Source organism: Triturus cristatus, chromosome 1_1 (genome assembly GCF_964204655.1).
Source record: "Triturus cristatus chromosome 1_1, aTriCri1.1, whole genome shotgun sequence".
Taxonomy (NCBI): domain Eukaryota; kingdom Metazoa; phylum Chordata; class Amphibia; order Caudata; family Salamandridae; genus Triturus; species Triturus cristatus.
In genome coordinates, this window is record NC_140579.1 from 831,305,456 (window position 1) to 831,377,544 (window position 72,089).

Below are 72,089 nucleotides of genomic sequence, written 5' to 3' on the forward strand. Positions count from 1 at the left end.
GAATCCCCTGCAAACCTCAATTTTAGCTGAAAAAATCACTTTTTCACACATTTTGGGGTGGGAAAGTTGTGGCATCACCGGGCTCACACAAATTTACCATCACCCAGCATTCCCCCAGGTCTCCCGGTAAAAATGGTGCCTCACTTGTGTGGGAGGCCCAAGTACCCGCGGCAGGCAAGGGCCCAAAACGTAGTGAGGTGACATCAAAATGGCTAACGCAAAACCACCTGGTTTTGCAAGGGGGGTCACTTTGGTTTTTGACCCGGTGCTCGGCGGCCATCTAGGAAAACCTACCAAACCCACGCATTTCTTAAACTAGACACCCGGCGGCTTCCAGGGAGGTATGGTTTGCGTGGATCCCCCAACGTTTCCTTACCCAGAATCCCCTGCAAACCTCAATTTTTGCTGAAAAAATCACTTTTTTCACACATTTTGGGGTGGTAAAGTTGTGGCATCACCGGGCTCACACAAATTTACCACCACCCAGCGTTCCCCCAGGTCTCCCGGTAAAAATGGTGCCTCACTTGCTGGGAGGCCCAAGTACCCGCGGCAGGCAAGGGCCCAAAACGTAGTGAGGCGACATCAAAATGGCTAACGCAAAACCACCTGGTTTTGCAAGGGGGGTCACTTTGGTTTTTGACCCGGTGCTCGGCGGCCATCTAGGGAAACCTACCAAACCCACGCATTTCTGAAAACTAGACACCCGGCGGCTTCCAGGGAGGTATGGCTTGCGTAGATCCCTCAACGTTTCCTTACCCAGAATCCCCTGCAAACCTCAATTGTTGCTGAAAAAATCACTTTTTTCACACATTTTGGGGTGGGGAAGTTGTGGCATCACCGGGCTCACACAAATTTACCACCACCCAGCGTTCCCCCAGGTCTCCCGGTAAAAATGGTGCCTCACTTGTGTGGGAGGCCCATGTACCCGCGGCAGGCAAGGGCCCAAAACGTAGTGAGATGACATCAAAATGGCCTATCGCAAAACCACCTGGTTTTGCAAGGGGGGTCACTTTGGTTTTTGACCCGGTGCTCGGCGGCCATCTAGGGAAACCTACCAAACCCACGCATTTCTGAAAACTAGACACCCGGCGGCTTCCAGGGAGGTATGGCTTGCGTGGATCCCCCAACGTTTCCTTACCCAGAATCCCCTGCAAACCTCAATTTTAGCTGAAAAAATCACTTTTTCACACATTTTGGGGTGGGAAAGTTGTGGCATCACCGGGCTCACACAAATTTACCACCACCCAGCGTTCCCCCAGGTCTCCCGGTAAAAATGGTGCCTCACTTGTGTGGGAGGCCCAAGTACCCGCGGCAGGCAAGGGCCCAAAACGTAGTGAGGCGACATCAAAATGGCCTATCGCAAAACCACCTAGTTTTGCAAGGGGGGTCACTTTGGTTTTTGACCCGGTGCTCGGCGGCCATCTAGGGAAACCTACCAAACCCATGTATTTCTGAAAACTAGACACCCGGCGGCTTCCAGGGAGGTGTGGCTTGCGTGGATCCCCCAACGTTTCCTTACCCAGAATCCCCTGCAAACCTCAATTTTAGCTGAAAAAATCACTTTTTTCACACATTTTGGGGTGGGAAAGTTGTGGCATCACCGGGCTCACACAAATTTACCACCACCCAGCGTTCTCCCAGGTCTCCCGGTAAAAATGGTGCCTCACTTGTGTGGGAGGCCCAAGTACCCGCGGCAGGCAAGGGCCCAAAACGTAGTGAGATGACATCAAAATGGCCTATCGCAAAACCCCCTGGTTTTGCAAGGGGGGTCACTTTGGTTTTTGACCCGGTGCTCGGCGGCCATCTAGGAAAACCTACCAAACCCACGCATTTCTTAAACTAGACACCCTGCGGCTTCCAGGGAGGTATGGCTTGCGTGCATCCCTCAACGTTTCCTTACCCAGAATCCCCTGCAAACCTCAATTTTAGCTGAAAAAATCACTTTTTCACACATTTTGGGGTGGGAAAGTTGTGGCATCACTGGACTCACACAAATTTACCACCACCCAGCGTTCCCCCAGGTCTCCCGGTAAAAATGGTGCCTCACTTGTGTGGGAGGCCCAAGTACCCGCGGCAGGCAAGGGCCCAAAACGTAGTGAGGCGACATCAAAATGGCCTATCGCAAAACCACCTAGTTTTGCAAGGGGGGTCACTTTGGTTTTTGACCCGGTGCTCGGCGGCCATCTAGGGAAACCTACCAAACCCACGCATTTCTGAAAACTAGACACGTGGCGGCTTCCAGGAAGGTATGGCTTGCGTGGATCCCCCAACGTTCCCTTACCCAGAATCCCCTGCAAACCTCAATTTTAGCTGAAAAAATCACTTTTTTCACACACTTTGGGGTGGGAAAGCTGTGGCATCACCGGGCTCACACAAATTTACCACCACCCAGCGTTCCCCCAGGTCTCCCGGTGAAAATGGTGCCTCACTTGTGTGGGAGGCCCAAGTACCCGCGGCAGGCAAGGGCCCAAAACGTAGTGAGGCGACATCAAAATGGCTAACGCAAAACCACCTGGTTTTGCAAGGGGGGTCACTTTGGTTTTTGACCCGGTGCTCGGCGGCCATCTAGGGAAACCTACCAAACCCACGCATTTCTGAAAACTAGACACCCGGCGGCTTCCAGGGAGGTATGGTTTGCGTGGATCCCCCAACGTTTCCTTACCCAGAATCCCCTGAAAACCTCAATTTTAGCTGAAAAAATCACTTTTTTCACACATTTTGGGGTGGGAAAGTTGTGGCATCACCGGGCTCACACAAATTTACCACCACCCAGCGTTCCCCCAGGTCTCCCGGTAAAAATGGTGATTCACTTGTTGGGAGGCCCAAGTACCTGCGGCAGGCAAGGGCCCAAAACGTAGTGAGGCGACATCAAAATGGCTAACGCAAAACCACCTGGTTTTGCAAGGGGGTTCACTTTGGTTTTTGACCCGGTGCTCGGCGGCCATCTAGGGAAACCTACCAAACCCACGCATTTCTGAAAACTAGACACCCGGCGGCTTCCAGGGAGGTATGGCTTGCGTGGATCCCCCAACGTTTCCTTACCCAGAATCCCCTGCAAACCTCAATTTTAGCAGAAAAAATCACTTTTTTCACACATTTTGGGGTGGGAAAGTTGTGGCATCACCGGGCTGACACAAATTTACCACCACCCAGCGTTCCCCCAGGTCTCCCTGTAAAAATGGTGCCTCACTTGTGTGGGAGGCCAAAGTACCCGCGGCAGGCAAGGGCCCAAAACGTAGTGAGATGACATCAAAATGGCCTATCGCAAAACCACCTGGTTTTGCAAGGGGGTTCACTTTGGTTTTTGACCCGGTGCTCGGCGGCCATCTAGGGAAACCTACCAAACCCACGCATTTCTGAAAACTAGACACCCGGCGGCTTCCAGGGAGGTATGGCTTGCGTGGATCCCCCAACGTTTTCTTACCCAGAATCCCCTGCAAACCTCAATTTTAGCTGAAAAAATCACTTTTTCACACATTTTGGGGTGGGAAAGTTGTGGCATCACCGGGCTCACACAAATTTACCATCACCCAGCATTCCCCCAGGTCTCCCGGTAAAAATGGTGCCTCACTTGTGTGGGAGGCCCAAGTACCCGCGGCAGGCAAGGGCCCAAAACGTAGTGAGGTGACATCAAAATGGCTAACGCAAAACCACCTGGTTTTGCAAGGGGGGTCACTTTGGTTTTTGACCCGGTGCTCGGCGGCCATCTAGGAAAACCTACCAAACCCACGCATTTCTTAAACTAGACACCCGGCGGCTTCCAGGGAGGTATGGTTTGCGTGGATCCCCCAACGTTTCCTTACCCAGAATCCCCTGCAAACCTCAATTTTTGCTGAAAAAATCACTTTTTTCACACATTTTGGGGTGGTAAAGTTGTGGCATCACCGGGCTCACACAAATTTACCACCACCCAGCGTTCCCCCAGGTCTCCCGGTAAAAATGGTGCCTCACTTGCTGGGAGGCCCAAGTACCCGCGGCAGGCAAGGGCCCAAAACGTAGTGAGGCGACATCAAAATGGCTAACGCAAAACCACCTGGTTTTGCAAGGGGGGTCACTTTGGTTTTTGACCCGGTGCTCGGCGGCCATCTAGGGAAACCTACCAAACCCACGCATTTCTGAAAACTAGACACCCGGCGGCTTCCAGGGAGGTATGGCTTGCGTAGATCCCTCAACGTTTCCTTACCCAGAATCCCCTGCAAACCTCAATTGTTGCTGAAAAAATCACTTTTTTCACACATTTTGGGGTGGGGAAGTTGTGGCATCACCGGGCTCACACAAATTTACCACCACCCAGCGTTCCCCCAGGTCTCCCGGTAAAAATGGTGCCTCACTTGTGTGGGAGGCCCATGTACCCGCGGCAGGCAAGGGCCCAAAACGTAGTGAGATGACATCAAAATGGCCTATCGCAAAACCACCTGGTTTTGCAAGGGGGGTCACTTTGGTTTTTGACCCGGTGCTCGGCGGCCATCTAGGGAAACCTACCAAACCCACGCATTTCTGAAAACTAGACACCCGGCGGCTTCCAGGGAGGTATGGCTTGCGTGGATCCCCCAACGTTTCCTTACCCAGAATCCCCTGCAAACCTCAATTTTAGCTGAAAAAATCACTTTTTCACACATTTTGGGGTGGGAAAGTTGTGGCATCACCGGGCTCACACAAATTTACCACCACCCAGCGTTCCCCCAGGTCTCCCGGTAAAAATGGTGCCTCACTTGTGTGGGAGGCCCAAGTACCCGCGGCAGGCAAGGGCCCAAAACGTAGTGAGGCGACATCAAAATGGCCTATCGCAAAACCACCTAGTTTTGCAAGGGGGGTCACTTTGGTTTTTGACCCGGTGCTCGGCGGCCATCTAGGGAAACCTACCAAACCCATGTATTTCTGAAAACTAGACACCCGGCGGCTTCCAGGGAGGTGTGGCTTGCGTGGATCCCCCAACGTTTCCTTACCCAGAATCCCCTGCAAACCTCAATTTTAGCTGAAAAAATCACTTTTTTCACACATTTTGGGGTGGGAAAGTTGTGGCATCACCGGGCTCACACAAATTTACCACCACCCAGCGTTCTCCCAGGTCTCCCGGTAAAAATGGTGCCTCACTTGTGTGGGAGGCCCAAGTACCCGCGGCAGGCAAGGGCCCAAAACGTAGTGAGATGACATCAAAATGGCCTATCGCAAAACCCCCTGGTTTTGCAAGGGGGGTCACTTTGGTTTTTGACCCGGTGCTCGGCGGCCATCTAGGAAAACCTACCAAACCCACGCATTTCTTAAACTAGACACCCTGCGGCTTCCAGGGAGGTATGGCTTGCGTGCATCCCTCAACGTTTCCTTACCCAGAATCCCCTGCAAACCTCAATTTTAGCTGAAAAAATCACTTTTTCACACATTTTGGGGTGGGAAAGTTGTGGCATCACTGGACTCACACAAATTTACCACCACCCAGCGTTCCCCCAGGTCTCCCGGTAAAAATGGTGCCTCACTTGTGTGGGAGGCCCAAGTACCCGCGGCAGGCAAGGGCCCAAAACGTAGTGAGGCGACATCAAAATGGCCTATCGCAAAACCACCTAGTTTTGCAAGGGGGGTCACTTTGGTTTTTGACCCGGTGCTCGGCGGCCATCTAGGGAAACCTACCAAACCCACGCATTTCTGAAAACTAGACACGTGGCGGCTTCCAGGAAGGTATGGCTTGCGTGGATCCCCCAACGTTCCCTTACCCAGAATCCCCTGCAAACCTCAATTTTAGCTGAAAAAATCACTTTTTTCACACACTTTGGGGTGGGAAAGCTGTGGCATCACCGGGCTCACACAAATTTACCACCACCCAGCGTTCCCCCAGGTCTCCCGGTGAAAATGGTGCCTCACTTGTGTGGGAGGCCCAAGTACCCGCGGCAGGCAAGGGCCCAAAACGTAGTGAGGCGACATCAAAATGGCTAACGCAAAACCACCTGGTTTTGCAAGGGGGGTCACTTTGGTTTTTGACCCGGTGCTCGGCGGCCATCTAGGGAAACCTACCAAACCCACGCATTTCTGAAAACTAGACACCCGGCGGCTTCCAGGGAGGTATGGTTTGCGTGGATCCCCCAACGTTTCCTTACCCAGAATCCCCTGAAAACCTCAATTTTAGCTGAAAAAATCACTTTTTTCACACATTTTGGGGTGGGAAAGTTGTGGCATCACCGGGCTCACACAAATTTACCACCACCCAGCGTTCCCCCAGGTCTCCCGGTAAAAATGGTGATTCACTTGTTGGGAGGCCCAAGTACCTGCGGCAGGCAAGGGCCCAAAACGTAGTGAGGCGACATCAAAATGGCTAACGCAAAACCACCTGGTTTTGCAAGGGGGTTCACTTTGGTTTTTGACCCGGTGCTCGGCGGCCATCTAGGGAAACCTACCAAACCCACGCATTTCTGAAAACTAGACACCCGGCGGCTTCCAGGGAGGTATGGCTTGCGTGGATCCCCCAACGTTTCCTTACCCAGAATCCCCTGCAAACCTCAATTTTAGCAGAAAAAATCACTTTTTTCACACATTTTGGGGTGGGAAAGTTGTGGCATCACCGGGCTGACACAAATTTACCACCACCCAGCGTTCCCCCAGGTCTCCCTGTAAAAATGGTGCCTCACTTGTGTGGGAGGCCCAAGTACCTGCGGCAGGCAAGGGCCCAAAACGTAGTGAGGCGACATCAAAATGGCCTATCGCAAAACCACCTAGATTTGCAAGGGGGGTCACTTTGGTTTTTGACCCGGTGCTCGGCGGCCATCTAGGGAAACCTACCAAACCCACGCATTTCTGAAAACTAGACACCCGGCGGCTTCCAGGGAGGTATGGCTTGCGTAGATCCCTCAACGTTTCCTTACCCAGAATCCCCTGCAAACCTCAATTGTTGCTGAAAAAATCACTTTTTTCACACATTTTGGGGTGGGGAAGTTGTGGCATCACCGGGCTCACACAAATTTACCACCACCCAGCGTTCCCCCAGGTCTCCCGGTAAAAATGGTGCCTCACTTGTGTGGGAGGCCCATGTACCCGCGGCAGGCAAGGGCCCAAAACGTAGTGAGATGACATCAAAATGGCCTATCGCAAAACCACCTGGTTTTGCAAGGGGGGTCACTTTGGTTTTTGACCCGGTGCTCGGCGGCCATCTAGGGAAACCTACCAAACCCACGCATTTCTGAAAACTAGACACCCGGCGGCTTCCAGGGAGGTATGGCTTGCGTGGATCCCCCAACGTTTCCTTACCCAGAATCCCCTGCAAACCTCAATTTTAGCTGAAAAAATCACTTTTTCACACATTTTGGGGTGGGAAAGTTGTGGCATCACCGGGCTCACACAAATTTACCACCACCCAGCGTTCCCCCAGGTCTCCCGGTAAAAATGGTGCCTCACTTGTGTGGGAGGCCCAAGTACCCGCGGCAGGCAAGGGCCCAAAACGTAGTGAGGCGACATCAAAATGGCCTATCGCAAAACCACCTAGTTTTGCAAGGGGGGTCACTTTGGTTTTTGACCCGGTGCTCGGCGGCCATCTAGGGAAACCTACCAAACCCATGTATTTCTGAAAACTAGACACCCGGCGGCTTCCAGGGAGGTGTGGCTTGCGTGGATCCCCCAACGTTTCCTTACCCAGAATCCCCTGCAAACCTCAATTTTAGCTGAAAAAATCACTTTTTTCACACATTTTGGGGTGGGAAAGTTGTGGCATCACCGGGCTCACACAAATTTACCACCACCCAGCGTTCTCCCAGGTCTCCCGGTAAAAATGGTGCCTCACTTGTGTGGGAGGCCCAAGTACCCGCGGCAGGCAAGGGCCCAAAACGTAGTGAGATGACATCAAAATGGCCTATCGCAAAACCCCCTGGTTTTGCAAGGGGGGTCACTTTGGTTTTTGACCCGGTGCTCGGCGGCCATCTAGGAAAACCTACCAAACCCACGCATTTCTTAAACTAGACACCCTGCGGCTTCCAGGGAGGTATGGCTTGCGTGCATCCCTCAACGTTTCCTTACCCAGAATCCCCTGCAAACCTCAATTTTAGCTGAAAAAATCACTTTTTCACACATTTTGGGGTGGGAAAGTTGTGGCATCACTGGGCTCACACAAATTTACCACCACCCAGCGTTCCCCCAGGTCTCCCGGTAAAAATGGTGCCTCACTTGTGTGGGAGGCCCAAGTACCCGCGGCAGGCAAGGGCCCAAAACGTAGTGAGGCGACATCAAAATGGCCTATCGCAAAACCACCTAGTTTTGCAAGGGGGGTCACTTTGGTTTTTGACCCGGTGCTCGGCGGCCATCTAGGGAAACCTACCAAACCCACGCATTTCTGAAAACTAGACACGTGGCGGCTTCCAGGAAGGTATGGCTTGCGTGGATCCCCCAACGTTCCCTTACCCAGAATCCCCTGCAAACCTCAATTTTAGCTGAAAAAATCACTTTTTTCACACACTTTGGGGTGGGAAAGCTGTGGCATCACCGGGCTCACACAAATTTACCACCACCCAGCGTTCCCCCAGGTCTCCCGGTGAAAATGGTGCCTCACTTGTGTGGGAGGCCCAAGTACCCGCGGCAGGCAAGGGCCCAAAACGTAGTGAGGCGACATCAAAATGGCTAACGCAAAACCACCTGGTTTTGCAAGGGGGGTCACTTTGGTTTTTGACCCGGTGCTCAGCGGCCATCTAGGGAAACCTACCAAACCCACGCATTTCTGAAAACTAGACACCCGGCGGCTTCCAGGGAGGTATGGTTTGCGTGGATCCCCCAACGTTTCCTTACCCAGAATCCCCTGAAAACCTCACTTTTTGCTGAAAAAATCACTTTTTTCACACATTTTGGGGTGGGAAAGTTGTGGCATCACCGGGCTCACACAAATTTACCACCACCCAGCGTTCCCCCAGGTCTCCCGGTAAAAATGGTGATTCACTTGTTGGGAGGCCCAAGTACCTGCGGCAGGCAAGGGCCCAAAACGTAGTGAGGCAACATCAAAATGGCTAACGCAAAACCACCTGGTTTTGCAAGGGGGTTCACTTTGGTTTTTGACCCGGTGCTCGGCGGCCATCTAGGGAAACCTACCAAACCCACGCATTTCTGAAAACTAGACACCCGGCGGCTTCCAGGGAGGTATGGCTTGCGTGGATCCCCCAACGTTTCCTTACCCAGAATCCCCTGCAAACCTCAATTTTAGCAGAAAAAATCACTTTTTTCACACATTTTGGGGTGGGAAAGTTGTGGCATCACCGGGCTGACACAAATTTACCACCACCCAGCGTTCCCCCAGGTCTCCCTGTAAAAATGGTGCCTCACTTGTGTGGGAGGCCCAAGTACCTGCGGCAGGCAAGGGCCCAAAACGTAGTGAGGCGACATCAAAATGGCCTATCGCAAAACCACCTAGTTTTGCAAGGGGGGTCACTTTGGTTTTTGACCCGGTGCTCGGCGGCCATCTAGGGAAACCTACCAAACCCACGCATTTCTGAAAACTAGACACCCGGCGGCTTCCAGGGAGGTATGGCTTGCGTGGATCCCCCAACGTTTCCTTACCCAGAATCCCCTGCAAACCTCAATTTTAGCTGAAAAAATCACTTTTTCACACATTTTGGGGTGGGAAAGTTGTGGCATCACCGGGCTTACACAAATTTACCACCACCCAGCGTTCCCCCAGGTCTCCCGGTAAAAATGGTGCCTCACTTGTGTGGGAGGCCCAAGTACCTGCGGCAGGCAAGGGCCCAAAACTTAGTGAGGTGACATCAAAATGGCCTATCTCAAAACCACCTGGTTTTGCAAGGGGGGTCACTTTGGTTTTTGACCCGGTGCTCGGCGGCCATCTAGGGAAACCTACCAAACCCACGCATTTCTGAAAACTAGACACCCGGCGGCTTCCAGGGAGGTATGGCTTGCGTGGATCCCCCAACGTTTCCAAACCCAGAATCCCCTGCAAACCTCAATTTTAGCAGAAAAAATCACTTTTTTCACACATTTTGGGGTGGGAAAGTTGTGGCATCACCGGGCTCACACAAATTTACCACCACCCAGCGTTCCCCCAGGTCTCCCGGTAAAAATGGTGCCTCACTTGTGTGGGAGGCCCAAGTACCCGCGGCAGGCAAGGGCCCAAAACGTAGTGAGGCGACATCAAAATGGCTAACGCAAAACCACCTGGTTTTGCAAGGGGGGTCACTTTGGTTTTTGACCCGCTGCTCGGCGGCCATCTAGGGAAACCTACCAAACCCACGCATTTCTGAAAACTAGACACCCGGCGGCTTCCAGGGAGGTATGGTTTGCGTGGATCCCCCAACGTTTCCTTACCCAGAATCCCCTGCAAACCTCAATTTTAGCTGAAAAAATCCCTTTTTTCACACATTTTGGGGTGGGAAAGTTGTGGCATCACCGGGCTCACACAAATTTACCACCACCCAGCGTTCCCCCAGGTCTCCCGGTAAAAATGGTGCCTCACTTGTTGGGAGGCCCAAGTACCCGCGGCAGGCAAGGGCCCAAAACGTAGTGAGATGACATCAAAATGGCCTATCGCAAAACCACCTGGTTTTGCAAGGGGGGTCACTTTGGTTTTTGACCCGGTGCTCGGCGGCCATCTAGGAAAACCTACCAAACCCACGCATTTCTGAAAACTAGACACCCGGCGGCTTCCAGGGAGGTATGGCTTGCGTGGATCCCTCAACGTTTCCTTACCCAGAATCCCCTGCAAACCTCAATTTTTGCTGAAAAAATCAGTTTTTTCACACATTTTGGGGTGGTAAAGTTGTGGCATCACCAGGCTCACACAAATTTACCACCACCCAGCGTTCCCCCAGGTCTCCCGGTAAAAATGGTGCCTCACTTGTGTGGGAGGCCCAAGTACCCGCGGCAGGCAAGGGCCCAAAACTTAGTGAGGCAACATCAAAATGGCCTATCGCAAAACCACCTAGTTTTGGAAGGGGGGTCACTTTGGTTTTTGACCCGGTGCTCGGCGACCATCTACGGAAACCTACCAAACCCACGCATTTCTGAAAACTAGACACCCGGCGGCTTCCAGGGAGGTATGGCTTGCGTGGATCCCCCAACGTTTCCTTACCCAGAATCCCCTGCAAACCTCAATTTTAGCTGAAAAAATCACTTTTTTCACACATTTTGGGGTGGGAAAGTTGTGGCATCACCGGGCTCACACAAATTTACCACCACCCAGCGTTCCCCCAGGTCTCCCGGTAAAAATGGTGCCTCATTTGTGTGGGAGGCCCAAGTACCCGCGGCAGGCAAGGACCAAAAACGTAGTGAGATGACATCAAAATGGCCTATCGCAAAACGACCTGGTTTTGCAAGGGGGGTCACTTTGGTTTTTGACCCGGTGCTCGGCGGCCATCTAGGGAAACCTACCAAACCCACGCATTTCTGAAAACTAGACACCCGGCGGCTTCTAGGGAGGAATGGCTTGCGTGGATCCCTCAACGTTTCCTTACCCAGAATCCCCTGCAAACCTCAATTTTTGCTGAAAAAATCACTTTTTTCACACATTTTGTGGTGGGAAATTTGTGGCATCACCGGGCTCACACAAATTTACCACCACCCAGCGTTCCCCCAGGTCTCCCGGTAAAAATGGTGCCTCACTTGTATGGGAGGCCCAAGTACCCGCGGCAGGCAAGGGCCCAAAACGTAGTGAGATGACATCAAAATGGCCTATCGCAAAACCACCTGGTTTTGCAAGGGGGGTCACTTTGGATTTTGACCCGGTGCTCGGCGGCCATCTAGGGAAACCTACCAAACCCACGCATTTCTGAAAACTAGACACCCGGTGGCTTCCAGGGAGGTATGGCTTGCATGGATCCCTCAACGTTTCCTTACCCAGAATCCCCTGCAAACCTCAATTTTTGCTGAAAAAATCACTTTTTTCACACATTTTGGGGTGGGAAAGTTGTGGCATCACCGGGCTCACACAAATTTACCACCACCCAGCGTTCCCCCAGGTCTCCCAGTAACAATGGTGCCTCACGTGTGTGGGAGGCTCAAGTACCCGCGGCAGGCAAGGGCCCAATACGTAGTGAGGCGACATCAAAATGGCCTATCGCAAAACCACCTGGTTTTGCAAGGGGGTTCACTTTGGTTGTTGACCCGGTGCTCGGCGGCCATCTAGGGAAACCTACCAAACACACGCATTTCTGAAAACTAGACACCCGGCGGCTTCTAGGGAGGTATGGCTTGCGTGGACCCCCCAACGTTTTCTTACCCAGAATCCCCTGCAAACCTCAATTTTAGCAGAAAAAATCACTTTTTTCACACATTTTGGGGTGGGAAAGTTGTGGCATCACCGGGCTCACACAAATTTACCACCACCCAGCGTTCCCCCAGGTCTCCCGGTAAAAATGGTGCCTCACTTGTGTGGGAGGCCCAAGTACCCGCGGCAGGCAAGGGCCCAAAACGTAGTGAGGCGACATCAAAATGGCCTATCGCAAAACCACCAAGTTTTGCAAGGGGGGTCACTTTGGTTTTTGACCCGGTGCTCGGCGGCCATCTAGGGAAACCTACCAAACCCACAAATTTCTGAAAACTAGACACCCGGCGGCTTCCAGGGAGGTATGGCTTGCGTGGATCCCCCAACGTTTCCTTACCCAGAATCCCCTTCAAACCTCAATTTTAGCTGAAAAAAATCACTTTTTTCACACATTTTGGGGTGGGAAAGTTGTGGCATCACCGGGCTTACACAAATTTACCACCACCCAGCGTTTCCCCAGGTCTCCCGGTAAAAATGGTGCCTCACTTGTGTGGGAGGCCCAAGTACCCGCGGCAGGCAAGGGCCCAAAACTTAGTGAGGTGACATCAAAATGGCCTATCGCAAAACCACCTGGTTTTGCAAGGGGGGTCACTTTGGTTTTTGACCCGGTGCTCGGCGGCCATCTAGGGAAACCTACCAAACCCACGCATTTCTGAAAACTAGACACCCGGTGGCTTCCAGGGAGGTAAGGCTTGCGTGGATCCCTCAACGTTTCCTTACCCAGAATCCCCTGCAAACCTCAATTTTTGCTGAAAAAATCACTTTTTTCACACATTTTGGGGTGGGAAAGTTGTGGCATCACCGGGCTCACACAAATTTACCACCACCCAGCGTTCCCCCAGGTCTCCCAGTAACAATGGTGCCTCACGTGTGTGGGAGGCTCAAGTACCCGCGGCAGGCAAGGGCCCAAAACGTAGTGAGGTGACATCAAAATGGCCTATCGCAAAACCACCTGGTTTTGCAAGGGGGTTCACTTTGGTTGTTGACCCGGTGCTCGGCGGCCATCTAGGGAAACCTACCAAACCCACGCATTTCTGAAAACTAGACACCCGACGGCTTCCAGGGAGGTATGGCTTGCGTGGATCCCCCAACGTTTTCTTACCCAGAATCCCCTGCAAACCTCAATTTTAGCAGAAAAAATCACTTTTTTCACACATTTTGGGGTGGGAAAGTTGTGGCATCACCGGGCTCACACAAATTTACCACCACCCAGCGTTCCCCCAGGTCTCCCGGTAAAAATGGTGCCTCACTTGTGTGGGAGGCCCAAGTACCCGCGGCAGGCAAGGGCCCAAAACGTAGTGAGATGACATCAAAATGGCCTATCGCAAAACCACCTGGTTTTGCAAGGGGGGTCACTTTGGTTTTTGACCCGGTGCTCGGCGGCCATCTAGGGAAATCTACCAAATCCACGCATTTCTGAAAACTAGACACCCGGCGGCTTCCAGGGAGGTATGGCTTGCGTGGATCCCCCAACGTTCCCTTACCCAGAATCCCCTGCAAACCTCAATTTTAGCTGAAAAAATCACTTTTTTCACACATTTTGGGGTGGGAAAGCTGTGGCATCACCGGGCTCACACAAATTTACCACCACCCAGCGTTCCCCCAGGTCTCCCGGTAAAAATGGTGCCTCACTTGTATGGGAGGCCCAAGTACCCGCGGCAGGCAAGGACCCAAAACGTAGTGAGGCGACATCAAAATGGCTAACGCAAAACCACCTGGTTTTGCAAGGGGGGTCACTTTGGTTTTTGACCCGGTGCTCGGCGGCCATCTAGGGAAACCTACCAAACCCACGCATTTCTGAAAACTAGACACCCGGCGGCTTCCAGGGAGGTATGGTTTGCGTGGATCCCCCAACGTTTCCTTACCCAGAATCCCCTGCAAACCTCAATTTTAGCTGAAAAAATCACTTTTTCATACATTTTGGGGTGGGAAAGTTGTGGCATCACCGGGCTTACACAAATTTACCACCACCCAGCGTTCCCCCAGGTCTCCCGGTAAAACTGGTGCCTCACTTGTGTGGGAGGCCCAAGTACCCGCGGCAGGCAAGGGCCCAAAACGTAGTGAGGTGACATCAAAATGGCCTATCTCAAAACCACCTGGTTTTGCAAGGGGGGTCACTTTGGTTTTTGACCCGGTGCTCGGCGGCCATCTAGGGAAACCTACCAAACCCACGCATTTCTGAAAACTAGACACCCGGCGGCTTCCAGGGAGGTATGGCTTGCATGGATCCCTCAACGTTTCCTTACCCAGAATCCCCTGCAAACCTCAATTTTAGCTGAAAAAAATCACTTTTTTCACACATTTTGGGGTGGGAAAGTTGTGGCATCACCGGGCTCACACAAATTTACCACCACCCAGCGTTCCCCCAGGTCTCCCGGTAAAAATGGTGCCTCACTTGTGTGGGAGGCCCAAGTACCCGCGGCAGGCAAGGGCCCAAAACGTAGTGAGGTGACATCAAAATGGCCTATCTCAAAACCACCTGGTTTTGCAAGGGGGGTCACTTTGGTTTTTGACCCGGTGCTCGGCGGCCATCTTGGGAAACCTACCAAACCCACGCATTTCTGAAAACTAGACACCCGGCGGCTTCCAGGGAGGTATGGCTTGCGTGTATCCCCCAACGTTTCCTTACCCAGAATCCCCTGCAAACCTCAATTTTAGCTGAAAAAATCACTTTTTTCACACATTTTGGGGTGGGAAAGTTGTGGCATCACCGGGCTCACACAAATTTACCACCACCCAGCGTTCCCCCAGGTCTCCCGGTAAAAATGGTGCCTCACTTGTTGGGAGGCCCAAGTACCCGCGGCAGGCATCGGCCCAAAACGTAGTGAGATGACATCAAAATGGCCTATCGCAAAACCACCTGGTTTTGCAAGGGGGGTCACTTTGGTTTTTGACCTGGTGCTCGGCGGCCATCTAGGGAAACCTACCAAACCCACGCATTTCTGAAAACTAGACACCCGGCGGCTTCCAGGGAGGTATGGCTTGCGTGGATCCCTCAACGTTTCCTTACCCAGAATCCCCTGCAAACCTCATTTTTTTCTGAAAAAAATCAGTTTTTTCACACATTTTGGGGTGGTAAAGTTGTGGCATCACCAGGCTCACACAAATTTACCACCACCCAGCGTTCCCCCAGGTCTCCCGGTAAAAATGGTGCCTCACTTGTGTGGGAGGCCCAAGTACTCGCGGCAGGCAAGGGCCCAAAACGTAGTGAGGCGACATCAAAATGGCCTATCGCAAAACCACCAAGTTTTGCAAGGGGGGTCACTTTGGTTTTTGACCCGGTGCTCGGCGGCCATCTAGGGAAACCTACCAAACCCACAAATTTCTGAAAACTAGACACCCGGCGGCTTCCAGGGAGGTATGGCTTGCGTGGATCCCCCAACGTTTCCTTACCCAGAATCCCCTTCAAACCTCAATTTTAGCTGAAAAAAATCACTTTTTTCACACATTTTGGGGTGGGAAAGTTGTGGCATCACCGGGCTTACACAAATTTACCACCACCCAGCGTTTCCCCAGGTCTCCCGGTAAAAATGGTGCCTCACTTGTGTGGGAGGCCCAAGTACCCGCGGCAGGCAAGGGCCCAAAACGTAGTGAGGTGACATCAAAATGGCCTATCGCAAAACCACCTGGTTTTGCAAGGGGGGTCACTTTGGTTTTTGACCCGGTGCTCGGCGGCCATCTAGGGAAACCTACCAAACCCACGCATTTCTGAAAACTAGACACCCGGTGGCTTCCAGGGAGGTAAGGCTTGCGTGGATCCCTCAACGTTTCCTTACCCAGAATCCCCTGCAAACCTCAATTTTTGCTGAAAAAATCACTTTTTTCACACATTTTGGGGTGGGAAAGTTGTGGCATCACCGGGCTCACACAAATTTACCACCACCCAGCGTTCCCCCAGGTCTCCCAGTAACAATGGTGCCTCACGTGTGTGGGAGGCTCAAGTACCCGCGGCAGGCAAGGGCCCAAAACGTAGTGAGGTGACATCAAAATGGCCTATCGCAAAACCACCTGGTTTTGCAAGGGGGTTCACTTTGGTTGTTGACCCGGTGCTCGGCGGCCATCTAGGGAAACCTACCAAACCCACGCATTTCTGAAAACTAGACACCCGACGGCTTCCAGGGAGGTATGGCTTGCGTGGATCCCCCAACGTTTTCTTACCCAGAATCCCCTGCAAACCTCAATTTTAGCAGAAAAAATCACTTTTTTCACACATTTTGGGGTGGGAAAGTTGTGGCATCACCAGGCTCACACAAATTTACCACCACCCAGCGTTCCCCCAGGTCTCCCGGTAAAAATGGTGCCTCACTTGTGTGGGAGGCCCAAGTACCCGCGGCAGGCAAGGGCCCAAAACGTAGTGAGGCGACATCAAAATGGCCTATCGCAAAACCACCAAGTTTTGCAAGGGGGGTCACTTTGGTTTTTGACCCGGTGCTCGGCGGCCATCTAGGGAAACCTACCAAACCCACACATTTCTGAAAACTAGACACCCGGCGGCTTCCAGGGAGGTATGGCTTGCGTGGATCCCCCAACGTTTCCTTACCCAGAATCCCCTTCAAACCTCAATTTTAGCTGAAAAAATCACTTTTTTCACACATTTTGGGGTGGGAAAGTTGTGGCATCACCGGGCTTACACAAATTTACCACCACCCAGCGTTCCCCCAGGTCTCCCGGTAAAAATGGTGCCTCACTTGTGTGGGAGGCCCAAGTACCCGCGGCAGGCAAGGGCCCAAAACGTAGTGAGGTGACATCAAAATGGCCTATCGCAAAACCACCTGGTTTTGCAAGGGGGGTCACTTTGGTTTTTGACCCGGTGCTCGGCGGCCATCTAGGGAAATCTACCAAATCCACGCATTTCTGAAAACTAGACACCCGGCGGCTTCCAGGGAGGTATGGCTTGCGTGGATCCCCCAACGTTCCCTTACCCAGAATCCCCTGCAAACCTCAATTTTAGCTGAAAAAATCACTTTTTTCACACATTTTGGGGTGGGAAAGCTGTGGCATCACCGGGCTCACACAAATTTACCACCACCCAGCGTTCCCCCAGGTCTCCCGGTAAAAATGGTGCCTCACTTGTATGGGAGGCCCAAGTACCCGCGGCAGGCAAGGACCCAAAACGTAGTGAGGCGACATCAAAATGGCTAACGCAAAACCACCTGGTTTTGCAAGGGGGGTCACTTTGGTTTTTGACCCGGTGCTCGGCGGCCATCTAGGGAAACCTACCAAACCCACGCATTTCTGAAAACTAGACACCCGGCGGCTTCCAGGGAGGTATGGTTTGCGTGGATCCCCCAACGTTTCCTTACCCAGAATCCCCTGCAAACCTCAATTTTAGCTGAAAAAATCACTTTTTCACACATTTTGGGGTGGGAAAGTTGTGGCATCACCGGGCTTACACAAATTTACCACCACCCAGCGTTCCCCCAGGTCTCCCGGTAAAAATGGTGCCTCACTTGTGTGGGAGGCCCAAGTACCCGCGGCAGGCAAGGGCCCAAAACGTAGTGAGGTGACATCAAAATGGCCTATCTCAAAACCACCTGGTTTTGCAAGGGGGGTCACTTTGGTTTTTGACCCGGTGCTCGGCGGCCATCTAGGGAAACCTACCAAACCCACGCATTTCTGAAAACTAGACACCCGGCGGCTTCCAGGGAGGTATGGCTTGCGTGTATCCCCCAACGTTTCCTTACCCAGAATCCCCTGCAAACCTCAATTTTAGCTGAAAAAATCACTTTTTTCACACATTTTGGGGTGGGAAAGTTGTGGCATCACCGGGCTCACACAAATTTACCACCACCCAGCGTTCCCCCAGGTCTCCCGGTAAAAATGGTGCCTCACTTGTGTGGGAGGCCCAAGTACCCGCGGCAGGCAAGGGCCCAAAACGTAGTGAGGTGACATCAAAATGGCCTATCTCAAAACCACCTGGTTTTGCAAGGGGGGTCACTTTGGTTTTTGACCCGGTGCTCGGCGGCCATCTAGGGAAACCTACCAAACCCATGCATTTCTGAAAACTAGACACCCGGCGGCTTCCAGGGAGGTATGGCTTGCGTGTATCCCCCAACGTTTCCTTACCCAGAATCCCCTGCAAACTTCAATTTTAGCTGAAAAAATCACTTTTTTCACACATTTTGGGGTGGGAAAGTTGTGGCATCACCGGGCTCACACAAATTTACCACCACCCAGCGTTCCCCCAGGTCTCCCGGTAAAAATGGTGCCTCACTTGTGTGGGAGGCCCAAGTACCCGCGGCAGGCAAGGGCCCAAAACGTAGTGAGGTGACATCAAAATGGCCTATCTCAAAACCACCTGGTTTTGCAAGGGGGGTCACTTTGGTTTTTGACCCGGTGCTCGGCGGCCATCTAGGGAAACCTACCAAACCCACGCATTTCTGAAAACTAGACACCCGGCGGCTTCCAGGGAGGTATGGCTTGCATGGATCCCTCAACGTTTCCTTACCCAGAATCCCCTGCAAACCTCAATTTTAGCTGAAAAAATCACTTTTTTCACACATTTTGGGGTGGGAAAGTTGTGGCATCACCGGGCTCACACAAATTTACCACCACCCAGCGTTCCCCCAGGTCTCCCGGTAAAAATGGTGCCTCACTTGTGTGGGAGGCCCAAGTACCCGCGGCAGGCAAGGGCCCAAAACGTAGTGAGGTGACATCAAAATGGCCTATCTCAAAACCACCTGGTTTTGCAAGGGGGGTCACTTTGGTTTTTGACCCGGTGCTCGGCGGCCATCTAGGGAAACCTACCAAACCCACGCATTTCTGAAAACTAGACACCCGGCGGCTTCCAGGGAGGTATGGCTTGCGTGTATCCCCCAACGTTTCCTTACCCAGAATCCCCTGCAAACCTCAATTTTAGCTGAAAAAATCACTTTTTTCACACATTTTGGGGTGGGAAAGTTGTGGCATCCCCGGGCTCACACAAATTTACCACCACCCAGCGTTCCCCCAGGTCTCCCGGTAAAAATGGTGCCTCACTTGTTGGGAGGCCCAAGTACCCGCGGCAGGCATCGGCCCAAAACGTAGTGAGATGACATCAAAATGGCCTATCGCAAAACCACCTGGTTTTGCAAGGGGGGTCACTTTGGTTTTTGACCTGGTGCTCGGCGGCCATCTAGGAAAACCTACCAAACCCACGCATTTCTGAAAACTAGACACCCGGCGGCTTCCAGGGAGGTATGGCTTGCGTGGATCCCTCAACGTTTCCTTACCCAGAATCCCCTGCAAACCTCAATTTTTTCTGAAAAAAATCAGTTTTTTCACACATTTTGGGGTGGTAAAGTTGTGGCATCACCAGGCTCACACAAATTTACCACCACCCAGCGTTCCCCCAGGTCTGCCGGTAAAAATGGTGCCTCACTTGTGTGGGAGGCCCAAGTACCCGCGGCAGGCAAGGGCCCAAAACTTAGTGAGGCAACATCAAAATGGCCTATCGCAAAACCACCTAGTTTTGCAAGGGGGGTCACTTTGGTTTTTGACCCGGTGCTCGGCGACCATCTAGGGAAACCTACCAAACCCACGCATTTCTGAAAACTAGACACCCGGCGTCTTCCAGGGAGGTATGGCTTGCGTGGATCCCCCAACGTTTTCTTACCCAGAATCCCCTGCAAACCTCAATTTTAGCAGAAAAAATCACTTTTTTCACACATTTTGGGGTGGGAAAGTTGTGGCATCACCGGGCTCACACAAATTTACCACCACCCAGCGTTCCCCCAGGTCTCCCGGTAAAAATGGTGCCTCACTTGTGTGGGAGGCCCAAGTACCCGCGGCAGGCAAGGGCCCAAAACGTAGTGAGGCGACATCAAAATGGCCTATCGCAAAACCACCTAGTTTTGCAAGGGGGGTCACTTTGGTTTTTGACCCGGTGCTCGGCGGCCATCTAGGGAAACCTACCAAACCCACGCATTTCTGAAAACTAGACACCCGGCGGCTTCCAGGGAGGTATGGCTTGCGTGGATCCCCCAACGTTTCCTTACCCAGAATCCCCTTCAAACCTCAATTTTAGCTGAAAAAATCACTTTTTTCACACATTTTGGGGTGGGAAAGTTGTGGCATCACCGGGCTCACACAAATTTACCACCACCCAGCGTTCCCCCAGGTCTCCCGGTAAAAATGGTGCCTCACTTGTGTGGGAGGCCCAAGTACCCGCGGCAGGCAAGGGCCCAAAACATAGTGAGATGACATCAAAATGGCCTATCGCAAAACCACCTGGTTTTGCAAGGGGGGTCACTTTGGTTTTTGACCCGGTGCTCGGCGGCCATCTAGGGAAACCTACCAAACCCACGCATTTCTGAAAACTAGACACCCGGCGGCTTCCAGGGAGGTATGGCTTGCGTGTATCCCCCAACGTTTCCTTACCCAGAATCCCCTGCAAACCTCAATTTTAGCTGAAAAAATCACTTTTTCACACATTTTGGGGTGGGAAAGTTGTGGCATCACCGGGCTCACACAAATTTACCACCACCCAGCGTTCCCCCAGGTCTCCCAGTAAAAATGGTGCCTCACTTGTGTGGGAGGCCCAAGTACCCGCGGCAGGCAAGGGCCCAAAACGTAGTGAGGCGACATCAAAATGGCTAACGCAAAACCACCTGGTTTTGCAAGGGGGGTCACTTTGGTTTTTGACCCGGTGCTCGGCGGCCATCTAGGGAAACCTACCAAACCCACGCATTTCTGAAAACTAGACACCCGGCGGCTTCCAGGGAGGTATGGTTTGCGTGGATCCCCCAATGTTTCCTTACCCAGAATCCCCTGCAAACCTCAATTTTAGCTGAAAAAATCCCTTTTTTCACACATTTTGGGGTGGGAAAGTTGTGGCATCACCGGGCTCACACAAATTTACCACCACCCAGCGTTCCCCCAGGTCTCCCGGTAAAAATGGTGCCTCACTTGTTGGGAGGCCCAAGTACCCGCGGCAGGCAAGGGCCCAAAACGTAGTGAGATGACATCAAAATGGCCTATCGCAAAACCACCTGGTTTTGCAAGGGGGGTCACTTTGGTTTTTGACCCGGTGCTCGGCGGCCATCTAGGAAAACCTACCAAACCCATGCATTTCTGAAAACTAGACACCCGGCGGCTTCCAGGGAGGTATGGCTTGCGTGGATCCCTCAACGTTTCCTTACCCAGAATCCCCTGCAAACCTCAATTTTTGCTGAAAAAATCAGTTTTTTCACACATTTTGGGGTGGTAAAGTTGTGGCATCACCAGGCTCACACAAATTTACCACCACCCAGCGTTCCCCCAGGTTTCCCGGTAAAAATGGTGCCTCACTTGTGTGGGAGGCCCAAGTACCCGCGGCAGGCAAGGGCCCAAAACTTAGTGAGGCAACATCAAAATGGCCTATCGCAAAACCACCTAGTTTTGCAAGGGGTGTCACTTTGGTTTTTGACCCGGTGCTCGGCGGCCATCTAGGGAAACGTACCAAACCCACGCATTTCTGAAAACTAGACACCCGGCAGCTTCTAAGGAGGAATGGCTTGCGTGGATCCCTCAACGTTTCCTTACCCAGAATCCCCTGCAAACCTCAATTTTTGCTGAAAAAATCACTTTTTTCACACATTTTGTGGTGGGAAAGTTGTGGCATCACCGGGCTCACACAAATTTACCACCACCCAGCGTTCCCCCAGGTCTCCCGGTAAAAATGGTGCCTCACTTGTGTGGGAGGCCCAAGTACCCGCGGCAGGCAAGGGCCCAAAACGTAGTGAGATGACATCAAAATGGCCTATCGCAAAACCACCTGGTTTTGCAAGGGGGGTCACTTTGGTTTTTGACCCGGTGCTCGGCGGCCATCTAGGGAAACCTACCAAACCCATGCATTTCTGAAAACTAGACACCCGGCGGCTTCCAGGGAGGTATGGCTTGCGTGGATCCCCCAACGTTTTCTTACCCAGAATCCCCTGCAAACCTCAATTTTAGCTGAAAAAATCACTTTTTCACACATTTTGGGGTGGGAAAGTTGTGGCATCACCGGGCTCACACAAATTTACCACCACCCAGCGTTCCCCCAGGTCTCCCGGTAAAAATGGTGCCTCACTTGTGTGGGAGGCCCAAGTACCCGCGGCAGGCAAGGGCCCAAAACGTAGTGAGATGACATCAAAATGGCCTATCGCAAAACCACCTGGTTTTGCAAGGGGGGTCACTTTGGTTTTTGACCCGGTGCTCGGCGGCCATCTAGGGAAACCTACCAAACCCACGCATTTCTGAAAACTAGACACCCGGCGGCTTCCAGGGAGGTATGGCTTGCGTGGATCCCCCAACGTTTTCTTACCCAGAATCCCCTGCAAACCTCAATTTTAGCTGAAAAAATCACTTTTTCACACATTTTGGGTTGGGAAAGTTGTGGCATCACCGGGCTCACACAAATTTACCACCACCCAGCGTTCCCCCAGGTCTACCGGTAAAAATGGTGCCTCACTTGTTGGGAGGCCCAAGTACCCGCGGCAGGCAAGGGCCCAAAACGTAGTGAGGCGACATCAAAATGGCTAACGCAAAACCACCTGGTTTTGCAAGGGGGGTCACTTTGGTTTTTGACCCGGTGCTCGGCGGCCATCTAGGGAAACCTACCAAACCCACACATTTCTGAAAACTAGACACCCGGCGGCTTCCAGGGAGGTATGGCTTGCGTAGATCCCTCAACGTTTCCTTACCCAGAATCCCCTGCAAACCTCAATTGTTGCTGAAAAAATCACTTTTTTCACACATTTTGGGGTGGGGAAGTTGTGGCATCACCGGGCTCACACAAATTTACCACCACCCAGCGTTCCCCCAGGTCTCCCGGTAAAAATGGTGCCTCACTTGTGTGGGAGGCCCATGTACCCGCGGCAGGCAAGGGCCCAAAACGTAGTGAGATGACATCAAAATGGCCTATCGCAAAACCACCTGGTTTTGCAAGGGGGGTCACTTTGGTTTTTGACCCGGTGCTCGGCGGCCATCTAGGGAAACCTACCAAACCCACACATTTCTGAAAACTAGACACCCGGCGGCTTCCAGGGAGGTATGGCTTGCGTGGATCCCCCAACGTTTCCTTACCCAGAATCCCCTGCAAACCTCAATTTTAGCTGAAAAAATCACTTTTTCACACATTTTGGGGTGGGAAAGTTGTGGCATCACCGGGCTCACACAAATTTACCACCACCCAGCGTTCCCCCAGGTCTCCCGGTAAAAATGGTGCCTCACTTGTGTGGGAGGCCCAAGTACCCGCGGCAGGCAAGGGCCCAAAACGTAGTGAGGCGACATCAAAATGGCCTATCGCAAAACCACCTAGTTTTGCAAGGGGGGTCACTTTGGTTTTTGACCCGGTGCTCGGCGGCCATCTAGGGAAACCTACCAAACCCATGTATTTCTGAAAACTATACACCCGGCGGCTTCCAGGGAGGTGTGGCTTGCGTGGATCCCCCAACGTTTCCTTACCCAGAATCCCCTGCAAACCTCAATTTTAGCTGAAAAAATCACTTTTTTCACACATTTTGGGGTGGGAAAGTTGTGGCATCACCGGGCTCACACAAATTTACCACCACCCAGCGTTCTCCCAGGTCTCCCGGTAAAAATGGTGCCTCACTTGTGTGGGAGGCCCAAGTACCCGCGGCAGGCAAGGGCCCAAAACGTAGTGAGATGACATCAAAATGGCCTATCGCAAAACCCCCTGGTTTTGCAAGGGGGGTCACTTTGGTTTTTGACCCGGTGCTCGGCGGCCATCTAGGAAAACCTACCAAACCCACGCATTTCTTAAACTAGACACCCTGCGGCTTCCAGGGAGGTATGGCTTGCGTGCATCCCTCAACGTTTCCTTACCCAGAATCCCCTGCAAACCTCAATTTTAGCTGAAAAAATCACTTTTTCACACATTTTGGGGTGGGAAAGTTGTGGCATCACCGGGCTCACACAAATTTACCACCACCCAGCGTTCCCCCAGGTCTCCCGGTAAAAATGGTGCCTCACTTGTGTGGGAGGCCCAAGTACCCGCGGCAGGCAAGGGCCCAAAACGTAGTGAGGCGACATCAAAATGGCCTATCGCAAAACCACCTAGTTTTGCAAGGGGGGTCACTTTGGTTTTTGACCCGGTGCTCGGCGGCCATCTAGGGAAACCTACCAAACCCACGCATTTCTGAAAACTAGACACGTGGCGGCTTCCAGGAAGGTATGGCTTGCGTGGATCCCCCAACGTTCCCTTACCCAGAATCCCCTGCAAACCTCAATTTTAGCTGAAAAAATCACTTTTTTCACACACTTTGGGGTGGGAAAGCTGTGGCATCACCGGGCTCACACAAATTTACCACCACCCAGCGTTCCCCCAGGTCTCCCGGTGAAAATGGTGCCTCACTTGTGTGGGAGGCCCAAGTACCCGCGGCAGGCAAGGGCCCAAAACGTAGTGAGGCGACATCAAAATGGCTAACGCAAACCACCTGGTTTTGCAAGGGGGGTCACTTTGGTTTTTGACCCGGTGCTCGGCGGCCATCTAGGGAAACCTACCAAACCCACGCATTTCTGAAAACTAGACACCCGGCGGCTTCCAGGGAGGTATGGTTTGCGTGGATCCCCCAACGTTTCCTTACCCAGAATCCCCTGAAAACCTCAATTTTAGCTGAAAAAATCACTTTTTTCACACATTTTGGGGTGGGAAAGTTGTGGCATCACCGGGCTCACACAAATTTACCACCACCCAGCGTTCCCCCAGGACTCCCGGTAAAAATGGTGCCTCACTTGTTGGGAGGCCCAAGTACCTGCGGCAGGCAAGGGCCCAAAACGTAGTGAGGCGACATCAAAATGGCTAACGCAAAACCACCTGGTTTTGCAAGGGGGGTCACTTTGGTTTTTGACCCGGTGCTCGGCGGCCATCTAGGGAAACCTACCAAACCCACGCATTTCTGAAAACTAGACACCCGGCGGCTTCCAGGGAGGTATGGCTTGCGTGGATCCCCCAACGTTTCCTTACCCAGAATCCCCTGCAAACCTCAATTTTAGCAGAAAAAATCACTTTTTTCACACATTTTGGGGTGGGAAAGTTGTGGCATCACCGGGCTCACACAAATTTACCACCACCCAGCGTTCCCCCAGGTCTCCCTGTAAAAATGGTGCCTCACTTGTGGGGGAGGCCCAAGTACCTGCGGCAGGCAAGGGCCCAAAACGTAGTGAGGCGACATCAAAATGGCCTATCGCAAAACCACCTAGTTTTGCAAGGGGGGTCACTTTGGTTTTTGACCCGGTGCTCGGCGGCCATCTAGGGAAACCTACCAAACCCACGCATTTCTGAAAACTAGACACCCGGCGGCTTCCAGGGAGGTATGGCTTGCGTGGATCCCCCAACGTTTCCTTACCCAGAATCCCCTGCAAACCTCAATTTTAGCTGAAAAAATCACTTTTTCACACATTTTGGGGTGGGAAAGTTGTGGCATCACCGGGCTTACACAAATTTACCACCACCCAGCGTTCCCCCAGGTCTCCCGGTAAAAATGGTGCCTCACTTGTGTGGGAGGCCCAAGTACCTGCGGCAGGCAAGGGCCCAAAACTTAGTGAGGTGACATCAAAATGGCCTATCTCAAAACCACCTGGTTTTGCAAGGGGGGTCACGTTGGTTTTTGACCCGGTGCTCGGCGGCCATCTAGGGAAACCTACCAAACCCACGCATTTCTGAAAACTAGACACCCGGCGGCTTCCAGGGAGGTATGGCTTGCGTGGATCCCCCAACGTTTCCAAACCCAGAATCCCCTGCAAACCTCAATTTTAGCAGAAAAAATCACTTTTTTCACACATTTTGGGGTGGGAAAGTTGTGGCATCACCGGGCTCACACAAATTTACCACCACCCAGCGTTCCCCCAGGTCTCCCGGTAAAAATGGTGCCTCACTTGTGTGGGAGGCCCAAGTACCCGCGGCAGGCAAGGGCCCAAAACGTAGTGAGGCGACATCAAAATGGCTAACGCAAAACCACCTGGTTTTGCAAGGGGGGTCACTTTGGTTTTTGACCCGCTGCTCGGCGGCCATCTAGGGAAACCTACCAAACCCACGCATTTCTGAAAACCTAGACACCCGGCGGCTTCCAGGGAGGTATGGTTTGCGTGGATCCCCCAACGTTTCCTTACCCAGAATCCCCTGCAAACCTCAATTTTAGCTGAAAAAATCCCTTTTTTCACACATTTTGGGGTGGGAAAGTTGTGGCATCACCGGGCTCACACAAATTTACCACCACCCAGCGTTCCCCCAGGTCTCCCGGTAAAAATGGTGCCTCACTTGTTGGGAGGCCCAAGTACCCGCGGCAGGCAAGGGCCCAAAACGTAGTGAGATGACATCAAAATGGCCTATCGCAAAACCACCTGGTTTTGCAAGGGGGGTCACTTTGGTTTTTGACCCGGTGCTCGGCGGCCATCTAGGAAAACCTACCAAACCCACGCATTTCTGAAAACTAGACACCCGGCGGGCTTCCAGGGAGGTATGGCTTGCGTGGATCCCTCAACGTTTCCTTACCCAGAATCCCCTGCAAACCTCAATTTTTGCTGAAAAAATCAGTTTTTTCACACATTTTGGGGTGGTAAAGTTGTGGCATCACCAGGCTCACACAAATTTACCACCACCCAGCGTTCCCCCAGGTCTCCCGGTAAAAATGGTGCCTCACTTGTGTGGGAGGCCCAAGTACCCGCGGCAGGCAAGGGCCCAAAACTTAGTGAGGCAACATCAAAATAGCCTATCGCAAAACCACCTAGTTTTGCAAGGGGGGTCACTTTGGTTTTTGACCCGGTGCTCGGCGACCATCTACGGAAACCTACCAAACCCACACATTTCTGAAAACTAGACACCCGGCGGCTTCCAGGGAGGTATGGCTTGCGTGGATCCCCCAACGTTTCCTTACCCAGAATCCCCTGCAAACCTCAATTTTAGCTGAAAAAATCACTTTTTTCACACATTTTGGGGTGGGAAAGTTGTGGCATCACCGGGCTCACACAAATTTACCACCACCCAGCGTTCCCCCAGGTCTCCCGGTAAAAATGGTGCCTCATTTGTGTGGGAGGCCCAAGTACCCGCGGCAGGCAAGGACCAAAAACGTAGTGAGATGACATCAAAATGGCCTATCGCAAAACCACCTGGTTTTGCAAGGGGGGTCACTTTGGTTTTTGACCCGGTGCTCGGCGGCCATCTAGGGAAACCTACCAAATCCATGCATTTCTGAAAACTAGACACCCGGCGGCTTCTAGGGAGGAATGGCTTGCGTGGATCCCTCAACGTTTCCTTACCCAGAATCCCCTGCAAACCTCAATTTTTGCTGAAAAAATCACTTTTTTCACACATTTTGTGGTGGGAAATTTGTGGCATCACCGGGCTCACACAAATTTACCACCACCCAGCGTTCCCCCAGGTCTCCCGGTAAAAATGGTGCCTCACTTGTGTGGGAGGCCCAAGTACCCGCGGCAGGCAAGGGCCCAAAACGTAGTGAGATGACATCAAAATGGCCTATCGCAAAACCACCTGGTTTTGCAAGGGGGGTCACTTTGGATTTTGACCCGGTGCTCGGCGGCCATCTAGGGAAACCTACCAAACCCACGCATTTCTGAAAACTAGACACCCGGTGGCTTCCAGGGAGGTATGGCTTGCGTGGATCCCTCAACGTTTCCTTACCCAGAATCCCCTGCAAACCTCAATTTTTGCTGAAAAAATCACTTTTTTCACACATTTTGGGGTGGGAAAGTTGTGGCATCACCGGGCTCACACAAATTTACCACCACCCAGCGTTCCCCCAGGTCTCCCAGTAACAATGGTGCCTCACGTGTGTGGGAGGCTCAAGTACCCGCGGCAGGCAAGGGCCCAATACGTAGTGAGGCGACATCAAAATGGCCTATCGCAAAACCACCTGGTTTAGCAAGGGGGTTCACTTTGGTTGTTGACCCGGTGCTCGGCGGCCATCTAGGGAAACCTACCAAACACACGCATTTCTGAAAACTAGACACCCGGCGGCTTCCAGGGAGGTATGGCTTGCGTGGACCCCCCAACGTTTTCTTACCCAGAATCCCCTGCAAACCTCAATTTTAGCAGAAAAAATCACTTTTTTCACACATTTTGGGGTGGGAAAGTTGTGGCATCACCGGGCTCACACAAATTTACCACCACCCAGCGTTCCCCCAGGTCTCCCGGTAAAAATGGTGCCTCACTTGTGTGGGAGGCCCAAGTACCCGCGGCAGGCAAGGGCCCAAAACGTAGTGAGGCGACATCAAAATGGCCTATCGCAAAACCACCAAGTTTTGCAAGGGGGGTCACTTTGGTTTTTGACCCGGTGCTCGGCGGCCATCTAGGGAAACCTACCAAACCCACAAATTTCTGAAAACTAGACACCCGGCGGCTTCCAGGGAGGTATGGCTTGCGTGGATCCCCCAACGTTTCCTTACCCAGAATCCCCTTCAAACCTCAATTTTAGCTGAAAAAAATCACTTTTTTCACACATTTTGGGGTGGGAAAGTTGTGGCATCACCGGGCTTACACAAATTTACCACCACCCAGCGTTTCCCCAGGTCTCCCGGTAAAAATGGTGCCTCACTTGTGTGGGAGGCCCAAGTACCCGCGGCAGGCAAGGGCCCAAAACGTAGTGAGGTGACATCAAAATGGCCTATCGCAAAACCACCTGGTTTTGCAAGGGGGGTCACTTTGGTTTTTGACCCGGTGCTCGGCGGCCATCTAGGGAAACCTACCAAACCCACGCATTTCTGAAAACTAGACACCCGGTGGCTTCCAGGGAGGTATGGCTTGCGTGGATCCCTCAACGTTTCCTTACCCAGAATCCCCTGCAAACCTCAATTTTTGCTGAAAAAATCACTTTTTTCACACATTTTGGGGTGGGAAAGTTGTGGCATCACCGGGCTCACACAAATTTACCACCACCCAGCGTTCCCCCAGGTCTCCCAGTAACAATGGTGCCTCACGTGTGTGGGAGGCTCAAGTACCCGCGGCAGGCAAGGGCCCAAAACGTAGTGAGGTGACATCAAAATGGCCTATCGCAAAACCACCTGGTTTTGCAAGGGGGTTCACTTTGGTTGTTGACCCGGTGCTCGGCGGCCATCTAGGGAAACCTACCAAACCCACGCATTTCTGAAAACTAGACACCCGACGGCTTCCAGGGAGGTATGGCTTGCGTGGATCCCCCAACGTTTTCTTACCCAGAATCCCCTGCAAACCTCAATTTTAGCAGAAAAAATCACTTTTTTCACACATTTTGGGGTGGGAAAGTTGTGGCATCACCGGGCTCACACAAATTTACCACCACCCAGCGTTCCCCCAGGTCTCCCGGTAAAAATGGTGCCTCACTTGTGTGGGAGGCCCAAGTACCCGCGGCAGGCAAGGGCCCAAAACGTAGTGAGGCGACATCAAAATGGCCTATCGCAAAACCACCAAGTTTTGCAAGGGGGGTCACTTTGGTTTTTGACCCGGTGCTCGGCGGCCATCTAGGGAAACCTACCAAACCCACACATTTCTGAAAACTAGACACCCGGCGGCTTCCAGGGAGGTATGGCTTGCGTGGATCCCCCAACGTTTCCTTACCCAGAATCCCCTTCAAACCTCAATTTTAGCTGAAAAAATCACTTTTTTCACACATTTTGGGGTGGGAAAGTTGTGGCATCAACGGGCTTACACAAATTTACCACCACCCAGCGTTCCCCCAGGTCTCCCGGTAAAAATGGTGCCTCACTTGTGTGGGAGGCCCAAGTACCCGCGGCAGGCAAGGGCCCAAAACGTAGTGAGGTGACATCAAAATGGCCTATCGCAAAACCACCTGGTTTTGCAAGGGGGGTCACTTTGGTTTTTGACCCGGTGCTCGGCGGCCATCTAGGGAAACCTACCAAATCCACGCATTTCTGAAAACTAGACACCCGGCGGCTTCCAGGGAGGTATGGCTTGCGTGGATCCCCCAACGTTCCCTTACCCAGAATCCCCTGCAAACCTCAATTTTAGCTGAAAAAATCACTTTTTTCACACATTTTGGGGTGGGAAAGCTGTGGCATCACCGGGCTCACACAAATTTACCACCACCCAGCGTTCCCCCAGGTCTCCCGGTAAAAATGGTGCCTCACTTGTATGGGAGGCCCAAGTACCCGCGGCAGGCAAGGACCCAAAACGTAGTGAGGCGACATCAAAATGGCTAACGCAAAACCACCTGGTTTTGCAAGGGGGGTCACTTTGGTTTTTGACCCGGTGCTCGGCGGCCATCTAGGGAAACCTACCAAACCCACGCATTTCTGAAAACTAGACACCCGGCGGCTTCCAGGGAGGTATGGTTTGCGTGGATCCCCCAACGTTTCCTTACCCAGAATCCCCTGCAAACCTCAATTTTAGCTGAAAAAATCACTTTTTCACACATTTTGGGGTGGGAAAGTTGTGGCATCACCGGGCTTACACAAATTTACCACCACCCAGCGTTCCCCCAGGTCTCCCGGTAAAACTGGTGCCTCACTTGTGTGGGAGGCCCAAGTACCCGCGGCAGGCAAGGGCCCAAAACGTAGTGAGGTGACATCAAAATGGCCTATCTCAAAACCACCTGGTTTTGCAAGGGGGGTCACTTTGGTTTTTGACCCGGTGCTCGGCGGCCATCTAGGGAAACCTACCAAACCCACGCATTTCTGAAAACTAGACACCCGGCGGCTTCCAGGGAGGTATGGCTTGCATGGATCCCTCAACGTTTCCTTACCCAGAATCCCCTGCAAACCTCAATTTTAGCTGAAAAAATCACTTTTTTCACACATTTTGGGGTGGGAAAGTTGTGGCATCACCGGGCTCACACAAATTTACCACCACCCAGCGTTCCCCCAGGTCTCCCGGTAAAAATGGTGCCTCACTTGTGTGGGAGGCCCAAGTACCCGCGGCAGGCAAGGGCCCAAAACGTAGTGAGGTGACATCAAAATGGCCTATCTCAAAACCACCTGGTTTTGCAAGGGGGGTCACTTTGGTTTTTGACCCGGTGCTCGGCGGCCATCTAGGGAAACCTACCAAACCCACGCATTTCTGAAAACTAGACACCCGGCGGCTTCCAGGGAGGTATGGCTTGCGTGTATCCCCCAACGTTTCCTTACCCAGAATCCCCTGCAAACCTCAATTTTAGCTGAAAAAATCACTTTTTTCACACATTTTGGGGTGGGAAAGTTGTGGCATCACCGGGCTCACACAAATTTACCACCACCCAGCGTTCCCCCAGGTCTCCCGGTAAAAATGGTGCCTCACTTGTTGGGAGGCCCAAGTACCCGCGGCAGGCATCGGCCCAAAACGTAGTGAGATGACATCAAAATGGCCTATCGCAAAACCACCTGGTTTTGCAAGGGGGGTCACTTTGGTTTTTGACCTGGTGCTCGGCGGCCATCTAGGAAAACCTACCAAACCCACGCATTTCTGAAAACTAGACACCCGGCGGCTTCCAGGGAGGTATGGCTTGCGTGGATCCCTCAACGTTTCCTTACCCAGAATCCCCTGCAAACCTCAATTTTTTCTGAAAAAAATCAGTTTTTTCACACATTTTGGGGTGGTAAAGTTGTGGCATCACCAGGCTCACACAAATTTACCACCACCCAGCGTTCCCCCAGGTCTCCCGGTAAAAATGGTGCCTCACTTGTGTGGGAGGCCCAAGTACCCGCGGCAGGCAAGGGCCCAAAACTTAGTGAGGCAACATCAAAATGGCCTATCGCAAAACCACCTAGTTTTGCAAGGGGGGTCACTTTGGTTTTTGACCCGGTGCTCGGCGACCATCTAGGGAAACCTACCAAACCCACGCATTTCTGAAAACTAGACACCCGGCGGCTTCCAGGGAGGTATGGCTTGCGTGGATCCCCCAACGTTTTCTTACCCAGAATCCCCTGCAAACCTCAATTTTAGCAGAAAAAAATCACTTTTTTCACACATTTTGGGGTGGGAAAGTTGTGGCATCACCGGGCTCACACAAATTTACCACCACCCAGCGTTCCCCCAGGTCTCCCGGTAAAAATGGTGCCTCACTTGTGTGGGAGGCCCAAGTACCCGCGGCAGGCAAGGGCCCAAAACGTAGTGAGGCGACATCAAAATGGCCTATCGCAAAACCACCTAGTTTTGCAAGGGGGGTCACTTTGGTTTTTGACCCGGTGCTCGGCGGCCATCTAGGGAAACCTACCAAACCCACGCATTTCTGAAAACTAGACACCCGGCGGCTTCCAGGGAGGTATGGCTTGCGTGGATCCCCCAACGTTTCCTTACCCAGAATCCCCTTCAAACCTCAATTTTAGCTGAAAAAATCACTTTTTTCACACATTTTGGGGTGGGAAAGTTGTGGCATCACCGGGCTTACACAAATTTACCACCACCCAGCGTTCCCCCAGGTCTCCCGGTAAAAATGGTGCCTCACTTGTGTGGGAGGCCCAAGTACCCGCGGCAGGCAAGGGCCCAAAACGTAGTGAGGTGACATCAAAATGGCCTATCGCAAAACCACCTGGTTTTGCAAGGGGGGTCACTTTGGTTTTTGACCCGGTGCTCGGCGGCCATCTAGGGAAACCTACCAAATCCACGCATTTCTGAAAACTAGACACACGGCGGCTTCCAGGGAGGTATGGCTTGCGTGGATCCCCCAACATTCCCTTACCCAGAATCCCCTGCAAACCTCAATTTTAGCTGAAAAAATCACTTTTTTCACACATTTTGGGGTGGGAAAGTTGTGGCATCACCGGGCTCACACAAATTTACCACCACCGAGCGTTCCCCCAGGTCTCCCGGTAAAAATGGTGCCTCACTTGTGTGGGAGGCCCAAGTACCCGCGGCAGGCAAGGGCCCAACAAAACATAGTGAGATGACATCAAAATGGCCTATCGCAAAACCACCTGGTTTTGCAAGGGGGGTCACTTTGGTTTTTGACCCGGTGCTCGGCGGCCATCTAGGGAAACCTACCAAACCCACGCATTTCTGAAAACTAGACACCCGGCGGCTTCCAGGAGGTATGGCTTGCGTGTATCCCCCAACGTTTCCTTACCCAGAATCCCCTGCAAACCTCAATTTTAGCTGAAAAAATCACTTTTTTCACACATTTTGGGGTGGGAAAGTTGTGGCATCACCGGGCTCACACAAATTTACCACCACCCAGCGTTCCCCCAGGTCTCCCGGTAAAAATGGTGCCTCATTTGTGTGGGAGGCCCAAGTACCCGCGGCAGGCAAGGGCCCAAAACGTAGTGAGGCGACATCAAAATGGCTAACGCAAAACCACCTGGTTTTGCAAGGGGGGTCACTTTGGTTTTTGACCCGGTGCTCGGCGGCCATCTAGGGAAACCTACCAAACCCACGCATTTCTGAAAACTAGACACCCGCGGGCTTCCAGGGAGGTATGGTTTGCGTGGATCCCCCAACGTTCCTTACCCAGAATCCCCTGCAACCTCAATTTTAGCTGAAAAAAATCCCTTTTTTCACACATTTTGGGGTGGGAAAGTTGTGGCATCACCGGGCTCACACAAATTTACCACCACCCAGCGTTCCCCCAGGTCCCCGGTAAAAATGGTGCCTCACTTGTTGGGAGGCCCAAGTACCCGCGGCAGGCAAGGGCCCAAAACGTAGTGAGATGACATCAAAATGGCCTATCGCAAAACCACCTGGTTTTGTAAGGGGGTCACTTTGGTTTTTGACCCGGTGCTCGGCGGCCATCTAGGAAACCTACCAAACCCATGCATTTCTGAAAACTAGACACCCGGCGGCTTCCAGGGAGGTATGGCTTGCGTGGATCCCTCAACGTTTCCTTACCCAGAATCCCCTGCAAACCTCAATTTTTGCTGAAAAAATCAGTTTTTTCACACATTTTGGGGTGGTAAAGTTGTGGCATCACCAGGCTCACACAAATTTACCACCACCCAGCGTTCCCCCAGGTTTCCCGGTAAAAATGGTGCCTCACTTGTGTGGGAGGCCCAAGTACCCGCGGCAGGCAAGGGCCCAAAACTTAGTGAGGCAACATCAAAATGGCCTATCGCAAAACCACCTAGTTTTGCAAGGGGGGTCACTTTGGTTTTTGACCCGGTGCTCGGATGCCATCTAGGGAAACCTACCAAACCCACACATTTCTGAAAACTAGACACCCGGCAGCTTCTAGGGAGGAATGGCTTGCGTGGATCCCTCAACGTTTCCTTACCCAGAATCCCCTGCAAACCTCAATTTTTGCTGAAAAAATCACTTTTTTCACACATTTTGTGGTGGGAAAGTTGTGGCATCACCGGGCTCACACAAATTTACCACCACCCAGCGTTCCCCCAGGTCTCCCGGTAAAAATGGTGCCTCACTTGTGTGGGAGGCCCAAGTACCCGCGGCAGGCAAGGGCCCAAAACGTAGTGAGATGACATCAAAATGGCCTATCGCAAAACCACCTGGTTTTGCAAGGGGGGTCACTTTGGTTTTTGACCCGGTGCTCGGCGGCCATCTAGGGAAACCTACCAAACCCACGCATTTCTGAAAACTAGACACCCGGTGGCTTCCAGGGAGGTATGGCTTGCGTGGATCCCTCAACGTTTCCTTACCCAGAATCCCCTGCAAACCTCAATTTTTGCTGAAAAAATCACTTTTTTCACACATTTTGGGGTGGGAAAGTTGTGGCATCACCGGGCTCACACAAATTTACCACCACCCAGTGTTCCCCCAGGTCTCCCAGTAAAAATGGTGCCTCACGTGTGTGGGAGGCTCAAGTACCCGCGGCAGGCAAGGGCCCAAAACGTAGTGAGGCGACATCAAAATGGCCTATCGCAAAACCACCTGGTTTTGCAAGGGGGTTCACTTTGGTTGTTGACCCGGTGCTCGGCGGCCATCTAGGGAAACCTACCAAACCCACGCATTTCTGAAAACTAGACACCCGGCGGCTTCCAGGGAGGTATGGCTTGCGTGGATCCCCCAACGTTTTCTTACCCAGAATCCCCTGCAAACCTCAATTTTAGCAGAAAAAATCACTTTTTTCACACATTTTGGGGTGGGAAAGTTGTGGCATCACCGGGCTCACACAAATTTACCACCACCCAGCGTTCCCCCAGGTCTCCCGGTAAAAATGGTGCCTCACTTGTGTGGGAGGCCCAAGTACCCGCGGCAGGCAAGGGCCCAAAACGTAGTGAGGCGACATCAAAATGGCCTATCGCAAAACCACCTAGTTTTGCAAGGGGGGTCACTTTGGTTTTTGACCCGGTGCTCGGCGGCCATCTAGGGAAACCTACCAAACCCACAAATTTCTGAAAACTAGACACCCGGCGGCTTCCAGGGAGGTATGGCTTGCGTGGATCCCCCAACGTTTCCTTACCCAGAATCCCCTTCAAACCTCAATTTTAGCTGAAAAAATCACTTTTTTCACACATTTTGGGATGGGAAAGTTGTGGCATCACCGGGCTTACACAAATTTACCACCACCCAGCGTTCCCCCAGGTCTCCCGGTAAAAATGGTGCCTCACTTGTGTGGGAGGCCCAAGTACCCGCGGCAGGCAAGGGCCCAAAACGTAGTGAGGTGACATCAAAATGGCCTATCGCAAAACCACCTGGTTTTGCAAGGGGGGTCACTTTGGTTTTTGACCCGGTGCTCGGCGGTCATCTAGGGAAACCTACCAAATCCACGCATTTCTGAAAACTAGACACCCGGCGGCTTCCAGGGAGGTATGGCTTGCGTGGATCCCCCAACGTTCCCTTACCCAGAATCCCCTGCAAACGTCAATTTTAGCTGAAAAAATCACTTTTTTCACACATTTTGGGGTGGTAAAGTTGTGGCATCACCGGGCTCACACAAATTTACCACCACCCAGCGTTCCCCCAGGTCTCCCGGTAAAAATGGTGCCTCACTTGTGTGGGAGGCCCAAGTACCCGCGGCAGGCAAGGGCCCAAAACGTAGTGAGGTGACATCAAAATGGCCTATCGCAAAACCACCTGGTTTTGCAAGGGGGGTCACTTTGGTTTTTGACCCGGTGCTCGGCGGCCATCTAGGGAAACCTACCAAATCCACGCATTTCTGAAAACTAGACACCCGGCGGCTTCCAGGGAGGTATGGCTTGCGTGGATCCCCCAACGTTCCCTTACCCAGAATCCCCTGCAAACCTCAATTTTAGCTGAAAAAATCACTTTTTTCACACATTTTGGGGTGGGAAAGCTGTGGCATCACCGGGCTCACACAAATTTACCACCACCCAGCGTTCCCCCAGGTCTCCCGGTAAAAATGGTGCCTCACTTGTATGGGAGGCCCAAGTACCCGCGGCAGGCAAGGGCCCAAAACGTAGTGAGGCGACATCAAAATGGCTAACGCAAAACCACCTGGTTTTGCAAGGGGGGTCACTTTGGTTTTTGACCCGGTGCTCGGCGGCCATCTAGGGAAACCTACCAAACCCACGCATTTCTGAAAACTAGACACCCGGCGGCTTCCAGGGAGGTATGGTTTGCGTGGATCCCCCAACGTTTCCTTACCCAGAATCCCCTGCAAACCTCAATTTTAGCTGAAAAAATCACTTTTTCACACATTTTGGGGTGGGAAAGTTGTGGCATCACCGGGCTTACACAAATTTACCACCACCCAGCGTTCCCCCAGGTCTCCCGGTAAAACTGGTGCCTCACTTGTGTGGGAGGCCCAAGTACCCGCGGCAGGCAAGGGCCCAAAACGTAGTGAGGTGACATCAAAATGGCCTATCTCAAAACCACCTGGTTTTGCAAGGGGGGTCACTTTGGTTTTTGACCCGGTGCTCGGCGGCCATCTAGGGAAACCTACCAAACCCACGCATTTCTGAAAACTAGACACCCGGCGGCTTCCAGGGAGGTATGGCTTGCGTGGATCCCTCAACGTTTCCTTACCCAGAATCCCCTGCAAACCTAAATTTTAGCTGAAAAAATCACTTTTTTCACACATTTTGGGGTGGGAAAGTTGTGGCATCACCGGGCTCACACAAATTTACCACCACCCAGCATTCCCCCAGGTCTCCCGGTAAAAATGGTGCCTCACTTGTGTGGGAGGCCCAAGTACCCGCGGCAGGCAAGGGCCCAAAATGTAGTGAGGTGACATCAAAATGGCCTATCTCAAAACCACCTGGTTTTGCAAGGGGGGTCACTTTGGTTTTTGACCCGGTGCTCGGCGGCCATCTAGGGAAACCTACCAAACCCACGCATTTCTGAAAACTAGACACCCGGCGGCTTCCAGGGAGGTATGGCTTGCGTGTATCCCCCAACGTTTCCTTACCCAGAATCCCCTGCAAACCTCAATTTTAGCTGAAAAAATCACTTTTTTCACACATTTTGGGGTGGGAAAGTTGTGGCATCACCGGGCTCACACAAATTTACCACCACCCAGCGTTCCCCCAGGTCTCCCGGTAAAAATGGTGCCTCACTTGTTGGGAGGCCCAAGTACCCGCGGCAGGCAAGGGCCCAAAACGTAGTGAGATGACATCAAAATGGCCTATCGCAAAACCACCTGGTTTTGCAAGGGGGGTCACTTTGGTTTTTGACCCGGTGCTCGGCGGCCATCTAGGAAAACCTACCAAACCCACGCATTTCTGAAAACTAGACACCCGGCGGCTTCCAGGGAGGTATGGCTTGCGTGGATCCCTCAACGTTTCCTTACCCAGAATCCCCTGCAAACCTCAATTTTAGCTGAAAAAATCACTTTTTTTCACACATTTTGGGGTGGGAAAGTTGTGGCATCACCGGGCTTACACAAATTTACCACCACCCAGCGTTCCCCCAGGTCTCCCGGTAAAAATGGTGCCTCACTTGTTGGGAGGCCCAAGTACCTGCGGCAGGCAAGGGCCCAAAGCGTAGTGAGGCGACATCAAAATGGCTAACGCAAAACCACCTGGTTTTGCAAGGGGGGTCACTTTGGTTTTTGACCCGGTGCTCGGCGGCCATCTAGGGAAACCTACCAAACCCACGCATTTCTGAAAACTAGACACCCGGCGGCTTCCAGGGAGGTATGGCTTGCGTGGATCCTCCAACGTTTCCTTACCCAGAATCCCCTGCAAACCTCAATTTTAGCTGAAAAATCACTTTTTTCACACATTTTGGGGTGGGAAAGTTGTGGCATCACCGGGCTCACACAAATTTACCACCACCCAGCGTTCCCCCAGGTCTCCCTGTAAAAATGGTGCCTCACTTGTGTGGGAGGCCCAAGTACCCGCGGCAGGCAAGGGCCCAAAACGTAGTGAGATGACATCAAAATGGCCTATCGCAAAACCACCTGGTTTTGCAAGGGGGGTCACTTTGGTTTTTGACCCGGTGCTCGGCGGCCATCTAGGGAAACCTACCAAACCCACACATTTCTGAAAACTAGACACCCGGCGGCTTCCAGGGAGGTATGGCTTGCGTGGATCCCTCAAGGTTTCCATACCCAGAATCCCCTGCAAACCTCAATTTTTGCTGAAAAAATCACTTTTTTCACACATTTTGGGGTGGGAAAGTTGAGGCATCACCGGGCTCACACAAATTTACCACCACCCAGCGTTCCCCCAGGTCTCCCGGTAAAAATGGTGCCTCACGTGTGTGGGAGGCTCAAGTACCCGCGGCAGGCAAGGGCCCAAAACGTAGTGAGGCGACATCAAAATGGCCTATCGCAAAACCACCTGGTTTTGCAATGGGGGTCACTTTGGTTTTTGACCCGGTGCTCGGCGGCCATCTAGGGAAACCTACCAAACCCACGCATTTCTGAAAACTAGACGCCCGGCGGCTTCCAGGGAGGTATGGCTTGTGTGGATCCCCCAACGTTTCCTTACCCAGAATCCCCTGCAAACCTCAATTTTAGCAGAAAAAATCACTTTTTTCACACATTTTGGGGTGGGAAAGTTGTGGCATCACCGGGCTCACACAAATTTACCACCACCCAGCGTTCCCCCAGGTCTCCCGGTAAAAATGGTGCCTCATTTGTGTGGGAGGCCCAAGTACCCGCGGCAGGCAAGGGCCCAAAACGTAGTGAGATGACATCAAAATGGCCTATCGCAAAACCACCTGGTTTTGCAAGGGGGGTCACTTTGGTTTTTGACCCGGTGCTCGGCGGCCATCTAGGGAAACCTACCAAACCCACACATTTCTGAAAACTAGACACCCGGCGGCTTCTAGGGAGGAATGGCTTGCGTGGATCCCTCAACGTTTCCTTACCCAGAATCCCCTGCAAACCTCAATTTTTGCTGAAAAAATCACTTTTTTCACACATTTTGTGGTGGGAAAGTTGTGGCATCACCGGGCTCACACAAATTTACCACCACCCAGCGTTCCCCCAGGTCTCCCGGTAAAAATGGTGCCTCACTTGTGTGGGAGGCCCAAGTACCCGCGGCAGGCAAGGGCCCAAAACGTAGTGAGATGACATCAAAATGGCCTATCGCAAAACCACCTGGTTTTGCAAGGGGGGTCACTTTGGTTTTTGACCCGGTGCTCGGCGGCCATCTAGGGAAACCTACCAAACCCACGCATTTCTGAAAACTAGACACCCGGTGGCTTCCAGGGAGGTATGGCTTGCGTGGATCCCTCAACGTTTTCTTACCCAGAATCCCCTGCAAACCTCAATTTTAGCAGAAAAAATCACTTTTTTCACACATTTTGGGGTGGGAAAGTTGTGGCATCACCGGGCTCACACAAATTTACCACCACCCAGCGTTCCCCCAGGTCTCCCGGTAAAAATGGTGCCTCACTTGTGTGGGAGGCCCAAGTACCCGCGGCAGGCAAGGGCCCAAAACGTAGTGAGGCGACATCAAAATGGCCTATCGCAAAACCACCAAGTTTTGCAAGGGGGGTCACTTTGGTTTTTGACCCGGTGCTCGGCGGCCATCTAGGGAAACCTACCAAACCCACAAATTTCTGAAAACTAGACACCCGGCGGCTTCCAGGGAGGTATGGCTTGCGTGGATCCCCCAACGTTTCCTTACCCAGAATCCCCTTCAAACCTCAATTTTAGCTGAAAAAAATCACTTTTTTCACACATTTTGGGGTGGGAAAGTTGTGGCATCACCGGGCTTACACAAATTTACCACCACCCAGCGTTTCCCCAGGTCTCCCGGTAAAAATGGTGCCTCACTTGTGTGGGAGGCCCAAGTACCCGCGGCAGGCAAGGGCCCAAAACGTAGTGAGGTGACATCAAAATGGCCTATCGCAAAACCACCTGGTTTTGCAAGGGGGGTCACTTTGGTTTTTGACCCGGTGCTCGGCGGCCATCTAGGGAAACCTACCAAACCCACGCATTTCTGAAAACTAGACACCCGGTGGCTTCCAGGGAGGTATGGCTTGCGTGGATCCCTCAACGTTTCCTTACCCAGAATCCCCTGCAAACCTCAATTTTTGCTGAAAAAATCACTTTTTTCACACATTTTGGGGTGGGAAAGTTGTGGCATCACCGGGCTCACACAAATTTACCACCACCCAGCGTTCCCCCAGGTCTCCCAGTAACAATGGTGCCTCACGTGTGTGGGAGGCTCAAGTACCCGCGGCAGGCAAGGGCCCAAAACGTAGTGAGGTGACATCAAAATGGCCTATCGCAAAACCACCTGGTTTTGCAAGGGGGTTCACTTTGGTTGTTGACCCGGTGCTCGGCGGCCATCTAGGGAAACCTACCAAACCCACGCATTTCTGAAAACTAGACACCCGACGGCTTCCAGGGAGGTATGGCTTGCGTGGATCCCCCAACGTTTTCTTACCCAGAATCCCCTGCAAACCTCAATTTTAGCAGAAAAAATCACTTTTTTCACACATTTTGGGGTGGGAAAGTTGTGGCATCACCGGGCTCACACAAATTTACCACCACCCAGCGTTCCCCCAGGTCTCCCGGTAAAAATGGTGCCTCACTTGTGTGGGAGGCCCAAGTACCCGCGGCAGGCAAGGGCCCAAAACGTAGTGAGGCGACATCAAAATGGCCTATCGCAAAACCACCAAGTTTTGCAAGGGGGGTCACTTTGGTTTTTGACCCGGTGCTCGGCGGCCATCTATGGAAACCTACCAAACCCACACATTTCTGAAAACTAGACACCCGGCGGCTTCCAGGGAGGTATGGCTTGCGTGGATCCCCCAACGTTTCCTTACCCAGAATCCCCTTCAAACCTCAATTTTAGCTGAAAAAATCACTTTTTTCACACATTTTGGGGTGGGAAAGTTGTGGCATCAACGGGCTTACACAAATTTACCACCACCCAGCGTTCCCCCAGGTCTCCCGGTAAAAATGGTGCCTCACTTGTGTGGGAGGCCCAAGTACCCGCGGCAGGCAAGGGCCCAAAACGTAGTGAGGTGACATCAAAATGGCCTATCGCAAAACCACCTGGTTTTGCAAGGGGGGTCACTTTGGTTTTTGACCCGGTGCTCGGCGGCCATCTAGGGAAACCTACCAAATCCACGCATTTCTGAAAACTAGACACCCGGCGGCTTCCAGGGAGGTATGGCTTGCGTGGATCCCCCAACGTTCCCTTACCCAGAATCCCCTGCAAACCTCAATTTTAGCTGAAAAAATCACTTTTTTCACACATTTTGGGGTGGGAAAGCTGTGGCATCACCGGGCTCACACAAATTTACCACCACCCAGCGTTCCCCCAGGTCTCCCGGTAAAAATGGTGCCTCACTTGTATGGGAGGCCCAAGTACCCGCGGCAGGCAAGGACCCAAAACGTAGTGAGGCGACATCAAAATGGCTAACGCAAAACCACCTGGTTTTGCAAGGGGGGTCACTTTGGTTTTTGACCCGGTGCTCGGCGGCCATCTAGGGAAACCTACCAAACCCACGCATTTCTGAAAACTAGACACCCGGCGGCTTCCAGGGAGGTATGGTTTGCGTGGATCCCCCAACGTTTCCTTACCCAGAATCCCCTGCAAACCTCAATTTTAGCTGAAAAAATCACTTTTTCACACATTTTGGGGTGGGAAAGTTGTGGCATCACCGGGCTTACACAAATTTACCACCACCCAGCGTTCCCCCAGGTCTCCCGGTAAAACTGGTGCCTCACTTGTGTGGGAGGCCCAAGTACCCGCGGCAGGCAAGGGCCCAAAACGTAGTGAGGTGACATCAAAATGGCCTATCTCAAAACCACCTGGTTTTGCAAGGGGGGTCACTTTGGTTTTTGACCCGGTGCTCGGCGGCCATCTAGGGAAACCTACCAAACCCACGCATTTCTGAAAACTAGACACCCGGCGGCTTCCAGGGAGGTATGGCTTGCATGGATCCCTCAACGTTTCCTTACCCAGAATCCCCTGCAAACCTCAATTTTAGCTGAAAAAATCACTTTTTTCACACATTTTGGGGTGGGAAAGTTGTGGCATCACCGGGCTCACACAAATTTACCACCACCCAGCGTTCCCCCAGGTCTCCCGGTAAAAATGGTGCCTCACTTGTGTGGGAGGCCCAAGTACCCGCGGCAGGCAAGGGCCCAAAACGTAGTGAGGTGACATCAAAATGGCCTATCTCAAAACCACCTGGTTTTGCAAGGGGGGTCACTTTGGTTTTTGACCCGGTGCTCGGCGGCCATCTAGGGAAACCTACCAAACCCACGCATTTCTGAAAACTAGACACCCGGCGGCTTCCAGGGAGGTATGGCTTGCGTGTATCCCCCAACGTTTCCTTACCCAGAATCCCCTGCAAACCTCAATTTTAGCTGAAAAAATCACTTTTTTCACACATTTTGGGGTGGGAAAGTTGTGGCATCACCGGGCTCACACAAATTTACCACCACCCAGCGTTCCCCCAGGTCTCCCGGTAAAAATGGTGCCTCACTTGTTGGGAGGCCCAAGTACCCGCGGCAGGCATCGGCCCAAAACGTAGTGAGATGACATCAAAATGGCCTATCGCAAAACCACCTGGTTTTGCAAGGGGGGTCACTTTGGTTTTTGACCTGGTGCTCGGCGGCCATCTAGGAAAACCTACCAAACCCACGCATTTCTGAAAACTAGACACCCAGCGGCTTCCAGGGAGGTATGGCTTGCGTGGATCCCTCAACGTTTCCTTACCCAGAATCCCCTGCAAACCTCAATTTTTTCTGAAAAAAATCAGTTTTTTCACACATTTTGGGGTGGTAAAGTTGTGGCATCACCAGGCTCACACAAATTTACCACCACCCAGCGTTCCCCCAGGTCTCCCGGTAAAAATGGTGCCTCACTTGTGTGGGAGGCCCAAGTACCCGCGGCAGGCAAGGACCCAAAACGTAGTGAGGCGACATCAAAATGGCCTATCTCAAAACCACCTGGTTTTGCAAGGGGGGTCACTTTGGTTTTTGACCCGGTGCTCGGCGGCCATCTAGGGAAACCTACCAAACCCACGCATTTCTGAAAACTAGACACCCGGCGGCTTCCAGGGAGGTATGGCTTGCGTGTATCCCCCAACGTTTCCTTACCCAGAATCCCCTGCAAACCTCAATTTTAGCTGAAAAAATCACTTTTTTCACACATTTTGGGGTGGGAAAGTTGTGGCATCACCGGGCTCACACAAATTTACCACCACCCAGCGTTCCCCCAGGTCTCCCGGTAAAAATGGTGCCTCACTTGTTGGGAGGCCCAAGTACCCGCGGCAGGCATCGGCCCAAAACGTAGTGAGATGACATCAAAATGGCCTATCGCAAAACCACCTGGTTTTGCAAGGGGGGTCACTTTGGTTTTTGACCTGGTGCTCGGCGGCCATCTAGGAAAACCTACCAAACCCACGCATTTCTGAAAACTAGACACCCGGCGGCTTCCAGGGAGGTATGGCTTGCGTGGATCCCTCAACGTTTCCTTACCCAGAATCCCCTGCAAACCTCAATTTTTTCTGAAAAAAATCAGTTTTTTCACACATTTTGGGGTGGTAAAGTTGTGGCATCACCAGGCTCACACAAATTTACCACCACCCAGCGTTCCCCCAGGTCTCCCGGTAAAAATGGTGCCTCACTTGTGTGGGAGGCCCAAGTACCCGCGGCAGGCAAGGGCCCAAAACTTAGTGAGGCAACATCAAAATGGCCTATCGCAAAACCACCTAGTTTTGCAAGGGGGGTCACTTTGGTTTTTGACCCGGTGCTCGGCGACCATCTAGGGAAACCTACCAAACCCACGCATTTCTGAAAACTAGACACCCGGCGGCTTCCAGGGAGGTATGACTTGCGTGGATCCCCCAACGTTTTCTTACCCAGAATCCCCTGCAAACCTCAATTTTAGCAGAAAAAATCACTTTTTTCACACATTTTGGGGTGGGAAAGTTGTGGCATCACCGGGCTCACACAAATTTACCACCACCCAGCGTTCCCCCAGGTCTCCCGGTAAAAATGGTGCCTCACTTGTGTGGGAGGCCCAAGTACCCGCGGCAGGCAAGGGCCCAAAACGTAGTGAGGCGACATCAAAATGGCCTATCGCAAAACCACCTAGTTTTGCAAGGGGGGTCACTTTGGTTTTTGACCCGGTGCTCGGCGGCCATCTAGGGAAACCTACCAAACCCACGCATTTCTGAAAACTAGACACCCGGCGGCTTCCAGGGAGGTATGGCTTGCGTGGATCCCCCAACGTTTCCTTACCCAGAATCCCCTTCAAACCTCAATTTTAGCTGAAAAAATCACTTTTTTCACACATTTTGGGGTGGGAAAGTTGTGGCATCACCGGGCTTACACAAATTTACCACCACCCAGCGTTCCCCCAGGTCTCCCGGTAAAAATGGTGCCTCACTTGTGTGGGAGGCCCAAGTACCCGCGGCAGGCAAGGGCCCAAAACGTAGTGAGGTGACATCAAAATGGCCTATCGCAAAACCACCTGGTTTTGCAAGGGGGGTCACTTTGGTTTTTGACCCGGTGCTCGGCGGCCATCTAGGGAAACCTACCAAATCCACGCATTTCTGAAAACTAGACACACGGCGGCTTCCAGGGAGGTATGGCTTGCGTGGATCCCCCAACATTCCCTTACCCAGAATCCCCTGCAAACCTCAATTTTAGCTGAAAAAATCACTTTTTTCACACATTTTGGGGTGGGAAAGTTGTGGCATCACCGGGCTCACACAAATTTACCACCACCGAGCGTTCCCCCAGGTCTCCCGGTAAAAATGGTGCCTCACTTGTGTGGGAGGCCCAAGTACCCGCGGCAGGCAAGGGCCCAAAACATAGTGAGATGACATCAAAATGGCCTATCGCAAAACCACCTGGTTTTGCAAGGGGGGTCACTTTGGTTTTTGACCCGGTGCTCGGCGGCCATCTAGGGAAACCTACCAAACCCACGCATTTCTGAAAACTAGACACCCGGCGGCTTCCAGGGAGGTATGGCTTGCGTGTATCCCCCAACGTTTCCTTACCCAGAATCCCCTGCAAACCTCAATTTTAGCTGAAAAAATCACTTTTTCACACATTTTGGGGTGGGAAAGTTGTGGCATCACCGGGCTCACACAAATTTACCACCACCCAGCGTTCCCCCAGGTCTCCCGGTAAAAATGGTGCCTCATTTGTGTGGGAGGCCCAAGTACCCGCGGCAGGCAAGGGCCCAAAACGTAGTGAGGCGACATCAAAATGGCTAACGCAAAACCACCTGGTTTTGCAAGGGGGGTCACTTTGGTTTTTGACCCGGTGCTCGGCGGCCATCTAGGGAAACCTACCAAACCCACGCATTTCTGAAAACTAGACACCCGGCGGCTTCCAGGGAGGTATGGTTTGCGTGGATCCCCCAACGTTTCCTTACCCAGAATCCCCTGCAAACCTCAATTTTAGCTGAAAAAATCCCTTTTTTCACACATTTTGGGGTGGGAAAGTTGTGGCATCACCGGGCTCACACAAATTTACCACCACCCAGCGTTCCCCCAGGTCTCCCGGTAAAAATGGTGCCTCACTTGTTGGGAGGCCCAAGTACCCGCGGCAGGCAAGGGCCCAAAACGTAGTGAGATGACATCAAAATGGCCTATCGCAAAACCACCTGGTTTTGTAAGGGGGTCACTTTGGTTTTTGACCCGGTGCTCGGCGGCCATCTAGGAAAACCTACCAAACCCATGCATTTCTGAAAACTAGACACCCGGCGGCTTCCAGGGAGGTATGGCTTGCGTGGATCCCTCAACGTTTCCTTACCCAGAATCCCCTGCAAACCTCAATTTTTGCTGAAAAAATCAGTTTTTTCACACATTTTGGGGTGGTAAAGTTGTGGCATCACCAGGCTCACACAAATTTACCACCACCCAGCGTTCCCCCAGGTTTCCCGGTAAAAATGGTGCCTCACTTGTGTGGGAGGCCCAAGTACCCGCGGCAGGCAAGGGCCCAAAACTTAGTGAGGCAACATCAAAATGGCCTATCGCAAAACCACCTAGTTTTGCAAGGGGGGTCACTTTGGTTTTTGACCCGGTGCTCGGATGCCATCTAGGGAAACCTACCAAACCCACACATTTCTGAAAACTAGACACCCGGCAGCTTCTAGGGAGGAATGGCTTGCGTGGATCCCTCAACGTTTCCTTACCCAGAATCCCCTGCAAACCTCAATTTTTGCTGAAAAAATCACTTTTTTCACACATTTTGTGGTGGGAAAGTTGTGGCATCACCGGGCTCACACAAATTTACCACCACCCAGCGTTCCCCCAGGTCTCCCGGTAAAAATGGTGCCTCACTTGTGTGGGAGGCCCAAGTACCCGCGGCAGGCAAGGGCCCAAAACGTAGTGAGATGACATCAAAATGGCCTATCGCAAAACCACCTGGTTTTGCAAGGGGGGTCACTTTGGTTTTTGACCCGGTGCTCGGCGGCCATCTAGGGAAACCTACCAAACCCACGCATTTCTGAAAACTAGACACCCGGTGGCTTCCAGGGAGGTATGGCTTGCGTGGATCCCTCAACGTTTCCTTACCCAGAATCCCCTGCAAACCTCAATTTTTGCTGAAAAAATCACTTTTTTCACACATTTTGGGGTGGGAAAGTTGTGGCATCACCGGGCTCACACAAATTTACCACCACCCAGTGTTCCCCCAGGTCTCCCAGTAAAAATGGTGCCTCACGTGTGTGGGAGGCTCAAGTACCCGCGGCAGGCAAGGGCCCAAAACGTAGTGAGGCGACATCAAAATGGCCTATCGCAAAACCACCTGGTTTTGCAAGGGGGTTCACTTTGGTTGTTGACCCGGTGCTCGGCGGCCATCTAGGGAAACCTACCAAACCCACGCATTTCTGAAAACTAGACACCCGGCGGCTTCCAGGGAGGTATGGCTTGCGTGGATCCCCCAACGTTTTCTTACCCAGAATCCCCTGCAAACCTCAATTTTAGCAGAAAAAATCACTTTTTTCACACATTTTGGGGTGGGAAAGTTGTGGCATCACCGGGCTCACACAAATTTACCACCACCCAGCGTTCCCCCAGGTCTCCCGGTAAAAATGGTGCCTCACTTGTGTGGGAGGCCCAAGTACCCGCGGCAGGCAAGGGCCCAAAACGTAGTGAGGCGACATCAAAATGGCCTATCGCAAAACCACCTAGTTTTGCAAGGGGGGTCACTTTGGTTTTTGACCCGGTGCTCGGCGGCCATCTAGGGAAACCTACCAAACCCACAAATTTCTGAAAACTAGACACCCGGCGGCTTCCAGGGAGGTATGGCTTGCGTGGATCCCCCAACGTTTCCTTACCCAGAATCCCCTTCAAACCTCAATTTTAGCTGAAAAAATCACTTTTTTCACACATTTTGGGATGGGAAAGTTGTGGCATCACCGGGCTTACACAAATTTACCACCACCCAGCGTTCCCCCAGGTCTCCCGGTAAAAATGGTGCCTCACTTGTGTGGGAGGCCCAAGTACCCGCGGCAGGCAAGGGCCCAAAACGTAGTGAGGTGACATCAAAATGGCCTATCGCAAAACCACCTGGTTTTGCAAGGGGGGTCACTTTGGTTTTTGACCCGGTGCTCGGCGGTCATCTAGGGAAACCTACCAAATCCACGCATTTCTGAAAACTAGACACCCGGCGGCTTCCAGGGAGGTATGGCTTGCGTGGATCCCCCAACGTTCCCTTACCCAGAATCCCCTGCAAACGTCAATTTTAGCTGAAAAAATCACTTTTTTCACACATTTTGGGGTGGTAAAGTTGTGGCATCACCGGGCTCACACAAATTTACCACCACCCAGCGTTCCCCCAGGTCTCCCGGTAAAAATGGTGCCTCACTTGTGTGGGAGGCCCAAGTACCCGCGGCAGGCAAGGGCCCAAAACGTAGTGAGGTGACATCAAAATGGCCTATCGCAAAACCACCTGGTTTTGCAAGGGGGGTCACTTTGGTTTTTGACCCGGTGCTCGGCGGCCATCTAGGGAAACCTACCAAATCCACGCATTTCTGAAAACTAGACACCCGGCGGCTTCCAGGGAGGTATGGCTTGCGTGGATCCCCCAACGTTCCCTTACCCAGAATCCCCTGCAAACCTCAATTTTAGCTGAAAAAATCACTTTTTTCACACATTTTGGGGTGGGAAAGCTGTGGCATCACCGGGCTCACACAAATTTACCACCACCCAGCGTTCCCCCAGGTCTCCCGGTAAAAATGGTGCCTCACTTGTATGGGAGGCCCAAGTACCCGCGGCAGGCAAGGGCCCAAAACGTAGTGAGGCGACATCAAAATGGCTAACGCAAAACCACCTGGTTTTGCAAGGGGGGTCACTTTGGTTTTTGACCCGGTGCTCGGCGGCCATCTAGGGAAACCTACCAAACCCACGCATTTCTGAAAACTAGACACCCGGCGGCTTCCAGGGAGGTATGGTTTGCGTGGATCCCCCAACGTTTCCTTACCCAGAATCCCCTGCAAACCTCAATTTTAGCTGAAAAAATCACTTTTTCACACATTTTGGGGTGGGAAAGTTGTGGCATCACCGGGCTTACACAAATTTACCACCACCCAGCGTTCCCCCAGGTCTCCCGGTAAAACTGGTGCCTCACTTGTGTGGGAGGCCCAAGTACCCGCGGCAGGCAAGGGCCCAAAACGTAGTGAGGTGACATCAAAATGGCCTATCTCAAAACCACCTGGTTTTGCAAGGGGGGTCACTTTGGTTTTTGACCCGGTGCTCGGCGGCCATCTAGGGAAACCTACCAAACCCACGCATTTCTGAAAACTAGACACCCGGCGGCTTCCAGGGAGGTATGGCTTGCGTGGATCCCTCAACGTTTCCTTACCCAGAATCCCCTGCAAACCTAAATTTTAGCTGAAAAAATCACTTTTTTCACACATTTTGGGGTGGGAAAGTTGTGGCATCACCGGGCTCACACAAATTTACCACCACCCAGCGTTCCCCCAGGTCTCCCGGTAAAAATGGTGCCTCACTTGTGTGGGAGGCCCAAGTACCCGCGGCAGGCAAGGGCCCAAAATGTAGTGAGGTGACATCAAAATGGCCTATCTCAAAACCACCTGGTTTTGCAAGGGGGGTCACTTTGGTTTTTGACCCGGTGCTCGGCGGCCATCTAGGGAAACCTACCAAACCCACGCATTTCTGAAAACTAGACACCCGGCGGCTTCCAGGGAGGTATGGCTTGCGTGTATCCCCCAACGTTTCCTTACCCAGAATCCCCTGCAAACCTCAATTTTAGCTGAAAAAATCACTTTTTTCACACATTTTGGGGTGGGAAAGTTGTGGCATCACCGGGCTCACACAAATTTACCACCACCCAGCGTTCCCCCAGGTCTCCCGGTAAAAATGGTGCCTCACTTGTTGGGAGGCCCAAGTACCCGCGGCAGGCAAGGGCCCAAAACGTAGTGAGATGACATCAAAATGGCCTATCGCAAAACCACCTGGTTTTGCAAGGGGGGTCACTTTGGTTTTTGACCCGGTGCTCGGCGGCCATCTAGGAAAACCTACCAAACCCACGCATTTCTGAAAACTAGACACCCGGCGGCTTCCAGGGAGGTATGGCTTGCGTGGATCCCTCAACGTTTCCTTACCCAGAATCCCCTGCAAACCTCAATTTTAGCTGAAAAAATCACTTTTTTTCACACATTTTGGGGTGGGAAAGTTGTGGCATCACCGGGCTTACACAAATTTACCACCACCCAGCGTTCCCCCAGGTCTCCCGGTAAAAATGGTGCCTCACTTGTTGGGAGGCCCAAGTACCTGCGGCAGGCAAGGGCCCAAAGCGTAGTGAGGCGACATCAAAATGGCTAACGCAAAACCACCTGGTTTTGCAAGGGGGGTCACTTTGGTTTTTGACCCGGTGCTCGGCGGCCATCTAGGGAAACCTACCAAACCCACGCATTTCTGAAAACTAGACACCCGGCGGCTTCCAGGGAGGTATGGCTTGCGTGGATCCTCCAACGTTTCCTTACCCAGAATCCCCTGCAAACCTCAATTTTAGCTGAAAAATCACTTTTTTCACACATTTTGGGGTGGGAAAGTTGTGGCATCACCGGGCTCACACAAATTTACCACCACCCAGCGTTCCCCCAGGTCTCCCTGTAAAAATGGTGCCTCACTTGTGTGGGAGGCCCAAGTACCCGCGGCAGGCAAGGGCCCAAAACGTAGTGAGATGACATCAAAATGGCCTATCGCAAAACCACCTGGTTTTGCAAGGGGGGTCACTTTGGTTTTTGACCCGGTGCTCGGCGGCCATCTAGGGAAACCTACCAAACCCACACATTTCTGAAAACTAGACACCCGGCGGCTTCCAGGGAGGTATGGCTTGCGTGGATCCCTCAAGGTTTCCATACCCAGAATCCCCTGCAAACCTCAATTTTTGCTGAAAAAATCACTTTTTTCACACATTTTGGGGTGGGAAAGTTGAGGCATCACCGGGCTCACACAAATTTACCACCACCCAGCGTTCCCCCAGGTCTCCCGGTAAAAATGGTGCCTCACGTGTGTGGGAGGCTCAAGTACCCGCGGCAGGCAAGGGCCCAAAACGTAGTGAGGCGACATCAAAATGGCCTATCGCAAAACCACCTGGTTTTGCAATGGGGGTCACTTTGGTTTTTGACCCGGTGCTCGGCGGCCATCTAGGGAAACCTACCAAACCCACGCATTTCTGAAAACTAGACGCCCGGCGGCTTCCAGGGAGGTATGGCTTGTGTGGATCCCCCAACGTTTCCTTACCCAGAATCCCCTGCAAACCTCAATTTTAGCAGAAAAAATCACTTTTTTCACACATTTTGGGGTGGGAAAGTTGTGGCATCACCGGGCTCACACAAATTTACCACCACCCAGCGTTCCCCCAGGTCTCCCGGTAAAAATGGTGCCTCATTTGTGTGGGAGGCCCAAGTACCCGCGGCAGGCAAGGGCCCAAAACGTAGTGAGATGACATCAAAATGGCCTATCGCAAAACCACCTGGTTTTGCAAGGGGGGTCACTTTGGTTTTTGACCCGGTGCTCGGCGGCCATCTAGGGAAACCTACCAAACCCACACATTTCTGAAAACTAGACACCCGGCGGCTTCTAGGGAGGAATGGCTTGCGTGGATCCCTCAACGTTTCCTTACCCAGAATCCCCTGCAAACCTCAATTTTTGCTGAAAAAATCACTTTTTTCACACATTTTGTGGTGGGAAAGTTGTGGCATCACCGGGCTCACACAAATTTACCACCACCCAGCGTTCCCCCAGGTCTCCCGGTAAAAATGGTGCCTCACTTGTGTGGGAGGCCCAAGTACCCGCGGCAGGCAAGGGCCCAAAACGTAGTGAGATGACATCAAAATGGCCTATCGCAAAACCACCTGGTTTTGCAAGGGGGGTCACTATGGTTTTTGACCCGGTGCTCGGCGGCCATCTAGGGAAACCTACCAAACCCACGCATTTCTGAAAACTAGACACCCGGTGGCTTCCAGGGAGGTATGGCTTGCGTGGATCCCTCAACGTTTCCTTACCCAGAATCCCCTGCAAACCTCAATTTTTGCTGAAAAAATCACTTTTTTCACACATTTTGGGGTGGGAAAGTTGTGGCATCACCGGGCTCACACAAATTTACCACCACCCAGCGTTCCCCCAGGTCTCCCAGTAAAAATGGTGCCTCACGTGTGTGGGAGGCTCAAGTACCCGCGGCAGGCAAGGGCCCAAAACGTAGTGAGGCGACATCAAAATGGCCTATCGCAAAACCACCTGGTTTTGCAAGGGGGTTCACTTTGGTTGTTGACCCGGTGCTCGGCGGCCATCTAGGGAAACCTACCAAACCCACGCATTTCTGAAAACTAGACACCCGGCGGCTTCCAGGGAGGTATGGCTTGTGTGGATCCCCCAACGTTTTCTTACCCAGAATCCCCTGCAAACCTCAATTTTAGCAGAAAAAATCACTTTTTTCACACATTTTGGGGTGGGAAAGTTGTGGCATCACCGGGCTCACACAAATTTACCACCACCCAGCGTTCCCCCACGTCTCCCGGTAAAAATGGTGCCTCACTTGTGTGGGAGGCCCAAGTACCCGCGGCAGGCAAGGGCCCAAAACGTAGTGAGGCGACATCAAAATGGCCTATCGCAAAACCACCTAGTTTTGCAAGGGGGGTCACTTTGGTTTTTGACCCGGTGCTCGGCGGCCATCTAGGGAAACCTACCAAACCCACAAATTTCTGAAAACTAGACACCCGGCGGCTTCCAGGGAGGTATGGCTTGCGTGGATCCCCCAACGTTTCCTTACCCAGAATCCCCTTCAAACCTCAATTTTAGCTGAAAAAATCACTTTTTTCACACATTTTGGGGTGGGAAAGTTGTGGCATCACCGGGCTTACACAAATTTACCACCACCCAGCGTTCCCCCAGGTCTCCCGGTAAAAATGGTGCCTCACTTGTGTGGGAGGCCCAAGTACCCGCGGCAGGCAAGGGCCCAAAACGTAGTGAGGTGACATCAAAATGGCCTATCGCAAAACCACCTGGTTTTGCAAGGGGGGGTCACTTTGGTTTTTGACCCGGTGCTCGGCGGTCATCTAGGGAAACCTACCAAATCCACGCATTTCTGAAAACTAGACACCCGGCGGCTTCCAGGGAGGTATGGCTTGCGTGGATCCCCCAACGTTCCCTTACCCAGAATCCCCTGCAAACCTCAATTTTAGCTGAAAAAATCACTTTTTTCACACATTTTGGGGTGGGAAAGCTGTGGCATCACCGGGCTCACACAAATTTACCACCACCCAGCGTTCCCCCAGGTCTCCCGGTAAAAATGGTGCCTCACTTGTATGGGAGGCCCAAGTACCCGCGGCAGGCAAGGGCCCAAAACGTAGTGAGGCGACATCAAAATGGCTAACGCAAAACCACCTGGTTTTGCAAGGGGGGTCACTTTGGTTTTTGACCCGGTGCTCGGCGGCCATCTAGGGAAACCTACCAAACCCACGCATTTCTGAAAACTAGACACCCGGCGGCTTCCAGGGAGGTATGGTTTGCGTGGATCCCCCAACGTTTCCTTACCCAGAATCCCCTGCAAACCTCAATTTTAGCTGAAAAAATCACTTTTTCACACATTTTGGGGTGGGAAAGTTGTGGCATCACCGGGCTTACACAAATTTACCACCACCCAGCGTTCCCCCAGGTCTCCCGGTAAAAATGGTGCCTCACTTGTGTGGGAGGCCCAAGTACCCGCGGCAGGCAAGGGCCCAAAACGTAGTGAGGTGACATCAAAATGGCCTATCGCAAAACCACCTGGTTTTGCAAGGGAGGTCACTTTGGTTTTTGACCCGGTGCTCGGCGGCCATCTAGGGAAACCTACCAAATCCACGCATTTCTGAAAACTAGACACCCGGCGGCTTCTAGGGAGGTATGGCTTGCGTGGATCCCCCAACGTTCCCTTACCCAGAATCCCCTGCAAACCTCAATTTTAGCTGAAAAAATCACTTTTTTCACACATTTTGGGGTGGGAAAGCTGTGGCATCACCGGGCTCACACAAATTTACCACCACCCAGCGTTCCCCCAGGTCTCCCGGTAAAAATGGTGCCTCACTTATATGGGAGGCCCAAGTACCCGCGGCAGGCAAGGGCCCAAAACGTAGTGAGGCGACATCAAAATGGCTAACGCAAAACCACCTGGTTTTGCAAGGGGGGTCACTTTGGTTTTTGACCCGGTGCTCGGCGGCCATCTAGGGAAACCTACCAAACCCATGCATTTCTGAAAACTAGACACCCGGCGGCTTCCAGGGAGGTATGGTTTGCGTGGATCCCCCAACGTTTCCTTACCCAGAATCCCCTGCAAACCTCAATTTTAGCTGAAAAAATCACTTTTTCACACATTTTGGGGTGGGAAAGTTGTGGCATCACCGGGCTTACACAAATTTACCACCACCCAGCGTTCCCCCAGGTCTCCCGGTAAAACTGGTGCCTCACTTGTGTGGGAGGCCCAAGTACCCGCGGCAGGCAAGGGCCCAAAACGTAGTGAGGTGACATCAAAATGGCCTATCTCAAAACCACCTGGTTTTGCAAGGGGGGTCACTTTGGTTTTTGACCCGGTGCTCGGCGGCCATCTAGGGAAACCTACCAAACCCATGCATTTCTGAAAACTAGACACCCGGCGGCTTCCAGGGAGGTATGGCTTGCGTGGATCCCTCAACGTTTCCTTACCCAGAATCCCCTGCAAACCTCAATTTTAGCTGAAAAAATCACTTTTTTCACACATTTTGGGGTGGGAAAGTTGTGGCATCACCGGGCTCACACAAATTTACCACCACCCAGCGTTCCCCCAGGTCTCCCGGTAAAAATGGTGCCTCACTTGTGTGGGAGGCCCAAGTACCCGCGGCAGGCAAGGGCCCAAAACGTAGTGAGGTGACATCAAAATGGCCTATCTCAAAACCACCTGGTTTTGCAAGGGGGGTCACTTTGGTTTTTGACCCGGTGCTCGGCGGCCATCTAGGGAAACCTACCAAACCCACGCATTTCTGAAAACTAGACACCCGGCGGCTTCCAGGGAGGTATGGCTTGCGTGTATCCCCCAACGTTTCCTTACCCAGAATCCCCTGCAAACCTCAATTTTAGATGAAAAAATCACTTTTTTCACACATTTTGGGGTGGGAAAGTTGTGGCATCACCGGGCTCACACAAATTTACCACCACCCAGCTTTCCCCCAGGTCTCCCGGTAAAAATGGTGCCTCACTTGTTGGGAGGCCCAAGTACCCGCGGCAGGCAAGGGCCCAAAACGTAGTGAGGTGACATCAAAATGGCCTATCTCAAAACCACCTGGTTTTGCAAGGGGGGTCACTTTGGTTTTTGACCCGGTGCTCGGCGGCCATCTAGGGAAATGTTGGACTTGGCCCTTCTGGCAGGTTCACCCCTGAACTTTTTTTGCTTTTATTGATGACATGGTGTAGTGATTTTGGGGTTTCTGCGCACTTTACCGCTGTGTCCCAGGGTAAAGTGCGTGCGTGTGTTGAGGTTGGCCTGCCCTCCCATAGGAATGCATGGGGAAATGTATGTGTCCCAGTAGTTCCTGATGCGTGGGGTGTGCAGGCCCGTGTTTGGTATGTGCGGACTCGTGTGAGTGAATGCTGCGCGTTGATGTGTGCGGCGTGCATGTACCTGGTGTGGAAGTGCCACTTCTAGAAGTGGGCACTTCAGTGTGCAGTCTGAAATGTGTGGCTTGTCTGGCGATTGGCTGGTGAGGTCAGGTGACGGACTAGGGAATTCCCCAGAGTCAGGATGAGTCACCCAGTGGTGAATGGGGAGATCAACAGCTAGATGGGTGGGAGGAGTACACCTGGGTCCTGAATAGGACAGGGTTTTCCACACACAATGCTGGCCCCGCCCCCTGCGGTGCGACTGACGACCCTAGCCCTGCCAATGAATAGAGTGAGGGGCTGAGCACGTCAAGGGTGCTCCCCAACCAGCTGCGACTGGTTTTCCCCCTCACCCTGAGCCCAGAACAAAGGGATGTGGTGTATAAAAAGGGGCTGTGTCCCCTTACAAAATGTTCTTGTTCTAACTCGAATCTACCAGGGGCGTGCTGCTGCTGGGGCCCAGGGGAAGGCTTGCCTCCCTGGGCCCTGCCCAGCCCCTGGATGCCAGATGGACTTACTGGACCTTTTTCCTTTGCTGGGAGCTGCTGTGCTCCAGCTTCTGATGCCCAGGACTGCTTACAACTATCCCTTTGCCAAGGCTTGTTACAGCCTGCCTAGCGCTTGGGGAGCGCTGTGTCTCCAAACTGCTGAGGAGCGCTTATGATTATGGAGGAGCGCTTCCCTGGTTTCCCCGAGCGCCCCTCTGCCGCCTGCGGTGCTGCGAAGTCCTTGGAGGGAATCCCCAGCGTAGGGATTCCCCCTCGTCGTGTCCTGTCACGGGTGCCCACCCCGCTAGTTGTGAGCCAACGCGGGTGCCACCCCACTTATGTTCATATTATTTCGGGTGCCCACCCCGCTGAACTGCTTTGTTTTATTGCGGGTGCCCACCCCGCGATTCTTGACGATCACCGCTGCGGCCCGAGTCGTGGCCAAAAACGGAAGTCAGGCGAGAATGTGCCTGGCGGCGGGCGGGACTTCCGGTTTTGCGAAGGAAGTCCCGCGCACGCCGCCGCCTGAGAAGCTGCCCGGAGTGAAGGTGAAGGTGCCTGCCTGTGCGGGGCTCCCATGGCTGAGGGAGAGCCCCGCGGGCACCAGCAAGTGGAGACTGAAGGCGGAGGGGGCTCGAGGCACATTGCCGGTGCCTGCCCCCACCGCGTGCGAAGAGCGGAGACCGGAGTCCTGCCGCTGAAGAGCCCAGGTGAGTTGGGCTCGCATTCAAGGGTGCCTGGCAGAGGCACACGGTCAGAGCGGCCCCGTTTGCGCAGCGGGCCGCTCCAACGTGGGGGACTGATTTGTTTTAGAGCGCTCCTGCGCTCCAACGACGGGTGCCAGTTCCTCGTGTGGGAACATGATTATTCTAGAGCCCAGAGAGGCTCCAATTTGGGGACATGCTTAGTTTAAAGCGCCCGTGCGCTCTACGTTTCAGGGGGCCATTTGATAGTTAGAAGTCCCAGGGGGACTTGGGGACATGTTGTTTCTAGAGCCTAGAGGGCTCCCACGTTGTGACATTGTGTCATGGGCCATTTGAGAGCCCAGGCCCCTATCTACCTTCCACAGCTGCGCAGCACTTAGTGCCAGCTGCAGCGTTTAGGCCCTGCTTTGTCCCCAGCTGCCCAGCAAGTAGTGGGCAGCTGCTACGTTTAGGTTCTGGTGCGTCCTGGACTCTAATGTGATTGAGGTGTTATTGCGATTCATGCTAATGTGCTTTTGGGTGCTAGGAAATGTATTGTATATAGCATGTTTTGCGCACCCTGTGTCTGATACCTCTAAATGTGGTTATTTCGGCCTAGAAGGTTGTTTTACCTGCTTAGGTTGATGGTAGGGAGAATGTACTTCCCTGTGCGATGTGCGCCCCTAGTATAGTTATAGCTAGGTGGTTAGGTCTAATGAGTTAGACCAATGAGAATTGCATAATGTGATTTATGCCCCTGTGATAGATACAGGATAGGTTTTATACCTGATGCTAGTGTGATGACGCTGAGGTCATTATTGCGCCAGTAGAGACTGGTTGTGTTCTACAGTTACTTTGTGTTATGTTCTACGTTTACTATTGGTGATTTGTGCTATGTTCTAAGTGCTAATTCCTGACAGTGGTCCACGTGGCCCTGTCCCCTGTATATATAATCCCTTGTACATTCTGCCCGTGCCTGTTGGCACATTGTAAAGTGTGTGTTTTTATCTAATGTGTTGTGTATAATACAAAGGCTATTTTTATAGAATACCTTGTGTGGAGTTTCCTTTGTGGTGGGCCTTGGGTGTTGTTGCTGGGTGCGCGCGCAAACGCTTTACACATCGCCTCAGAGATAAGCCTGACTGCTCGTGCCAAGCTACCAAGGGGGTGAGCAGGGGTTATCTTTGGCGTGTAACTTCCTTGCCCTGACTAGAGTGGTGGTTTCTGCCTGGCTTTGGCGCAAGCCCTAGCCAGCCAGAAATCCCATTTCTAACATTGGTGATCAGCGGTGGGATTTGGACTTGCGTTTGCGCTGTACCGCAGCAGCAACTGGCCGCACTACAAAACTCTGCATTTAGATAAATCACATGGTATAGGGATTATTGTTTTAAAGTTTGCTTTTAAATGTCATTTCTTTGGAAATGTGTTCTTGTGCACTGTGAGTTAGGTGTCCCTAGCTCAGGAGGGTAGATCATCCCCCTTAGTGCATTGTGTTTTCTGGATTCACCAGAGGGTGGGATCCAGTGGTGGCAGCAGATGTGTGTCCAGTGCATGTATTCCCATTCCCAGTTCCCAGGGTAGTGGTACCTGTGTCATGTGGTGGTCAGGTTGAGAAATCAGGGGCGGTAGAAACTGTCTTACCAGTCTTGGGAGGGGTTTGGAGATGAATGTGTAATGCGCTGGATGAATGTGAATGTCCCATTCCCAGTTCCCAGAGTGATAGTACCTGTGTCACGTGGTGGTCAGGTTGAGAAATCAGGGGCGGTAGAAACTGCCTTACTAGTCTGGGGGGTGTGAGTGTGGATGAATGTTGTGTTGCACTGGAAGATTGAGTGTTAAAGGGTGTGTGTAAATTATTTTGAGCTTGTTTTTGGGAGTAACCCTAGAAGAATGGTGCAGGTATCTCCACAAACCCTTGCGGCGGAGATGGTTTAGAGTAGCCCAGCTAGGTACCCTTATTTGTGAGGAGGTTGAGTGGTCTCACGCCTGAACTGGTTGAGGGCGTGACCCTGGGTTGTATTCCCAACCCCAACCTCAGTCTCCAGGACTGGTTGGTTCCAAGAGGGAACACCAGGTAGGGAGCCTAGTCTGTCCTGTTGTACTGTTCTTCGAGGTGGTTCTTCCTGTTTGAGGTAAGCTGGGAGTGTCTGTAGTCAGGCCTCCATCAGTTTTGGTGTCGAGCAGTGCCACTCCTAGGTGGAGGGTGCAGAGGGTCAGTTTTGAGGGGTGAGAGGGGGAAGAGTCCCCAGTGGGAGCCAGTGGGTCAGGGGCCGGCCAGAAGGGCTGGGCCACCAATGAGTGACCATGGTGACGCCACTTCTGTCCTGGGGCATCTTCACGCACTGTCAGAGGGACAGGAGGTCGTGAGCTCTGCGCCAGGCAGACTGTCACATGACACGCTAGGTATGTGTCACCCTCGGGAGCGTATATGTACTCCCAGGAAGTCCTGGTTCTCCGGGCAATTGTGAGGTGATACCCCCCTGATAGCAGGTGGGGTACAGTTGTGAGGGGTGAGAGGGGGAGAGGTCCCCAGTGGGAACCAGTGGGTCAGGGGGCCGGCCAGATGGGCTGAGCCACCAATGAGTGACCATGGTGACGCCACTTCTGTCCTGGGGCATCTTCACGCACTGTCGGAGGGACAGGAGGTCGTGAGCTCTGCGCCAGGTTGCTGGGGCATCTTCACGCACTGTCGGAGGGACAGGAGGTCGTGAGCTCTGCGCCAGGTTGTTGGGGCATCTTCACGCACTGTCAGAGGGACAGGAGGTCGTGAGCTCTGCGCCAGGCAGACTGTCACACGACACGCTAGGTATGTGTCACCCTTAGGAAGTCCTGGTCCGCCAGGCATCTGACCAAAAGGGTACGTCCCTCGGTTGGGGAGCCAGTAGCCGGTGTTTCCGGATCTGGACGTAAGGACGACTGTAGTCAGTGTCCTGGCCGGTTTGCCTTCTAGGGGTACCACTCCAGTTGGGAGGGTGCGGAACTCTGGAAGGGGGTGCAGAGGGAGGGCGGCCTCGCCTCTGACCCCGGTGCAGCCGGCGAACTTGGATCCCAGGTGGTAGACCAGTTGGTGGAGAGAGGTCCTGAACTGGTGGGAGAGTTGTGTTCTGGTGGGTGCTTCCCTGGGAGGGTGCGGAACCCCAGAAGTAGAGGTAGGGTGGGGCCTTCTTGCCCGTGACCTCTGGTCAGCCTGAGGGTGCGGACCCTAGGTTGAAGAATCAGTGGTAGTTGGGAACTACACTGAGAGGGAGAGTGGAGAATGGCTTGTATGCCAGGGGTTACTACCCCCCACTCTGGGTTTGGCAAGGACCAGTGGTATCTGGGTGGCCTAGGGCCTGGTCCTGGCCGTGGACAACTAGGTAGTACCAGTGGGGTAGCCTAGTTGGGCCTGAGTTCTTTTCGGTTGTTTTTTTTCAGATGGAACCATGTTGATTGAGAATGGCGTAGAACCGGAGAGTGTCCCTGCAGTGCGGGCCTGCGTCCGTGTTCTATCGCCCCAAGCAGGGAAGTCCATCACGGTGGTGATTGGTCTGCCCTGCGTTTTGGCTGGAAGGGGGTTGTGTTGGACTTGGCCCTTCTGGCAGGTTCACCCCTGAACTTTTTTTGCTTTTATTGATGACATGGTGTAGTGATTTTGGGGTTTCTGCGCACTTTACCGCTGTGTCCCAGGGTAAAGTGCGTGCGTGTGTTGAGGTTGGCCTGCCCTCCCATAGGAATGCATGGGGGAATGTATGTGTCCCAGTAGTTCCTGATGCGTGGGGTGTGCAGGCCCGTGTTTGGTATGTGCGGACTCGTGTGAGTGAATGCTGCGCGTTGATGTGTGCGGCGTGCATGTACCTGGTGTGGAAGTGCCACTTCTAGAAGTGGGCACTTCAGTGTGCAGTCTGAAATGTGTGGCTTGTCTGGCGATTGGCTGGTGAGGTCAGGTGACGGACTAGGGAATTCCCCAGAGTCAGGATGAGTCACCCAGTGGTGAATGGGGAGATCAACAGCTAGATGGGTGGGAGGAGTACACCTGGGTCCTGAATAGGACAGGGTTTTCCACACACAATGCTGGCCCCGCCCCCTGCGGTGCGACTGACGACCCTAGCCCTGCCAATGAATAGAGTGAGGGGCTGAGCACATCAAGGGTGCTCCCCAACCAGCTGCGACTGGTTTTCCCCCTCACCCTGAGCCCAGAACAAAGGGATGTGGTGTATAAAAAGGGGCTGTGTCCCCTTACAAAATGTTCTTGTTCTAACTCGAATCTACCAGGGGCGTGCTGCTGCTGGGGCCCAGGGGAAGGCTTGCCTCCCTGGGCCCTGCCCAGCCCCTGGACGCCAGATGGACTTACTGGACCTTTTTCCTTTGCTGGGAGCTGCTGTGCTCCAGCTTCTGATGCCCAGGACTGCTTACAACTATCCCTTTGCCAAGGCTTGTTACAGCCTGCCTAGCGCTTGGGGAGCGCTGTGTCTCCAAACTGCTGAGGAGCGCTTATGATTATGGAGGAGCGCTTCCCTGGTTTCCCCGAGCGCCCCTCTGCCGCCTGCGGTGCTGCGAAGTCCTTGGAGGGAATCCCCGGCGTAGGGATTCCCCCTCGTCGTGTCCTGTCACGGGTGCCCACCCCGCTAGTTGTGAGCCAACGCGGGTGCCACCCCACTTATGTTCATATTATTTCGGGTGCCCACCCCGCTGAACTGCTTTGTTTTATTGCGGGTGCCCACCCCGCGATTCTTGACGATCACCGCTGCGGCCCGAGTCGCGGCCAAAAACGGAAGTCAGGCGAGAATGTGCCTGGCGGCGGGCGGGACTTCCGGTTTTGCGAAGGAAGTCCCGCGCACGCCGCCGCCTGAGAAGCTGCCCGGAGTGAAGGTGAAGGTGCCTGCCTGTGCGGGGCTCCCATGGCTGAGGGAGAGCCCCGCGGGCACCAGCAAGTGGAGACTGAAGGCGGAGGGGGCTCGAGGCACATTGCCGGTGCCTGCCCCCACCGCGTGCGAAGAGCGGAGACCGGAGTCCTGCCGCTGAAGAGCCCAGGTGAGTTGGGCTCGCATTCAAGGGTGCCTGGCAGAGGCACACGGTCAGAGCGGCCCCGTTTGCGCAGCGGGCCGCTCCAACGTGGGGGACTGATTTGTTTTAGAGCGCTCCTGCGCTCCAACGACGGGTGCCAGTTCCTCGTGTGGGAACATGATTATTCTAGAGCCCAGAGAGGCTCCAATTTGGGGACATGCTTAGTTTAAAGCGCCCGTGCGCTCTACGTTTCAGGGGGCCATTTGATAGTTAGAAGTCCCAGGGGGACTTGGGGACATGTTGTTTCTAGAGCCTAGAGGGCTCCCACGTTGTGACATTGTGTCATGGGCCATTTGAGAGCCCAGGCCCCTATCTACCTTCCACAGCTGCGCAGCACTTAGTGCCAGCTGCAGCGTTTAGGCCCTGCTTTGTCCCCAGCTGCCCAGCAAGTAGTGGGCAGCTGCTACGTTTAGGTTCTGGTGCGTCCTGGACTCTAATGTGATTGAGGTGTTATTGCGATTCATGCTAATGTGCTTTTGGGTGCTAGGAAATGTATTGTATATAGCATGTTTTGCGCACCCTGTGTCTGATACCTCTAAATGTGGTTATTTCGGCCTAGAAGGTTGTTTTACCTGCTTAGGTTGATGGTAGGGAGAATGTACTTCCCTGTGCGATGTGCGCCCCTAGTATAGTTATAGCTAGGTGGTTAGGTCTAATGAGTTAGACCAATGAGAATTGCATAATGTGATTTATGCCCCTGTGATAGATACAGGATAGGTTTTATACCTGATGCTAGTGTGATGACGCTGAGGTCATTATTGCGCCAGTAGAGACTGGTTGTGTTCTACAGTTACTTTGTGTTATGTTCTACGTTTACTATTGGTGATTTGTGCTATGTTCTAAGTGCTAATACCTGACAGTGGTCCACGTGGCCCTGTCCCCTGTATATATAATCCCTTGTACATTCTGCCCGTGCCTGTTGGCACATTGTAAAGTGTGTGTTTTTATCTAATGTGTTGTGTATAATACAAAGGCTATTTTTATAGAATACCTTGTGTGGAGTTTCCTTTGTGGTGGGCCTTGGGTGTTGTTGCTGGGTGCGCGCGCAAACGCTTTACACATCGCCTCAGAGATAAGCCTGACTGCTCGTGCCAAGCTACCAAGGGGGTGAGCAGGGGTTATCTTTGGCGTGTAACTTCCTTGCCCTGACTAGAGTGGTGGTTTCTGCCTGGCTTTGGCGCAAGCCCTAGCCAGCCAGAAATCCCATTTCTAACAGGAAACCTACCAAACCCACGCATTTCTGAAAACTAGACACCCGGCGGCTTCCAGGGAGGTATGGCTTGCGTGGATCCCTCAACGTTTCCTTACCCAGAATCCCCTGCAAACCTCAATTTTAGGTGAAAAAATCACTTTTTTCACACATTTTGGGGTGGGAAAGTTGTGGCATCACCGGGCTCACACAAATTTACCACCACCCAGCGTTCCCCCAGGTCTCCCGGTAAAAATGGTGCCTCACTTGTGTGGGAGGCCCAAGTACCCGCGGCAGGCAAGGTCCCAAAACGTAGTGAGGTGACATCAAAATGGCCTATCTCAAAACCACCTGATTTTGCAAGGGGGGTCACTTTGGTTTTTGACCCGGTGCTCGGCGGCCATCTAGGGAAACCTACCAAACCCACGCATTTCTGAAAACTAGACACCCGGCGGCTTCCAGGGAGGTATGGCTTGCGTGTATCCCCCAACGTTTCCTTACCCAGAATCCCCTGCAAACCTCAATTTTAGCTGAAAAAATCACTTTTTTCACACATTTTGGGGTGGGAAAGTTGTGGCATCACCGGGCTCACACAAATTTACCACCACCCAGCGTTCCCCCAGGTCTCCCGGTAAAAATGGTGCCTCACTTGTTGGGAGGCCCAAGTACCCGCGGCAGGCAAGGGCCCAAAACGTAGTGAGATGACATCAAAATGGACTATCGCAAAACCACCTGGTTTTGCAAGGGGGGTCACTTTGGTTTTTGACCCGGTGCTCGGCGGCCATCTAGGAAAACCTACCAAACCCACGCATTTCTGAAAACTAGACACCCGGCGGCTTCCAGGGAGGTATGGCTTGCGTGGATCCCTCAACGTTTCCTTACCCAGTATCCCCTGCAAACCTCAATTTTTGCTGAAAAAATCAGTTTTTTCACACATTTTGGGGTGGTAAAGTTGTGGCATCACCAGGCTCACACAAATTTACCACCACCCAGCGTTCCCCCAGGTCTCCCGGTAAAAATGGTGCCTCACTTGTGTGGGAGGCCCAAGTACCCGCGGCAGGCAAGGGCCCAAAACGTAGTGAGGCGACATCAAAATGGCCTATCGCAAAACCACCTAGTTTTGCAAGGGGGGTCACTTTGGTTTTTGACCCGGTGCTCGGCGGCCATCTAGGGAAACCTACCAAACCCATGCATTTCTGAAAACTAGACACCCGGCGGCTTCCAGGGAGGTATGGCTTGCGTGGATCCCCCAACGTTTCCTTACCCAGAATCCCCTTCAAACCTCAATTTTAGCTGAAAAAATCACTTTTTTTCACACATTTTGGGGTGGGAAAGTTGTGGCATCACCGGGCTTACACAAATTTACCACCACCCAGCGTTCCCCCAGGTCTCCCGGTAAAAATGGTGCCTCACTTGTTGGGAGGCCCAAGTACCTGCAGCAGGCAAGGGCCCAAAACGTAGTGAGGCGACATCAAAATGGCTAACGCAAAACCACCTGGTTTTGCAAGGGGGGTCACTTTGGTTTTTGACCCGGTGCTCGGCGGCCATCTAGGGAAACCTACCAAACCCACGCATTTCTGAAAACTAGACACCCGGCGGCTTCCAGGGAGGTATGGCTTGCGTGGATCCCCCAACGTTTCCTTACCCAGAATCCCCTGCAAACCTCAATTTTAGCTGAAAAATCACTTTTTTCACACATTTTGGGGTGGGAAAGTTGTGGCATCACCGGGCTCACACAAATTTACCACCACCCAGCGTTCCCCCAGGTCTCCCTGTAAAAATGGTGCCTCACTTGTGTGGGAGGCCCAAGTACCCGCGGCAGGCAAGGGCCCAAAACGTAGTGAGATGACATCAAAATGGCCTATCGCAAAACCACCTGGTTTTGCAAGGGGGGTCACTTTGGTTTTTGACCCGGTGCTCGGCGGCCATCTAGGGAAACCTACCAAACCCACACATTTCTGAAAACTAGACACCCGGCGGCTTCCAGGGAGGTATGGCTTGCGTGGATCCCTCAAGGTTTCTATACCCAGAATCCCCTGCAAACCTCAATTTTTGCTGAAAAAATCACTTTTTTCACACATTTTGGGGTGGGAAAGTTGTGGCATCACCGGGCTCACACAAATTTACCACCACCCAGCGTTCCCCCAGGTCTCCCGGTAAAAATGGTGCCTCACGTGTGTGGGAGGCTCAAGTACCCGCGGCAGGCAAGGGCCCAAAACGTAGTGAGGCGACATCAAAATGGCCTATCGCAAAACCACCTGGTTTTGCAATGGGGGTCACTTTGGTTTTTGACCCGGTGCTCGGCGGCCATCTAGGGAAATGTTAGAAATGGGATTTCTGGCTGGCTAAGGCTTGCGCCAAAGTCAGGCAGAAACCACCACTCTAGTCAGGGCAAGGAAGTGACACGCCAAAGATAACCCCTGCTCACCCCCTTGGTAGCTTGGCACGAGCAGACAGGCTTATCCCTGAGGCGATGTGTAAAGCGTTTGCGCGCGCACCCAGCAACAACACCCAAGGCCCACCACAAAGGAAACTCCACACAAGGTATTATATAAAAATAACCTTTGTATTATACACAACACATTAGATAAAAACACACACTTTACAATGTGCCAACAGGCACGGGCAGAATTTACAAGGGATTATATATACAGGGGACAGGGCCACATGGACCACTGTCAGGAATTAGCACTCTTTAGAAATAGCACTTAGAACGTAGGAATAATATTTTAGAACATAGCACATACAATCACTGTAGCACTAAAAATAGAACATATAGCACACAACCAGTAACTACTGGTAACCAGAAAGTACCACCTACGCAACCCTAACCACCTTTAGGAATATCACGCAGGGAACTAGGACCTTACTAGTACCACCTGTACTAAGGAGAAAACAACCACCTAAGTATCACTCTACCTGTAGGGGTCTAAGCACCTAAACACAGGATGCATAAAATACATTTAGAGGTGTAAAACAAAGCACATGACGCATAAACACATTCAGAGGTGCAGGAAAGGAACAATGGCGCAAAAACTCACAATAGCCACTATCTGTGGCAGTCCCTGGGCCAACTGGCCTGGTAGGGGCTAGGACGCCCAGCGTTCAGAAAAGCTGCGCCAGCTGCGCCAGCCAGAATGTAAATTATCCCCACCTAAACGTTGCAGCTGCCCACTAAGTGCTGGGCAGCTGTGGAAAATGTTACTGGGGGCATTGTAGGAGCCACGTGGGCTCAAGTCCACAAGATATGCCCCCTAGAGCCTCTCCGGGCTCTGTAACTAATGTGGGGCAAGGTGGGAGTGGCCCGCTGCCATCTGGGGCCACTCGGGCACGTAAGCAATGCCCCGGTAACGTGGAGCCCTCTAGGCTCTGAACAATATCTGCCGCTCGTTGGAGCCTTCACGGCTCTGAACAAATTGCCCCTGTTCGTGGGAGCGACCCGCTGCCTTCCGGGGCCGCTCTGGGTGCGACAGAAATGCCCCCGACGTTGGAGTCACACCGGACTCTGAAGGAATACCAGGCGCCTCGTTGGAGCCTTACTCGGGGGAACCTAGTTGGAGCGCACCAGCGCTCAGCAACCCCCTCGGCTGCCTTGTGCACCCTCCCGGCCAGAGCCCCACTCACCCGGCTGGAGGCGCTGGTCTCGGTCACCGGCAGTGCTGGGGGTGGAGTCCCACTCAGGAAGCCTCCGGACGCCGGCACCACTCTCCTAGGCACCGAGGGACTTGTTCCACCGCTCGTCCCAGTGCGGGGTAGGCTCCCGCCTGGGTCCGTGAACCAGAGCGTCGCTTCCTTCCTCGCTACGGCCCCGGTCACATGGGTGATGCTCCCTGCCGCTGGACCAATCCCAGCGCGGCAGGGAGGTGACGTCAGCGAACCCTCGGGCTGCCGGCGGTGAATTCAACACGGCTCTCTCCGAAGCACGGGGTGGGCTCCCGTCTTCGGATTTCAAGTATCCAAGGGCAGAAACAAGCGGCAAGTTCCTGGCGGGGTGGGCACCCGCTAGGGCACAGGAATAATCAACTAAGCGGGGTGGGCACCCGCCATCAGAAACAAAGCGCTCCTGGCGCCAAGAGCACAGAAATAGGCGCTCTCTGCGCCGAAGGCAATTCCAGCGCTTTCAGGCACTGGAGGCTTCAGCGAGGCACACCGGAAGGCGCTCCCCTATGCTGGTGTCCTAAACAAAGCGCTCCCAGTCAAATAAAAGCGCTCCCAGGCGCTTAGGGCTGCAAATAAAGCGCTCCCAGCGCTTTAAGAAGGGTAATAAAGTCCAGCAAAAAAAGTCTCCCCTGCACACAGCAAGGCAGGGGTGGGGGCAAGGCTGGACCCAGAGCCAGCTCACTGGGCCTCCAGGCAGGGAGGTAGTCCAAGTGGCGGTCCTCCGGTCCAGCAGCAGCAGCAGCCCCCCTCAGGTAGGATCCTGGCAGAGAACAGTTTCTGTGGGGACACAGCCCCATTTTTATACATGCAAACCCTTTGTTCTGGGTTCAGGGTGAGGGGGAAAACCAGTCGCAGCTGGTTGGGGAGCACCCTTGATGTGCTCAGCCCCTCACTCTATTCACTGGAAGGGCTAGGGTCGTCAGTCGCACCACAGGGGGCGGGGCCAGCATTGTGTTTGGAAAACCCTGTCCTATTCAGGACCCAGGTGGACTCCTCCCACCCATCTAGCTGCTGATCTCCCCATTCACCACTGGGTGACTCATCCTGACACTGGGGAATCCCTAGCCCGTCACATGACATGACCAGCCAATCACGCGACAGACACACTGCACACAGAAGTGCCCACTTCTAGAAGTGGCACTTCCACACTAGGTACATACACGCCGCACACATCATCGCGCAGCATTCACTCCCACGAGTCCGCACATACCAAACTCGGGCCTGCACACCCCACGCATCAGGAACTACTAGGGACACATACATTCCCCATGCATTCCTATGGGAGGGCAGGCCTATCTCACCACATGCACTCAGAGCACGCACGCACTTTACCCTGGGACACAGGGAAAGTGCGCAGAAACCAAAAACTCACCACACCAAGTCACCAGTAAAAATCAAAAAAGTTCAGGGGTGAACCTGCCAGAAGGGCCAAGTCCAACACAACCCCCTTCCAGCCAAAACGCAGGGCAGCCCAATCACCACCGTGATGGACTTCCCTGCTTGGGGCGATAGAACACGGACGCGGGCCCGCAACTGCAGGGACACCCTCCGGTTCTACGCCACGGTGAACCCATGGAATTCTTTCTAACACCACTGTCTGGACCAACTGGGCTACCCCACTGGTACTCCCAAGCTGTCCGCGGCCAAGACCAGGCCCTAGGCCACCCAGGTGCCACTGGTCGTTGCCTAACCACAGAGTGGGGGGTAGTAACCCCTGGCACATAGCGGCCATTTTCCACTCTTCCTCTCTGAAAGACAGGACTAGACTGCCACTGGTTCTCCAGCCTAGGGTCTACACCCTCAGGCGGACCAGGAGTCTCAGGGAAGGCTCTCCTCCCCCTACCTCTTCTCCTAGGGTTCCTCCTCCTCTGGCGAGGGGTACACCTAGAACGCCATTCCAACCCAGGGTTTAACCCCTCAGGTTGTACCGGGGGCAGAGGTGGGCTCTCCCACCCTCTGCACCCCCTTCCAGAACCCTGCTCCCTACCAACTGGGGCGGTACCTCTGGAAGAAGAACTGGTCGGGACGCTGATTACAGACGTCCCACCCTTCAGGTCAGGCTGATCCCGAACCTGGCCTTCCAACCTCCGGCCTAGAACCTTTGGTGGAATAATTGCCTGGCACTCCAGGACTTCTGGGGATCTCCACTCCATCCCCCTGAGGCTATCAAATGACACGTATGTCGAGCGACTGTCTGTCTGGCGCTGATCTCCCGTCCCCTGTCCACCTGACAGTGCGCGGAGATCCCCCAGAACAGAAGTGGTGTCACCCTGGTCACTACACGGGAACCTAGCCCAACTGGGAAGTCCCTGACCCACCGGCTCTTCCACTGGGGAACTCATCCCCCAATCACTCACGCTGGACTCCTGTACCCTCCCTACCGGAGCGGTACCGCCAGACTCCAGAACCACAGGAGCCCTGGTTACAGGTGCCCCAGGTCCTCCACTCACTAAGAGATCTTCCTCAAGTGGACTAACAGGACAGCCTAGGTCCCCAACTTGGTGTTCCCTCATGAAACCATCCAAGTCCTGAGGCAGGGTTTCGGGCGTCTGGGGACCCTCGGTCACCCCCTCACTCCTGCTCCACTGAGCCAGGCAGCGAGCCCCTACACCCTCCTCGCTATCCTGGGACCTAGCTGGGCTACACTGAGCCTCCTCCACCACGCTGGGCTGGAGGATCTCTGACCCACTATTGTTGGAATCACTCACTAATGACACTAGAGAACCTCTGGCCCTTTCCCAGCGGTCTGCTTCCTCTGCAAGTTCAAATGGACAAAAAGAGTTATACCTCAACAGGTGTTGGCGCAACCCTGGAGAACAACTACTGAGCATCTGCTCCTTGATAATCATATTTAGTACTCCATCCAAATCCTGCTCCGGGTTAAACACCAACCAGTCCACCAGGGCATCATGACATTCCTCCACAGCCTCCTCCCAAGACTGGTGAGACAGCTTCTTACTGCCCCTGAACTTCAACCTACATTCCTCCTCTCGGGAACAAGGTACCACACTCGGGGAACTGGGACTGGGACTCTCTATACTGCACTTTATATTGCTGCCCCCCCTGGACTCCACCCTCACTGGGGAATCCAGAAAACTACCACTGCGCTCAGGGGACAGGGAAAGGGGTGAGGCGCTATCTTCTACGCTGGACCCCACAAGGGACTCCCTACCTACGGGGTCCTCACTCTCTACTGGCGTCCAGGTACTGTCATCTTCTTCTGAGTCTTCAGGGCTCCCCACAGACCCACCACCCTCCAGGTGTGAGGCCCGGGCCCTTTCTTCCTCACTGCGCTCACGTTTCCATTCATCTGCTTGCCATCCAATCATGTAGTTCCTCAATTCGTACACCGTGTCTGACTCTCTCACCCCTATGTTTCTTTCTCTACAGAACCTTTCCAACTCCTGCATACTGTAATAAACTAGATCACTGAGATCAAAAGCAGGCTCCATTCTGGCAGACGTTCTAGAGAAAAGATCACACAGGGAACCTAGGGGTCTGAGCTTAACAGGAGTACTCAATTCACAAAAAGATTCAGCAAGCTCTCTAACCCAGAGAACTCACACTCACTTGCCTAGTGCCACTCACCACTCATCCACACACAACCCTCTCCTCGGACTGGTAAGGCAGTTTCTACCACCCCTGATTCCTCAACCTGACCACCACGTGACACAGGTACCAACTCTGGGCGCAGGGCGGGGGACAAATGTACAGGACACTATTACGCTGCCACCACTGGATCCCACCCTCTGGTGAATCCAGAAACACAATGCACTAAGGGGGATTGTTAGAAATGGGATTTCTGGTTGGCTAAGGCTTGCGCCAAAGTCAGGCAGAAACCACCACTCTAGTCAGGGCAAGGAAGTTACACGCCAAAGATAACCCCTGCTCACCCCCTTGGTAGCTTGGCACGAGCAGTCAGGCTTATCTCTGAGGCGATGTGTAAAGCGTTTGCGCGCGCACCCAGTAACAACACCCAAGGCCCACCACAAAGGAAACTCCACACAAGGTATTCTATAAAAATAGCCTTTGTATTATACACAACACATTAGATAAAAACACACACTCTACAATGTGCCAACAGGCACAGGCAGAATTTACAAGGGATTATATATACAGGGGACAGGGCCACCTGGACCGCTGTCCGGAATTAGCACTCTTAGAACATAGGAATAATACTGTAGTATAAAATAACATATGTAGCACACAACCAGTAACTACTGGTATCAGGTAAGTACCACCTACGCAACCCTAACCACCTTAGGAAAATATTGCGCAGGGAATCAGGACCTCACTAGCACCACCTGTACTAGGGAGAAAACAACCACCTAAGTATCACAATACCTGTAGGGGTCTAAGCACATAAACACATGATGCATAACATTCAGAGGTGTAAAGCAAAGCACATGACGCATAAACACATTCAGAGGTGCAGGAAGGGTACAATGGCGCAAAAACTCACATTAGCCACCACTGTGGCAGTCCCTAGGCCAACTGGCCTTGTCGGGGCAAGGACGCCCTATGTCCCAGCAAAGTCAGGGCCATGCAGCGCAGGCTGCGCAAACCAGGCGCACAAAGCACAACCTACACGTAGCAGTTGCCCACTAAGTGCTGGGCAACTGGAGCCTCCCAGGGCTCTGAACCAACTGAAATGCCCCCTGAGCCTCGTGGGCTCTGCACAGCAGGAACTGCCCCCTAGAGCCTTCTAGGCTCGAGAAATAATGGGGGCAAGGTGGGAGTGGCCCGCTGCCATCTGGGGCCACTCAGTCAAAAGAGAAATGCCCCCCGAGTACGTGGGAGCCTCACTGGGCTCAACAAAACACAATCCCCACGTTGGAGCGCACTCGCTCTAAAACAATGATTGGCCTCCACGTTGGAGTCCTGCTCAGGGACTCGACAGATTCAGGACCCCAGATGTTGGAGCCTCGGGGCTCTAAACGACCAAGGACTGCCCCTGTTGGAGCCTCACAGGCTCGATAAACCACTCGTGGCCGCGGAGTCCCTCGGGACTCGAAAGAAATACTGCTGGGCGCTTGAGCCTCTCGGGCTCTGGAAATGAAAGTGCCCCTGAGTTGCTGGAGCCTCACGGGGCTCGGAAAGAATCAATGCGGCCGTTGGAGCGCACCAGCGCTCTGTGACTGACCAGGCTGCTCCGGCCCCCTCCCGGCAAGAGCCCTCCTGGAGCGCACTTGCTCCGAGCACCACACGGTCGTCCCCACTCACCGGGACTCCGGCGGCGCTCCTGGTCTTGTCGCGGGGCTCTCCTCTTCTTCGGTAGGCGGGGTGGGCTCCCGCCGAACCTCCGGCTCCGCTTCTCTCTTTGGCGCGCTGCTCCGCTGGACCTTGCAGGGCTCTCACCACTCACGGGAGCCCTGCAGGGGAAGCCGCCACATGTCCTCACTGGAGCGCGGGGTAGGCTCCCGTCCGCTCCTCTTCCGGGCTTCGGCCCCGCCCCCAGGAAGGCCGGACTTCTCTTTGTTTCCGGGTCGCCGCAGGCAGCGCGGCGGCCCAGAGCTCCTGGTGACGGTGGCAGTACGGGGTG